The sequence below is a fragment of the Oncorhynchus keta genome, chromosome 35, assembly GCF_023373465.1.
Source record: "Oncorhynchus keta strain PuntledgeMale-10-30-2019 chromosome 35, Oket_V2, whole genome shotgun sequence".
Taxonomy (NCBI): Eukaryota; Metazoa; Chordata; class Actinopteri; order Salmoniformes; family Salmonidae; genus Oncorhynchus; species Oncorhynchus keta.
In genome coordinates this window covers 57,857,775-57,929,863 of record NC_068455.1, presented here as the reverse complement: position 1 = coordinate 57,929,863, position 72,089 = coordinate 57,857,775, and the positions used below count along the sequence as shown (strand labels likewise).

At 41.3% G+C, this 72,089-nt stretch overlaps 2 protein-coding genes across 2 annotated transcripts; both read left to right on the top strand.

Annotated features, from left to right (window-relative positions):
* Positions 1 to 29,928: 29,928 nt before the first annotated feature.
* Positions 29,929 to 33,372, top strand: LOC118369297 (homeobox protein HMX1-like). Its single transcript, XM_035753749.2, has 2 exons — positions 29,929 to 31,331; positions 32,061 to 33,372. Exons 1-2 carry the CDS (start codon positions 31,052 to 31,054, stop codon positions 32,660 to 32,662), a joined length of 882 nt encoding a protein of 293 aa, XP_035609642.1. The 5' UTR covers positions 29,929 to 31,051; the 3' UTR covers positions 32,663 to 33,372.
* A 1,079-nt stretch (positions 33,373 to 34,451) lies between these two features.
* On the top strand, positions 34,452 to 36,451 carry LOC118368706 (homeobox protein HMX3-like). Its single transcript, XM_035753017.2, has 2 exons — positions 34,452 to 34,818; positions 35,051 to 36,451. Exons 1-2 carry the CDS (start codon positions 34,596 to 34,598, stop codon positions 35,608 to 35,610), a joined length of 783 nt encoding a protein of 260 aa, XP_035608910.1. The 5' UTR covers positions 34,452 to 34,595; the 3' UTR covers positions 35,611 to 36,451.
* Positions 36,452 to 72,089: the final 35,638 nt, after the last annotated feature.

Below are 72,089 nucleotides of genomic sequence, written 5' to 3'. Positions count from 1 at the left end.
CTGTGCAACTGGATCCTGAACTTCCTGACGGCCGCCCCCAGGTGGTGAAGGAAGGAAACAACACATCCACTTCGCTGATCCTCAACACTGGGGCCCCACAAGGGTGCGTGCTCAGCCCCCTCCTGTACTACCTGTTCACCCATGACTGCGTGGTCACGCACACCTCCACCTCAATCATCAAGTTTGCAGACGACACAACAGTAGTAGGCATGATTACCAACAATGACGAGACAGCCTACAAGGAGAAGGTGAGGGCTCTGGGAGTGTGGTGCCAGGAAAATAACCTGTCACTCAATGTCAACAAAACAAAGGAGACTCCAGGAAACAGCAGAGGGAGCACCACTCTATCAACATTCATGAGACCGCAGTGGAGAAGGTGGAAAGCTTCAAGTTCCTCGGCAAATACATCACTAACAAAATGAAATTATCCACCCATACAGACAGTGTGGTGAAGAAGGCGCAACAGCTCCTCTTCAACCTCAGGAGGCTTAAGAAATGTGGCTTGGTACCTAAAACCCTCACAAACTTTTACAGATGCGCAATTGAGCGCATCCTGTTGAGCTGTATCACCATCTGGTAAGGCACCTGTACCGTCTGCAACCACAGGGCTCTCCAGAGGGTGGTGCGATCTGCCCAACACATCACCCGGGGCAAACTACCTGCCCTCCAGGACACCTACAGCGCCCGATGTCACAGGAAGGCCAAAAAGATCATCAGGGACAACAACCACCCGAGCCACTGCCTGTTCACCCGGTTATCATCCAGAAGGCGAGGTCAGTACAGGTGCATCAAATCTGGGACTGAGAGACTGAGAGACAGGTTATATTTCAAGGCCATCAGACTGTTAAATAGCTATCACTAGCACATTAAAGGATGCTGCCTATATACTGTACATAGACTTGAAATCACTGGCCACTTTAACAAATGGAAAACTAGTCACTTTAATAATGTTTACATATGTTGCATTACTAATCTCATATGTATATACTGTATTCTATTCTATTCTACAGTATCTTACTCTATGCCGCTCTGACATTGCTCGTCCATATGTTTATACAGTTGAAGTCAGAAGTTTACAAACACTTAGGTTTGAGTCATTAAAACTCGTTTTTCAACCACTCCACAAATTTCTATAGTTTTGGCAAGTCGGTTAGGACACCTACTTTGTGCATGACACAAGTAATTCTTCCAACAATTGTTTACAGACAGATTATTTCACTTATAATTCACTGTATCTCAATTCCAGTGGGTCAGACGTTTACGTACACTAAGTTGATTGTGCCTTTAAACAGCTTGGAAAAGTCCAGAAAATGATGTCATGGCTTTAGAAGCTTCTGATTTACATCATTTGAATCAATTGGAGGTGTACCTGTGGATGTATTTCAAGGTCTACCTTCAAACCCATTGCCTCTGCTTGACATCATGGGAAAATGAAAATAAAATAGGCCAAGACCTCAGAAAAATAAAATGTAGACCTCCACAAGTCTGGTTCATCCTTGGGAGAAATTTCCAAACACCTGAAGGTACCACGTTAAGCTGTACAAACAATAGTATGCAAGTATAAACACCATGGAACCACGCAGCCGTCATACCGCTCAGGAAGGAGACGCGCTCTGTCTCCTAGAGATTAACGTACTTTGGTGTGAAAAGTGCAAATCAATCCCAGAACAACAGCAAAATACCTTGTGATGATGCTGAAGGAAACAGGTGCAAAAGTATCTATATCCACAGTAAAACGAGTCCTATATTGACATAACCTGAATTGCCACTCAGCAAGGAAGAAGCCACTGCTCCAAAATCGCCATAAAAAAAGCCAGACTACGGTTTGCAACTGCAACTGTACATGGGGACAAAGATCATACTTTTTGGAGAAATGTTCTCTGGTCTGATGAAACAAAAATAGAACTGCCATAATGACCATTGTTATGTTTGGAGGAAAAATGGGGATGCTTGCAAGCTGAAGAACACCATCCCAACCGTGAAGCACGGAGTTGGCATCCATACCTCTTTTTAATAACATTGAAATGTGTGCTGTATTCACATCTCTCCCAAATGAAACTTTGTGAACGACTGTGTTAATCACTTCGAGCAATAGAGGGCCTAATTGTTTCTAACATTTTAATTAGATCTCAGGAAGAATACCTTCCCATCCAGGTGATTTGCCTCTACTCATGCCCTTTTGAGTTCATTGAGAGTATTTGGGCTCCAGACGATTTTGCCTCTTCTGTTGAGAGAAGACAAGTACTTAATTATTTTAGAAATGACTTAAAAATCTCTTTTGGCTAGGTGGACGTCCCACCTCGCCAACATCCGGTGAAATTACAGAGCGCGTAATTCAAATTACAAAATTTGTAATATTAAACATTCATGAAAATACAAATGTCTTACATCATTTAAAAGCTTAACTTATTGTTAATCCAGCTGCTTTGTCAGATTTCAAAAAGGCTTTATGGCGAAAGCATATAATGCAATTATCTGAGGACAGCACCCCACATACAAAAGCATTAAACATTTTCCAAACAAGCAGAGGCGTCACGAAAGTCAGAAATAGCGCTAAAATAAATCACTTACCTTTTTGCAATTCGAAGGGTCCCAGCTACATAACAAATGTTCAATTTTTTCGATAAAGTCATTCTTTATATCCCAAAAAAGTCAGTTGAGTTGGTGCACTTGATTCAGTAATCCACCGGTTTCCCTCGTTCAAAACGCATACAAAGGAATCCGAAAAGTTACCAATAAACTTTGTCCAAACAAGTCAAACAATTTCTAATCAATCCTCGGGTACCCTAATATGTCAATAAACGATCAAATTTAAGATGGTGAATAGTATTGTAATGAAACAGCAGGGAGAAGATCTTGAACTCTCGACCTTCGAGCCCGAGGTCCGGCGCGCTACCAACTGTGCCGCAAAAGCATGCTCATGCGGCAGAGTAGATTTCCGCGCTTATAAACCCAGGGTCGTTACACTACTCCCTCCTTTCAAAGAGCGCTGCCTCGCGCTAGCTTACGGCTCTACGTCTTACAGGCACGCGCTCACCGGCCAAGCACACGCACTGTCCTGGATGCAAGGCTGAAACTCTTTCTAAAGACTGTTGCCATCTACTGGAAGCCCTGGGAACTGCAATCTGTGAGGTATTCCTTTGATTTTCCCATAGACAGCCATTTCAATGAGTGGTGACCTCAAAAAAAAGAAATTCCGGATGGATTCTCCTTGGATGTTCGCCTGTCATATCAATTTTAGAAACTATAGAGTGTTTTCTATCCAATACTATCAATTATATGCATATCCTAGCTTCTGGGCCTGAGTAGCAGGCAGTTTACTTTGGGCACCTCAGTCATCTAAACTTCCAAATACTGCCCTATATCCATAAGAAGTTTTAAGTCCGGCTTTGTGTGGATTTACAATCAGAGGTGTACAGTTCTTTATTGAAGCGGGAGAATCTTTGATTATTTTGGGTTCTGATAGTAATTCCACTGTTTCAGATTCAATAGTTGCTATATCTGCTAATTGATCATTACTACATAGCTTTTTGGCCACTAAACGACTAGGACGATTATCATGTATGTAATGGTTGAGTGTTAACTAGATGGATGGCAAATTCTGCTCTGTGTCTTATCAATAAACTACATTCTGTCTTGACTTTGGAAAGAGTAGAAGCTACCTGGTCTGAATGGACTGTTCGTTGAGAACGTTCTAATGCAATTAACAACATTTCCAATCTTCTTTCATTGGGATTTATTCCAAACAGATGCAAATGCAGTTGCATTATTTGTAATAAAACTTTTGGTGGCATCCAATAGAATCCAGGATTCATTGACTGCATTTGTATTGATCATTATGAATGAATTTAGTTCAATTGATCACAGAATGTAGAATTTTGTAGTAATGAAATGTTGAAACGCCATCTTGTGGCTGTTTTTGCCGATTCTGTTGAAATTCTATTTTGTTGATTAAAGAAAATAGAGGGGTAGATAATAGTATGACATCGATTCTGATAATGTTTTATGCCTGTTTGTGTAGAAAGTGTACTCTTTTGCTTCAAGATTATGTGCTCGCCAGGTGTCAGAAGTTGTAACCAGAGAGTATATACTGGAGAGCCTTGGTTGAGTATGTACTCTAGTTGGTGTTATTAGATTTGTCTCGCATGTCCAAAATGGCATTCATGTCTGTCCTAATAACCAGATGGAATTCCATTCATTCTAACCATATGCTATTCAGAGAACCAAAAAAACATAGGATCATATGCATTTGGAACGTACACATTAATAAAGGCAATTTTCTTTCCATTATGGATACATTTAAGGAAAGTGATTCTGCCTTTTTGGTCTTTGCCTTTACCCGAGATGCTGATTTTGAGTTTCTTATGTATATCATTACGATTACAGCTTTAGTTTTGTTTGGGGCTGATGAAAAAGCAGCTACTGTAGTTGGTACAAGTGGTTCTGCATTCTATGTGCGTCCTTATGGAGCAGGTGTGTTTCATGGAGCATTGCTATATCAATAAGGTTTCTTGCTAGGATATCAAGACAGCTGGAACATTTGATAGGAAAATGTAGGCTTTTCAAATTCCAAGAGAGAATAGCTAGCATTGTCATTGTTTTTCAGAAAGGAATGTTACCGAAAGATAATAATTATGTCATCAATATATCTCCTCAATGCCAAGCAGACACACAGTCCATTTGTACAGTCGTTGGTATGACTCAGCCAGGGATTGAACTCCCACCCATCCAATCTCAGGACGGACACTCAAACCACAAGGCCACTGAGTCAGTATTTCCCATAACAAGCTAATCAAAGATGGAAAACCATATCTCTAGATTATAGCAATTATTCCAGTGTTATTTGCATAAATATATCTTGATTACATGCATCTGAGTCTCTCTCTCCCCCACCAGGCCTGCTGTTCTGCAAATATCATTTCAAAATGTTGCTGCAACATAGGACATTTTCAGCAAATAAATATTCAGTGATTATCTTGGCAACACACAGTACCGGTCAAGAGTTTCAGAACACCTACTCATTCAGAGATTTTCCTTCATTTTGACTATTTCCTACATTGTAGAATAATAGTGAAGACATCAAAACTATGACATAACACATATGGAATCATGTAGTAACCAAAACAGTGTTTAACAAATCTAAATATTTTTAAAATATATTTTAGATTTTTAAAATAGCTACCCTTTGCCTTGATGACAACTTTGCACACTCTTGGCATTCTCGCAACCATCTTCATGAAGTAGTCACCCGGAATGCATATCAATTAACAGCTGTGACTTCTTAAAAGTTAATTTGTAGAATTTCGTTCCTTCTTAATGTGTTTTAGCCAATCAGTTGTGTTGTGACAAGGTAGGGGGTATACATAAGATAGCCCTATTTGGTAAAAGACCAAGTCCATATTATGGCAAGAACAGCTCAAATAAACAAAGAGAAACGGCAGTCCGTCATTACTTTACCTGAAGGTCAGTCAATGTGGAACATTTCAAGAACTTTGAAAGTTTCTTCAAGTGAAGTTGAAAAACCATCAAGCGCTATGATGAAACTGGCTCTCATGAGGACCACCACAGGAATGGAATACCCAGAGTTACCTCTGCTGCAGAGGATAAGTTCATTAGAGTTACCAGACTCAGAAATTGCAGCCCAAATAAATGCTTCACAGAGTTCAAGTAACAGACACATCTCAACATCAACTGTTCAGAGGAGACTGTATGAATCAGGGCTTCATGGTCGAATTTCTGCAAAGAAACCACTACTGAAGGACTTCAATAACAAGAAGAGACTTGCTTAGGCCAAGAAACACCAGAAATGTAAATTAGACTGGTGGAAATGTGTGCTTTGGTCTGGAGTCCAAATCTGAGATTTTTGGTTCCAACCGCCGTGTCTTTGTGAGACGCGATGTGGGTGAACGGATGATCTCTGCATGTGTATTTCCCACCTTGGTAGAGCATGGCGCTTGTAACGCCAGGGTAGTGGGTTCGATTCCCGGGACCACCCATACTTAGAATGTATGCACACATGACTGTAAGTCGCTTTGGATAAAAGCGTCTGCTAAATGGCATATATTATTATTATTATTATATTATTAAAGCATGGCGGAGGAGGTGTTATGGTGTGGGGGTGCTTTGCTGGTGACACTGTCTGTGATTTATTTAGAATTCAAGACACACTTAACCAGCATGGCTACCACAGCATTCTGCAGCAATACGCCATCCCATCTGGTTTGGGCTTAATGGGACTATCATCCAGTCTGTGTAAGGGCTATTTTACCAAGAAGGAGAGTGATGGAGTGCTGCATCAGATGACCTGGCCTCCACAATCACCCGACCTCAACCAAATTGAGATGGTTTGGGATGGGAAAGCAGCCAAAAAGTGCTCTGCATATGTGGGAACTCCTTCAAGACTGTTGGAAAAGCATTCCAGGTGAAGCTGGTTGAGAGAATGCCAAGTGTGCAAAGCTGTCATCAAGGCAAAGGGTGGCTATTTGAAGAATTTCAAATATAAAATCAATTTGGATTTGTTTAACACTTTTTTTGTTTACTACCTGATTCCATGTGTTATTTCATAGTTTTGATGTCTTCACTATTATTCTACAATGTAGAAAATAATACAAATAAAGAAAAACCCATGAATGAGTAGGTGTTCTAAAACTTTTGACCGTTAGTGTATGATAATATAATTCTGTTCCCATGCAGCTCCAAAATGCTTTGTTGATAAATAAGCCCTAAACAATTCCCTCAAGTGAATTATCTATTAATGAGCTTCTCACTGGTGGCTGCTGAGATTATACCAATGCCAGGTCTGTAGGGAAATGAAATATCAACATAATGAGATGGCACAGAGCTAGCATCATATTGTAGCTGTTTATCTAAAAGCCGTTGGTGATCACGTCTCGTTTCCTGCATTAGTCTGTGCCACTACTTACTGTATGTCTGTCTATCTTGTACAACATAGTTGTCCTTTCTTATAAACTTTTATCATTCAATATTTTACCTATTATATTTACTTGGGTAGACAGTACACCTGTTCCGTAGTATGCTATGGACATACTGTAGTCATTATGCAATCCCCTATAGTTTGAAAGCCGTTGAATGATGAAATGAAATCTACATGATTTGTAATAGTGCAATACTGCCACCCAGTGACAGACGATAGACATTGTAAACAGGGCGAGTAAAATTAGTTCACTCTGTCTTTGTAATTGGGCATGAAAGCCCTCTTACTGGACAAACTAAAATGATTTACAGTAGAGTAGTGTTGTGAGGCCCCAACTTAACAATACGTGTCACTGATATCTATGGTAGTTACACAGGTACAGTACAGCACTGGTCACACTGATTTGTTATAATTATTATGTAACAATGTCAAATTACACTGTACCTGCCTGTGGTACTGACATAAATAAATATATTTTGGAAGCATAAAATGTGTATACATTAATAGCCTATAGTCTTGTACTGGCAGAAACAACACTGGGACATAAGATGGTGCCTTACCACATGAGAAGTGGCCACCTGAGAGTTAGGGTTTTCAGGCCTTTGTTCCAACCAAACACCAACACTCCTGATTAATTTAATAATCAAAAACATGATTATCTTGATCAGGGTGTGTGTGTTCTGGGCTGGATCAAATGCCTGGACACCCTGAAGGACTAGCAGTGGTGGAAAAGGTGCTCAGTTGTCATACTTGAGTAAAAGTAAAGATACCTTCATAGAAAATGAGTAGTAAAAGTGAACGTCACCCAGTAAAATACTACTTGAGTAAAAGTCTAAAAGTCTTTGGTTTTAAATATACTTAAGTATCAAAAGTAAATGGAATTGCTAACATGTACTAAAGTATCAAAGGTAAAAGTATAAACCATTTACAATTCCTTATATTAAGCAAATAAATTGATAGATAAACAGGAGCACACTCCAACACTCAGACATAATTTACAAACTAAGCATATATGTTTAGTGAATCTGTCAGATCAGAGGCAGTAGGGATGTCCAGGGATGTTCTCATCATAAGTGTGTGAATTGGACCATTTTCGTGTCAAAATGTAACGAGTACTTTTGAGTGTCAGGGAAAATGTATTGAGTAAAAAGTACATTATTTTCTTTAAGAATGTAGCGAAGCAAAAGTTGGCAAAAATATAAATAGAAAACTAAAGTACAGATACCTCAAAAAAACTACTTAAGTAATACTATAAATTATTTTTTACTTAAGTAGTTTACACCACTGAGGACTAGATAGATTGTGTGGCCACCATAAAGACATGCTCTATGCAAAATAGTAGTAGAGGCTACATTGCTGCCCTCTTCTGACTAAAGAATTACATTATTTTGTCATTCTCACTACTGGGACCTCTACTGGTCTCTGAGATCTAGCTATAGCTCTATGCCAACAGTATACTGTAGCTCCTGGGCCTTGAGCCATAATGGATTAACAGCAGAGTTAGACATGACATTGGCCTTATTGCACTTTCTTGCAAATTATGTGTATTCTCAATGGGCTCCAGATGAGTGTATCAGGGTGACTCGTTTAACAGTGAGACACTGTTAACAATGAACAGATCCTCCTTATGATTCCCAGCCAGTTGTGGATATAGGTCTATCCAGATGGTGTCGTGACAACATTCAGGTGTGTTGTTGGGCTTTTGATACAGGAAAGCTGGGTTACAGCAACTCAGCATGTCATAACAACAAGCCAACCTTTTAATCTGCAGCAATCTTAACTTTTGACACCTGCTGTCACAGACTGCTCAGGATCATCCTGCAATCAAATATTACAACATTACTGCAACATGTTTTAAATAAACACTTGAAAATGAGACACTGTATATCCTGTCAGTGTCCCTCAGTCTCTTTGCCTTCACATTACTTAACCATTTAATGAAAAGAGGATGTATTCTACTTATGCTCATTTCTATGCATTATTTGGCATGATTGAGATTTACAGCGCCATTAAAGCATTTTACCCTATCCCTGTTGACTTTATTAATTGGAAACGGTGAACTTTTTAAGGGTCAAATTGGAGTGCTCTGCGACTTTTGGCTTACGTCTCCCAAGTCCACCATGCATTTGCCACAATAGTGCTATGACTGTAGGCTTCATTACAAACACATGGCATAGAGAGCACATTTCTTGGCTAGGTCTAATGCCATGTAGGGAATTGACCCCAATATTAAGCTACACACGTAAGTTCGTTGATTGAAGTTCAACACTATACTCGAAATATAATGAAAATATTCCCTTAAAATATAAGATAAAAAATGTAGGCAAAATCGAAGCCATTAGCACATTGAATCCCAGTAATGTGTTGTTTCTAGTTCAGCATCCTGTTGGAATAGGCCCTTACTTTTAGTTCATTAGAGTGCATGCCCTTTACTTTGAAACGAGGCTTTCGGAAACAATTTTCGGTTTCCCTTTGTTGCAGTGTCAAAGTAAGTGGGGATGACACCGTTGTTTTTGATCAAGCAGCATGAAACGCGCTTGCCTGGTCGAACAAATAAATCGCTCAGGTGAGCAAGAAAATCAGTGCTGACATCTGAGTTCCCCCTAAAGCCTCTCAGTTTCAAAAAATAAGAACCAGTTCTGTAATTAATAAATTACCTATTTGCATCTTCTCGGCCCTATGTTTGGACTTCCACCCCTCATAGCCAGCGACCTAGCTTTATTCTCTAGGCCAACTCACTCATTTTAAATAAGACGTATGGGAGAAATAGGCAACAAGGAAATTAGGCTATTGCAACCATTTATTTGGCACATAAAGAGGTAAGTTAATCACTATTTTAATGTATTAATGTTCGGTGAGAATAGGGTGTATATCGGTTTAGGCCTTTGCGTGGATCAAACCACTCAGTAGGTCTATACTACCTACATTCCGAATATATATTAACGTAATATGTTGTCTACGTCTGCTTGTATGAACCGACTTGTAGGCTAGACCAAATATACAATGTTAAATTAGACGTGTGGAAGCCTAAAAATAGAATTAATTGAATATCCCACATTTTCGTTCACAAATTGACACTTTGTTTGAATTTAAGCGCTCCAAAATTGTTTGCATAGTTTTATGTAGTGTAAACTTAATAATTGTGTTATGCCTTAGTCTATAATTATTCGAGATATTTTAAGGTAATAGAGCAAGAGACAGTTCCATTTCAACGTTTGCTGTTAAACCCGGTTAAATAACAACGAAAAATTGGAAGACATGTAATTGTTTTGTCTCTATCTTTCTCTTGTTCTGTCTTGGGTACACTATCTTTGAACCAGAACGTCATGGATCAATGTCTCCCCTCTGCACCCAGTTATTGGGGCAACATGGGCTATTTCCTTTCTGGAACTGTACACAAAACATACTTTTCTTTGTAGGCTATTGTGAATTAACCCCGACAAATCAGAGGTATGTTAGGACAGTTCACCATCAGAACTTGTACTTCCATGGGCCTTTAGTTTTTGCATTTAACTGTGTTGAGATTATATTATTTTTAGATTACGGAAAGTATGAATATTACTAATATTAGTAGTATTATCAGGAATAGGCTGAAAATATTAACATCCCAGATACAGGGGTTCTACCATCCTAAAAGTGCAGAAGTGTTTAGTGGTCGAGTATTGATGCAGGCCTACTGTTGGAACTCACTCTTTCGGTTGGGAGGCTGGAGTTCCACCTTTACTTTGCAAAAGATGTCATGCAGCCTCATATAGTATTTTTCATGTCCAACATTTCAAATGAAGACATCACATTGTAATGCATGTGAAATTATGTGCATGAATATAATCTGTATAATACAGGACTATAGCCTATTGAATGCCTATGCGGGCCAATGTATATGTGTGCATTCATTTGCCCCCAATTACCAATCTTAGAGTAGCATGTACTATACAACAAGCGCTCTAGACTGATCGCTAAAGTAGGCATAACCTTGAATAAAGTCCCCTCAAACTTTAGTCCATAAATTAAAGTTCCCAATCGTTTTCATTCTCTTTCCTATCATATTTGTACTACTTTCTACTCCAGTTTGTATGATAAACTCCCATGTGGCCAGCCAAGTCATTGTTAAGTCACCTGAGATTGCAAATGCAAACATGTTTATATCTGCAGTATCCCATTGCTGTTTCACTAGTTTTAAAGATATTTCAACCCGCACCTTATACAATACAAATGCATTCATTGTTTTCTATACGTTTGGGCATGTCATAGTAATATCTTTATTCGTATCCTTTAACTCGTGAGTTTTCTCATAGTTTGATGCCCATTCAGGGCTCCTCGTTACAGCCTATATAGGCTAAAACCAACTTTCGCTCTTGGCAGTCTATTATGAATTAATAAAAAGCACTTTAAATGTGCTCAAATCGAGGGCAGTTGTCGTTGCTATCCTTGAATGGATTCGGTAGCGATAAAAAAAAATCACCTTGTCAAAAGAGAGCGATTCGGGTCAGAGTTGCGGTAAGATACCGAGGGCGGTGGAGGCAGGAGTAAAAAGGACTCGCGTGACAAGCACAGGGAAAACACGACTTTCCCAGGCATTCGGGTGTCCTCCAGGCACACATTAAAAGTGGACTCTCATCTTTCATGTCGCTTCTGGTTATCTTGGCCTGCTCCTTGCCCATGTATGTTTAATCATATCAGATGCTCCTCCATTGAGTGTAGACTCCGTAGGGAGAATCAATAGATTGTCCCAAATTGATTGAAAGAAGGAAGTAGGCTACAAGATGACATCTTTGTTCGGCTTTTTAATATAAAATAATTGTTTGTTGGACGGAGAGAGAGAGAGAGCAAGAGAGAGAGAGCAAGAGAGAGAGATGTTGACATGTTACTTGTATTTCAATAATGATAATACAACTACTGCTACTAATAAGTAGATATTATTATTATTGTTGTTGTTGTTGATGCTAATAGCCTCAATTTTTGTATTAACAGTACATGAACTTAAAATAATAAATGTGTCCACCAGATACAGTATATGTCCATATACTGAGTTGTTTTAAAACCCTAATTAATGTTTCAGTTGGGGTTTATAACTTTAACCAAACCACAAGCAATGCTTGCAACTTGTAAGAGCAAGTGTCAAATACTTTTTCAATCTTATTTAAGAAAACTATGATAGCCTTTAATGTATAATAGTATCAGGCTGTTTGAATATTTAAGGAACCCAATGTCATTTGATATCACTTGATTTTAAATTACGGTCCACACTACAAATGCAACAAATTATCCCACCATACTTGATCAATAATTACCCTTTATTAGCTGAGTAAAATGAAGCGGCTGATCGTCAAACTCTATCCACACAAGCGGGGCACCCAGTGAAACATCTCAGGAGTAGGCTTAACTTAATTAAAGGAAAACTTCACTCAAAAACTAAATTTTGGTACTTTTTAAATTTGTCCACTAATTATACAGTGCCAAGGTATTTTGCATGTCAGCAGTCAAGTTTATAAGATATTGGACTTTAAAGAAGCAAAGTGTCACCAGCCACATGGCCAACCATGAAAACTTGACTGCTAACATACAAAATATGTTGGGACTGTATCAACAGTGGACTAATAAAAAAAATACCAACCGATTTTGGGACAGTATTGCCCATCAAATCATAATATTGCAATATGCAAATATGCAGACATGGCAGAAATACTTATTCGGGCCAAATTATGTGCCCTAGTTTGGATATTATATTGCAGTCCAATAACTTTTAGGCCTATTCAATTAATCTGTCATTTCAGATGAAACTCTTTAAAAACCAGTTTAATCACATTTCATGGCATAAAGTTGCATTATTCTAATTTAATAGTAAAACATGTACATATTTTAACAGCTGTAGGCTTGCTCCTTATCGAAAAACAAAACAAATGTGGAAATAGTTATCACATGTAAAACCCTATAAGTTTAATGTAGCCTCAACCATATATGTTTCACAAGACCTATAAAAATAGCACTAACTTATTATGTATTATCAACATCCTCATTAATCCCATTGGAGGAAACAGACATCAAGCACAGCCGCCTAATAGCCTACACTCTCAGCAATGGCTTCATAGCATGATTTATTGAAAAATATGGACCTCGTGTCCAAGCTAATATGACAGAAGTGCTTTGACCTTGGGGGTAGTGTACTTTCGAGTTAGCTGCATTTTTTTCCATGTTATCTTGAGTGTGCTTTCCTCTTTTCTCACGCGATTCCTGTATTTGAGAGGAATTAGGCCTGTCGTTTGAGTACCTTTCCCCAACTAAGCAGGGTTATTTCAAGTATGAGCTGAACCACAAAGCCTACAGGGTCAGTTTGAATGGGATGTGTTGGGCAAGCTGTTGAAGTTCAGATGCTTGATGCTACCAATCCTAATCAAAAGCTCCTCTTGTGGCCCCAAACAGTCTCAAATCGCAATTAGATTAGTATAGGAAATATACAGGGTTTGCTTCCAACACAGATAAACCTTAATGGGCAATTTAGCCCATTTTACAACCTCAAATGCATTATCTCCAGCACCAAACCAGTGGCTACGTTATCAGTGTGTTTCTATGATCTGTGGTTAAAAAGATAATGTCCTAAAAAAAACACTTCTCTGTGACTTCACATTAAAAGTGAAATAATTGTGTTTTTTTCGGAAACGTGTAACAAGCTTCTAGCCAGGTGCAGGGTATTGTCTTCCTCCCCACATCACCGCAAATCTCATAGTGTTTGAAAAACACTGTTTTTAAAATGTTTGAACTTTTGATGATGTCATCGGGCAGACATTTTAGAAATGTGCCATTTTCACATACTGTAAGTAGACACGGGTATTGTGCTGGAGATAATGCGAATGAGTTTGAAAAGTGGAAATTGCCCTTTAATCTAACCCGATAACGCCATCTCAAACAATGGTTAGTGCTGCAATTATCTACCTGCAAGTGATGCCAACCACATGAGAAGTGCTGTGTTAACATTTTGACCCCAGTTCCTGGCACTGCTAAAGGCATTAGTGGAATTATGGCGAGGCAAATATGCCTTGGAACTAACTCTGATATGCGCACATTGATCTAATGTCCCATAAGCCTATTTATTTCCAGTGGACTACATAACCCATCAGAAGTGCTCCTTTGTTCCAGCCCTGAGGGATAAAACGTGCTTCCTGTGTACCTGCACTTATCCCATACAGCGAAATTAACCTTGCTTTGAGTCGACCTCCAGGCCTATATGGTAAGGAGCTCAACAATTATGCTGATGTTGATTCCTTCCATACACTGAGGGTTCATGGAGGGACAGGTTATGATTCAAACAGAACGCAGTAGCCTAATTGCTAACTAATAAAGCCTTTGTATAAACAAACAGTTGTAGGGGTCGTCTATGTGAATAGTTGAGTTCTATTGGGCCAATGATCGTTAACAGGAGATTATCTTTCCCCCATTCATTCCTCTCTTTTTTTTCATTACAACTGATCCCCTGATGCAGCCACAGGCTTTCATTGGGGGGAAAAAACATAGATTTATGTGTCCTACTAGCGTTTATAGATATTTGAAATCCCAGAACATGGTCTTTAATCTTGCCATCTCCCCAACCATAGACTTCACACACACATGATCTGTGGGAGAGGGCAACTCTTGGCACTAAGCTGTGATGTGCTTATAATGTCAAGCCTTTTCTTCTATTGTGCTGACCTGACGAGCTGGCCTTAACAGGGGTTAATTTGCTGTTAAAGGGTTAAACAAACGGCATTTGTACTGTAGTTTCATAAAAATGACAAGCTCAAATTCCCACCTAATCACATAAAACAATTGTGTGGTAATATTATTTTTTGGCTAGCCGGTTATGTGTCCAGTTTAGGATTTAGCAATGTGTTTCGTTAATGACTAAACCAAACAAATCCCAGAATGCCTTTTGGCCTGTCCTGGTAAATTGCGTCCTGTGTGCATTGAGGTGAAAGGTAATGGGGATTAAACTTGGAGAAGTATGTGTCAGTTTCAATGGGAATGAGCCACCTGATCTGGAGTGGTCTTTTGAGTTTCTGGAGAGGGGATAAAATGCAGATTAACTCTAAAAGCAAAAACATGGGTACATTTTGACCGCAAGGTGTAAAAATAAATCATTTTTTGATCCTTCTGAAATGTTGGGATTTGTCAAGCAACTAGTTACCAACATAAAACACAATTTACAATGATTTATATGTTCATATTAATTAATTAAATATAATATATATTTTGTATACTAGTGGTGCACGGATATACTGGAAATGTGGACTCAGCAGTAAATAAAGCTAAAGTTTGTGGTAAATACACCAAATTTGGCACAGAGGTATATGTACAGTATGTACCCTGAAAATATATAGATTGGTATGCCCGTTCCCTCATCCTTAGATATGGAGCCACCTAAGACTTGGTCCCTATAACTAAAAAATAATGCCTTCAGAAAGTATTCACACCCTTGACTTATTACACATTTGTTTGTGTTACAAATACTCTGTAATGTCAAATTGGAATGAACATTCTAACATTTGTAAAGAAAAATATATAAAACAAATAAATAAAACAAAGTATGCCTTCAGAAAGTATTCCCACCCCCTGACTTTTTCCTCATTTTGTTGTGTTACAAAGTGGGATTGAGTTTTTTGTCAACAATCTCCATAAAATGCTCTGTAATGGGATATATATATATATATATATTTATTTATTTATTTATTTGTGTGTGTAGAATAAAACGCTAAAGGACAAACAGTATGTGGACAGGTGATCGCCGAACATCTCATTAATATTGCGTTGGTCCCTCCTTCGCTGCTATAACAGCCTCCACTCTTCTTGGTAGGCTTTTCCACTTGGAACATTGCTGTGGGGACTTCCATTTAGCCACAAGAGCATTAGTGTGGTTGGTTCTCAGTGCGCATTCCAATTCATCCCAAAGGTGTTCAATGGTGTTGTCATGCTGAAACAGGAAAGGGCCTTCCCCAAACTGTTTCCACAAAGTTGGAAGCACAGAATTGTCTAGAATGTGACTGTATGCATTTTTGTTAAGATTTCCCTTCACTGGAACTAAGGGGCCTAGCCCAAACCATGACAAACAGCCTATTATTCCTCCTCCACCAAACCTTATAGTTGGCACTATGCATTGGAGCAGGTAGCTTTCTCCTGACATCCACCAAACCCAGATTTGTCCGTTGGACTGCCAGATAGCGAAGAGTGTTTCATCACTCCAGAGAACACGTTTCCACTGAGTAACTAAAATGGTGCTGATCCATCCTCAGTTTTCTCCCATCACAGCCTTTAAACTCTGTAACTGTTTTAAAGTCACCATTGGGATTATGGTAAAATCCCTGAGTAGTTTCCTTCCTCTCATCTCCCAGTGAACCAGGTTTTCCTCTAGGATTTTACCAGCACTTAGCTCTATTCTGTAGTCCTTGCCGATTACAAGCATACCCATAACATGATGCAGCCACCACCATGCTTGAAAATATGAAGAGTGGTAGGCTACTCAGTGATGTGTTGTGTTGGATTTTCCCCAAACATAACACGTTGTATTCCAGACATAAAGTTGACTTCTTTGCCACATTTGTCCAAAAAAAAATTTAAAAAAACATAATTTCACTTTTACATTATGGATTATTGTGTGTAGGTCAGTGACAAAACAGGCTAAATTCAGGCTAAAACACAACAAAATGTGGTACAAGTAAAGGGGTGTGAATACTTTCTGAAGGGACTGTATTTAGATTCCAGTCAATGTCTCTATACCACTTTGTGTCTAATCTTTCAGAAGCAATTGGAACTGCGTTGATAGTCCATAGTGTTCCAAATGTGGAGCTAAAAGTCTGGTGGCCTATGACTTCCATACCGGTGCAGTGACGTGTGGTGAGGTCGGTGCACGGGCTTTTACCAAAGCCAGATTAACTCAGAAATAAACCTTTATTAAGCCCAAGTTCACCATACAACAGATAGCTCCAACAACCAGAGTGACATAGGCTACCATTTCATGCGGATTAATTAAAATGTCAATGTTGATAATACTTTTAGCAAAAATCTTTCATTTAAAATCTGTAGAAACTATGAGAATAGAAAGGTTCGGAATTTTTGTGAAACCTCACAGCGCAGTTGAAAAATATACAGCAAATAGAAATCCAAGATGGATGATGTTAAGAGATAATACTTTTAATACTTTGGGAGGGGTTGAGGGTAGCGAAAGGATCGGAGTAAAAACAAAAAAAAGATAACTATTGTAAAATAGATTTTGTCTGTAAAATGTAATAAGTATGTATAAACTGGAAGTAGAGGCCTGTGTGTTGTTGTTCATTAGTTTACTCCAATTAGGGGAGGGCTGGTATGGGTAGAGGATGGATAAGAGCGTCTGCTAAATGACTTAAATGTAATGTAAATGTAAATGGGTAGTGGAAAATAATGAAGCCAAATATATTTTAAAATATGTGTATACACAGTACCAGTTAAAGGTTGGACACCTACTCATTCAAGGCTTTTTCTTTATTTTTACTATTTTCTACGTTGTAGAATAATAGTGAAGACATCAACACTATGAAATAGCACATATGGAATCATGTAGTAACCAAAAAAGTATATATATATATTTGAGATTTGAGATTCTTCAAAGTAGCCACCTTTTGCCTTGATGACTGACAGCTTTTCACACTCTTGGCATTCTCTCAACCAGCTTCATGAGGTAGTCACTCGGAATGTATTTCAATTAACAGGTGTGCCTTGTTAAAAGTTAATTTGTGGAATTTCTTTCCTTCTTAATGTGTTTGAGCCAATCAGTTATGTTGTGACAAGATAGGGGTGGTGTACAGAATATAGCCCTATTTGGTAAAATAACAAGTCCATATTATGGCAAGAACAGCTCAAATAAGCAAAGAGAAACGACAGTCCATTATCACTTTAACACCTGAGGTTCAGTCAATCCGGAAATTTTCTTCAAGTGCAGACGGAAAAAAACATCAAGGGCTATGATTAAACTGTCTCTCATGAGGACCGCCACGGGAAAGGAAGACCCAGAGTTACCTCTGCTGCAGAGGATAAGTTCATTAGAGTTACGAGCCTCAGAAATTGCAGCCAAAATAAATGCTTCACAGAGTTCAAGTAAAAGACACATCTCAACATCAACTCTTCAGAGGAAACTGCGTGAATAAAACCTTCGTGGTCAAATTGCTGCATAGAAACCACTACTAAAGGACACCAATAATATGAAGAGGCTTGCATAGGCAAAGAAACACGAGCAATTAGGCTGGTGGAAATCTGTCCATTGGTCCGATGAGTCAAAATGTGAGATTTTTGGTTCCAACCACCGTGTCTTTGTGAGACTCAGAGTCGGTGAACGGATGATCTCCGCATGTGTGGTTCCCACCGTGAAGCATGAAGTAGGATGTGTGATGGTGTAAGGGTGCTTTGCTGGTGACACTGTCTGTGATTTATTTAGAATTCAAGGCACACTTAACCAGCATGACTACCACAGCATTCTGCAGCGATACGCCATCCCATCTGGTTTGCGCTTGGTGGGACTGTCATTTGTTTTTTAACAGGAAAATGACCCAACACACCCCCAGGCTGTTTAAGGGCTATTTGACCAAGAAGGAGAATGATGGTGTGCTGCATCAGATGACCTGCCATCCATAATCACCTGACCTCAACCTAATTGAGATGGCTCACAGAGTGAAGGAAAAGCAGCCAACAAGTTATCAGCATATGTGATAACATATGATAACATACATTCAAGACTGTTGGGAAAGTGGAGTAAGGTTGATCTGAGCGTTCTGTCCTAACTACAGCAGTCAAGCACCCAAGCTAACTGGCTAACGTTGACTATGTTTCTAGCTCATTCCAGACACAAATGAGAGAACAGCTCACTCTGACCTTTTTACTCGCCCTAACAGAGCTGGTTCGGCTGTTTTTATGTTATCCAGAGTGTTGGTGACTGCAACTGTGCTGCTGGCAACAATTTAGTTCGGCTTTTTTGCCAACGTTTACTGACACCGGCCATATTGAACGAGTGTTGAGCATTCATACATTCGTCAGTTATTCTGAGCTCTGGCACACTCAGAAGAGAGTGCTCTGAGATCAGAGTAGATCAGAGTACATAGCCAGAGCAAATTTACCAGTTACGTCTGTCAACAGTTGTTGCATTGACATCATGAACATTCTATTGAAATGGATACTTGCATAGTGGAATCTTTTGTGAAGACCTGTAGCTAGCTAGCTAAACAATGAACCATAATCCCAACTCATGATGTTACTACCTAGCATGAATCGGCAGGTAGCTAACCCACCAGGTTCAATGTTAGCTAGCTAACATTAGGCTATAACTAGCAAAGCAAATGGCTCTTAGATAAAATAATATTACTACACAGATCATACACGTAACGTTAACTAGAACTAACATTAGTTAGCTACCTAACAGTACACTAATTTGTAATGAAAACGACTTTCTGATAAAATTAGAAACATGTCATATCTGAAAATGTAGACTATCTTACCTATTTCTGTGGATGGACGCTTCTCCCTTTGTCAGGGATGCCATTGTTGCCCTTAGTTTGAAGATGCAATCCGGAGACAGGGGCTTTCTCCATCTCCTTAGCTATCATACTCTAATTCCACTGATTTCAAAACTCAATCTCTTGGCATGTCCAGCCCACTCATTATCTCAGCCAATCATGTCTAGTGGGAAGGTTTCTGTCTTTTTCTGTGGTTAAACCAACTCGGCTCGTAATTTAACAATTGTATTCATATTTACAGATGGCATAAAAAGTTTGTAATTTAAGCATATGAAAGTTCACATATTCCAGAAGGCATTTCTGCTAAAAAACACATTTTGATTTAAAAAAAAAGTTTACATTCAAATGGCTCTCCTGTGAAGTAGTGATCTGTGACATACGTCCAGTTTCCTGAAAAGTGTCAAATATATATATATAAATAAATAAATATAAATTCACAATTTGTCGCTAGATAATGCAACAATTGCAGAGGAAATGCTTTTATGCACAAATATTGATTAAAAAAAACATAATGTTGCAGTAAACTTCGAGTCATGCAATGAGTTTGTTGTAGCCTACTACCACCACAACATGGAAAAGCATGCAGAGTTTATAGGCAGTTGGAAAAGTTATGATGAACTTCAAAACTTATTTTAGAACGTCATAATTTATGGTGTTCATCACACACAGCATTTATCCTCTAAATAGTGTGTTTGATGGAAACACACATCTGGTGGGAAAATGTGCATATTTTTTGTATGAAGATTTTTTTTATATTCACATGAAAATCTGTCGCCAATTGAATGGAAACCTAGCTAGTGACAAATATTTTCACCAAATGTAAATAGCAGTGTAGCCAAGATAGCTTGTGATGGCAGAATATTTCCATTACATCTGACAAAATGACACTGCTCAGCACTATCTCAGCCATAGACCCATATAGCATCCACAGTTACAACTGCTAGGTAATACTTAAATACCAATATGGACACATTTCATCCGAATAATACGCAATGCAAACTCCATAGCCTTTTACAATGGATTTACAATTCTTCCCATTTGGGACAGAAGGTAGCCTAGTGGTTAGAGCGTTGGGCCAGTAACCAGAAGGAACATGCATTTAAGCATACCTCTACCCTTAATTGAAGTCCATTTGTCTGTCCTTCAGGGTAAGCCTCTCTGTTACAGCGTTTTAGAAGTCACAGCTTAACCCCATGTCCATTATTTTATTCTGTATGCACACACCAGTCCCGCAGTCGTGGGAGACACATCCTCAAGGCCCATTACGACGACAAAAGTAAATGTCCAAGATGTGTAAAAGTCTGGGTAAAACGTATTAAAGGTAAACTTCACCATTTTTCACCTCTATCACCACTCCAACATCAACTTAACGTGAAAATTGTGCTTTTCTATGTTTTGTAGTGAAAAATATAGAGGATTGTTTCCATTGACATAATCAGTGTATGTCTTGTGATTTTGACCAATTGTGAGTAAGCATTGCATACTAATTGCCTACCAATTGTCCATTAATTGGTGGATGATGTGATTTCTCTATCTTTTTACTACAAAACGTAGAAAAGCGCCATTTTCATATATGTTGATGTTGGGGTGGTGCCGGAGATGCTGAATATTAAGTTTAAGTGGTAATTACGTTTCAGTGGACAGTCCAGTACACACTATTCGCCTGCCTGGCAGCTAGCAGTGAGGGAGAGGGTGTCAGGGTGGGTGCCTTTCATGTCACGTCCTGGAAGGCCGCACGTGTCAAGGATTTTAATGGCTGTGAATAGATGGAAAGAACTGCATGAATACCCTGGCGCCTTTCCTGAGGTTTCGATGCAATTTTAGCAAATTTGGAGATTTTGAGCTTAAAAACCACCAGAATGATTAGCTAGGTCTCCATCCAATTGGCGACAGATTTTCATGCGAATATTCTAAAAAACAAAACATGCGCATTTTCCCACCAGAGAGGTGTTTCCATCAAATTGATTTGTTGCAGATAAAAGGCTGTGCTTGGTGATGTAGTGTACCGAATAAAAAATACAAGTTACATGGGTTTCCATCGCATTTCTAACTCTACGGATGGTTTTCTCAACAACAACAAAAAATGCATTATATAACGTGTGTCCACTCTGGAATTTGCACTTGCGTTGTTGTCTGTCATTACATTTTTTTTATACATCATGTCCCTTACTCGCATATAAAGTTTGGATGGAAACCTGGTTATAAACAAAAAAAAAAAATATATATATATATATATATATATATTATTTTTTTAAATTATTTGCCTTTTCATAACAGCTTTTTAAAAACTAGTTTATCACAGGGTAAGCATTGCCTACCCTGACTGCATGTCACTGTATTGGCGGCAATCTTAGGTCATACCGGTAAATCAGATTAGCTCAATCATACCATATTTTACAGTAGGTATCAGGTTATTCTCTGCTCGTGCATTGTCATTATGACCCACCACTGGTGTGCGGCCAAATAGCTATATTCTAATGTTATCCAATGTAAATGCCTGGATTAGCACTTGGATTGGACCCGGGTGCTTTGGTCAGATGACATGAACATTTCTTTGGCCATGCACACCAGTGTTGGGCTTGGCGTCTAAATGAGAATGCATGATCAGAAAAGAATCCCATACATACTGTAAAATATGGTGGTGGATCATTGAAGTTATGTGGCTATTTTGCTTCCACTGGTCCTGGGGCCCTTGATAATGTCAACGGTATCATGAATTTTACCCAGTACAAGGATATTTTTGCCAAAAACCTGGTTGCCTCTGCTTGGAGGCTGAGACTTGGCTACAAGTGGATCTTCCAGCAAGACAATAACCCCAAGCAAACATCAAGATCCACAAAGTAATGTATTGAACGGTGTTGAAAACAGTGGTGTCAATCATTTTGACCCCTACCCTTTTTGAGAAAAAAAGTCATACTTGTTAAACAAAATGTCTTTCTCTGAGCAATTGTATTAGTATATATTTTGTTGCATGCAATATAGCTCAGTATTTGAATGATTCATTTTGGCTCATCTTTATCAAGGGTGTTAATCATTTCGGACCACACTGTATGTGTCAAAAATGTTATGAAAACGGCATGGAATTAAGCTATAAACCACTGTAATATTTTGGGGAAAATATACCGGTAGAGCGAGACAGAGAAAGAGTGAGACAGAGAGCGGGATAGAGAGAGGGGTACAAATAGAGGTACTAAATTAGGCAAGTTCAACCAACACAGGACATATCTAAAAGCAATGGTGTTCTGGAAGACTGCCTCTCTAAAGGCAGATTCATCTTAGATGTCTGGACCTTCATGACCTCATATACACTGCTGCTTTCTGGAACATGGCCTTGACCTTGGCAGAGTGCCCTCTGACAGTGACCTATTATCGTCTCTGCTGCTGCGGTAATGGTACAGGAGGCTTCCCGACAGACAGACAGACTTCTAATACAGTCATCCTCATCCTCTGGATTCCGTAATGCAGACGGTAGAAGAAGAAGCAAAACATACCGTAGATGTTACTAATGATATAGGAATTTGAATTTGGGGACTATTAATGGGTTCAGTATATGGATGAGTAATCTTAAGACTAAACCTGGGAATCAGAATAATCACTGGTGTATAGAGCAAATGAGTTATGGATTGATAACCCTTGTGTAGTCCAATTGAAATAGGGGGCTTAAGTAAGTGTGTGCTGTTGTAGTCTTATCTAGCCGTAAGCCTCTATAGTACGGTACACCTATCTCTATAGCCTGTATGCATTTGTGGGGGGTTATTTTGACAAGTATTTATATAAGATTAACACTGAGTAATCGGTATCCTGGGAGGGGGTGGGGGGGGTAAATAATAATGTCAGTGAGCACATAGACTAAATAGATCTAAGACAGAGGAACTGTGGCTGATTAAACTAAATGTAATGAAATGCTGTAGGACTACACACATGAAAATGAAGAAGATCCAAATGAGTCAATTGCTGTTCACTGGAAATATAAATCAAGTTGTTTCAACTAAATATTATTAAGTAACTGGTTCCACTGCCTTTTGTTTACTCAACTTTTCAGTCAAAGTTTTATCTGATTTTGACATTATTAGTTGGCCAAATGTAGCTCCAACATGAGAAAACGTAGGCAAAAATTCAGTCAACTTAAAATTGTGTTTGCTCAACTTGTTTCATATGTTCATTCAACAATGTTTTCAACGTACATATTTGACACCCGCTGACATTGTGCATGTTCATTTATACAGTAATTAGTATTCAACATGTCCTCACCTGCGATTTGAACTCACAACCGCTTGGTTCACAGTATTCCAATCTTCCTGCTACACCACCATGTCTGTCAATAACTGATATCACCTGTATTGCTACACTTTGCACGTCAAAGTAAATCTCAGCTCTGTTAAAAGTACACTCAAGAAAAACTACTTTATATACCATAGTGATTAAAGAGTAACATTAAAACAGAGTTATATGCCCAACCAACATTAGACAACTATACAGAAAAAAAAGGAAAAAAATTGCTTAAATAAGTAAATCAAAACAATGATGAGAGAATATTCAGATCAACTGATTAGTGACACAAACATAGTGGCGTAGCAGGAAGATCAGAACACCATAAACCAAGAGGATGTGAGTTCATATCCTAGTTGAGGACTTGTTGAGGAATAATTACTGTATAAATGAACATGCACATTGCAATCATATGTGTCAAATATGTAAGTTGAAAACATTTTGTGTTAGAAGCCGTGTGTTTGTAATTAGTTCCACAGCCTTTTTTTTTTTTAGGTAAGATGCCAAAAATAATCATTTCTAGTTGAATGAACATATGAGACAACTTGGGCAAACACATCATTTTAAGTTGACTGAATTTTTGCCGACGTTTTCTCGTGTTGGAGCTAAATTAGGTCCAACAAAAAATATCAAATTCAGCTAACACATTGACCGAAAAGTTGAGTAAAAAAAAAAAAGAAGCTGCATAACTAGTTACTTAATAATAAGAATTTGAAGCAACTAGATTTGTGGGTGTTATTTTACAATGTTCTTCTGGTTTTGTTTCACAAGCAAGACAGTACAATATTTACATTTACTGTATGTAGGCTTTGCAAAGAAAATGTAGCTCAAAGATAGGATACCTTGTCCTCTCTTGCACATTTCCCTTCGCTTATTGTTCTGTTGCAAGGGTGAAGGAGAGTTTTTCATTATTGAATTTGGAGGTTAAACAGCAGAGATGCCACCTTGAAGAACGTTACTTCAAACATGGCCGCCATTCTTGAAAATAAAGCAAGAAGGACTACTCCCAATTAGTGGAATGAGATCATTTCAACATTGCCTCGAATTGGCATAAAAACATTCCTCCCTGAATTATTGTTTGAGCTGAAATCCTACAAAACACATTCTAGATATAATCAGAGATTTGCTTTGTTGGAAAAAATACATGAGCAAGAACTTTCTTTATGCATGTCTTTTAACACTCTCTTTGGATCTCAAACAATTTTTATTTATTTTTTTACCCCGTTTTCGTGGTATCCAATTGTTTTAGTTGCTACTATCTTGTCTCATTGCTACAACTCCCGTATGGGCTTGGGAGAGACAAAGGTTGAAAGTCGTGCGTCCTCCGATACACAACCCAACCAAGCCGCACTGCTTCTTAACACAGCGCGCATCCAACCTGGAAGCCAGCAGCACCAATGTGTCGGAGGAAACACCGTGCACCTGGCAACCTTGGTTAGCGCGCTTGGTTAGCGCGCACTGCGCCCGGCCTGCCACAGGAGTCGCTGGTGCGCGATGAGACAAGGATATCCCTACCGGCCAACCCCTCCCTAACCTGGACGACGCTAGGCCAATTGTGCGTCGCCTCACGGACCTGACGGTTGGTTGGTTACGACAGAGCCTGGGCGCGAGTCTCTGGTGGTACAGCTGGCGCTGCAGTACAGCGCCCTTAACCACTGCGCCACCCGGGATGCCCTGAACTCATACGCTTTTATGGAAACTTTAGAATTTACATAGGTGTATTGGTATTTTGTGCAAATTGGGGGAAAAAATAGCAAATCTACAAGTCGACCAACAGTGAGAAACATACCATTAGCTTCTTATCAGAGCATGAAGAAGTTGTATGCAGTGCATGGTCTTCAAACTAATTAGTGCTGGAGAATATCTCTGCGTCATAGTGATATTTTGCCGAAATTATTTGAATAAATCTCACTTCGCGAGAATAGGGAATTTTGTGTGCAAATCAAATCAAATCACTTCACCATCTGGCAGTCCAACAGACAAATCTGGGTTTGGCGGATGCCAGGAGAACGTACCCTGCCCCAATGCATAGTGCCAAGTTTGGTGGAGGAGGAATAATGGGGGTGGCAGCGTAGCCTAGTGGTTAGAGTGCTGGATTAGTATCCCCAAGATACAAAATCTGTCATTCCGCCCCTGAACAAGGCAGTTAACCCACTGTTCCTAGGCTGTCATTGAAAATAAGAATTAGTTCTTAACTGAAATCTTAAAGTTACAGCATACAAGCGAGGTCCATACAGAAATGGTTTGTCGAGATTGGAATTAATTGGAACCTTTGGAATTAATTGGAACGCTGACTGTGAGCCAGGCCTCAGTGCCCGACTTCACTAATGCTCTTGTTGCTGAATGGAAGTCCCCGCATCAATGTTCCAACATCTAGTGGAAAGCCTTCCCAGAAGAGTGTTATAGCAGCAAAGAGGGGACCAACTCCATATTAATGCCCATGATTTTGGAATGAGATTTTCGATGAACAGGTGTCCACATACTTTTGCTCAGTCTCTCGGTCCCAGCTTTGATACACCTGTACTGTCTCCACCTTCTAGATGGTAGAGGGTGAACAGGCTGTGGCTCGGTTTTCTGAGGTCCTTGATGATCTTCTTGGCCTTCCTGTGACACCAGGTGCTGTAGATGTCCTGGAGGGCAGGCAGTGTGCCCCCAGTGATGCGTTGGGCTCTGGAGAGCCGTGCGGTTGCGGAAGGTGCAATTGCCGTACCAGGCGGTGATACAGCTGGACAGAATGCACTCAATGGTGCATCTGTAGAAGTTTGTGAAGGTCTGAGGGGCCACGCCAATTTTTTCAGCCTCTTGAGGTTGAAGAGGCGCTGTTCCGCCTTCTTCACCACGATGTCTTGTGTGAAGAGATCATTTCAGGTTGTCATTGATATGCTCGCCAAGGAACTTTAAGCTTTTGCCCCTTTCCACTGCGGCCCTGTGGATATGGGTGCATGCTCTCTCTGTGGTCTCCTGTAGTCAACGATCAGCTGCTTCAATTTGTTGACGTTAAGGGAGAGGTTATTTTCCTGGCACCACTCTGCCTGAGCTCTCACCTCCTCCCTGTAGGTTGTCTCATCATTGTTTTTAATCAGGCCTACCACAGTTGTGTCGTCAGCAAACTTGATAATTGAGTTGGAGAAGTGTGTGTCCACACAGTAATGGGTGAACAGGGAATACAGAAAGGGGCTGAGCACGCACCCTTGTGGGGCCCCCGTGTTGAGGATCAGCGTGTTGGGGGGGGCACTATGGTATTGTAGGCTGAGCTTAGTCATTTAACAGCATTCTTACATAGGTATTTCTCTTGTCCATATGGGATAGGGCAGTGTGCAGTGCAATGGCGATTGTGTCATCACTGGATCTGTTAGGGCGATACGAAGATCACATTGAAAAGGCGGTTCTAGATGCACAAAAGTTGCTTTGTGGTCTGACTGTGTTCAGATCTGGCTGACCACTTCAGGAGGTGATTGTTTGCAGGTTTCTACTCAGACTGGAGACAATCAGGCTACCGAAAGTGCATACAGTGGGCAACGTCATCAGCACTCCGACAAGTCTCCAGAATACTTGTGTTTTGGAACCGAGGCACCATTTCATTATAACGTTGGTGGAAATACGTTCCTAGCACGTGAGGAATTTGTTTGCTGGCCTCATAAATGCTTGCCAGCTAGCTAATATTTAGTGTTTGGCTAGTTGTGCTAACCCGTTTTCTATCCCTTTAGCGTCGCTTGCTAACTTGCTGTCTTGCTACAAAGGTTAGCCTGCTAGTTAGCTACAGTAGTTGGCTACTGCCATCAGTTGTCGTTGTGTTATTATCATATTTGGCCTATTTCACCGTTTGTAGAATGCATACTCGCATTTGAATATAGCGGGGGAAAAGGGAATCCGGAGACACAGGGGACACGGTAGACACATTTAAATAGTGGTGTAGATGCATGACATGTTTAGAATTCCATGATCAGAAATCAATTATCAGAATACAAAAGCTGCATGCACTGTCAAGTCTAGACACGGCCTGTGACTCATGATAATCAAGCAATGTTGCATTGTTACATTTTTAGGGGGTGTGTTGTATAGTTTGTGTCACGCCCTGGCCATAGAGAGGCTTTTATTCTCTATTTTGGTTCGGCCAGGGTGTGACTAGGGTGGGCATTCTAGTTTCTTTATTTCTATTTCTTTGTGTTTGGCCGGGTGTGGTTCTCAATCAGCGGCAGCTGTCTATCGTTGTCTCTGATTGAGAATCATACTTAGGCAGCTTTTTCCCACCTGTGTTTTGTGGGTAGTTGTTTTTTTTTTTGTCTGCATCAAACAGAATTGTTTCGTTTTGTTCCACTTTGTTCTTTTGTTTCCGTGTTCAGCTTAAATAAATATCATGAACACTTACCACACTGCGCTTTGGTCCACTCCTTCTTCATGCAACAACGAGCGTTACAGTTTGAAAACATCATGATTTTAAAATAATATTGTATTTTGGGTCACACATGCAATGTAAGTACAATGCGGGTAAAAACTGCAGCAGAGTTCAACTGTTATACTTAAATTTAAAGGATATGTAAACTGCAATCTAAAGCAATATTTCTAGATTGAGGCCATATGTATCCACAATTATTAGAATTTGTGTACAAACCTAACGCATATAAAATCCAATGTTTTATTACAAAAACTGCAAATGAACACCACTGTTGTAAGTAAAAACATGTGCATACATGCCTGGCTAGGTTTTAGAGCCACTTAATGTAAAGTGCGACAGCCAATGTATTTTTCACCTGTGTTTTTCTCTCAGTAGTGTTTTTCAATTGGTGTTTTAAAGGTGAAGACACTGTATAAGGTTATAGTTGAGTTATTTTCATTCTGTATATTAATAGATGCGAGCGAAAGGCTATGCAGCCCTAGTTACACCTTCTTACGTAGTCTTTACAGGATAACCAGCACAAGACTCTTTGGCATCATGCAAAGAGCTGCAGACCCTGACATATGATATAGGCCATAGGGGCCTTGCTTAGAGGTGAGTCACATGTTCTCAAGTCCATCAGTGGGTAAAATGCACAATTAGTCACATGTTTATCGTGAGATAATTATGAAACATGTGTGATGTCTGAAGGGTTATCATAGTTCGTGTCACAATTAAAAACAAACATTAGTCAATTAAACTAAAATAGGTTCATCCTACAAAGCACAGAAATAAAAGAGATTACGTTTTCAGAATTAGGTGGACATAGCTTGGTGGTCGATCAACAATCCTAAATTCAACCAAAAAAGTTTGCATAGACATCCATTTGAAGTCAATCTAAAATAACATATTGGGAAAACCTTTAATCTAGTCATTTAAAGTAGAAGTTTAAATTAATATTTTGTCTATCTATTGTAACTACTGATGAGAGAAATTTCTGATTTGTTATCTGAGGGGGATTTCTGATTTGTTATGAGTTTTTTTTCTTCAATGAATCAACGAACACTTGATATCCATTTTAGCGAATCTTCAAATTACTGACCCTATGGGCTATTAATCAACTTGAATATCCTTTAATTTATAATAATAATAATTGTATATTTATGTGATTACTATAACACGCCACGCCAGTCCTAGTGCATGTTCTGTTGTCCAAAATACAAAATAAACACCTCATGTCTATTTGGGTAACGCCCAATTTTCTACGACGCAAATGTGATTTTAACCTAACATTTATCACGATAAAGTGAATATTGAATAGTAATTCACTCTAGTAAAGCTCAGTACCGAAACCTATAACATTCAATAAACATTTAGAATATTAACGATGGCTTAGTTTGACTAAATTGGGTTAAAGGCACTCGGGAAACTGTTTTGGCGTTTTACTGACCAGGTTTAGAGCATAATGTGCAATTGGAAATCAAATTAAAAGTTAGATGAAATAGCTAAGTTTATTAAAAAATGTAATAATAATAATAAAAGCCTAATAATAATAATCATCATCACCGTAATCATCAATATACAAAACTCTTAAGCTGCATAGCATTGCTTGCCTGAAACCATTCAATGAAAATGAACACATGAAATTAATGCAATTGCACAACTTATATTTGAATTTCAGGCCCAATAAGACAATATTTCACACGCTGTTTTGCATAATATCTGTTCGTTTATTATATTAAAATGCCTATATTGGAAACCACTTCAATTTATCCTGTTATAAAAATGTATTTAATATTGGGTAGTTTGGCTAAACAATCTGAGGTAGGTATACAATAACAGCGATATCATTATTTGAATGAGATATATCTTGGGACACTTTTTGGGCCCTAAAGTAACTTTCAAAAGTAGGCCAAAGAAAAAACAAAAACATGTTGACTAAACTTAGTATTAATGTAATAAGACTTTTACATATAGAGGTAAACTAGGCCCAGATCAATAGCTATATGCAGCTTAACAAGACAATTATCGGCCATAACACACAGACACACTCCAACACACACATCACATTTGGTTATTTTATTGTTTGTATATCGTTCTATTTTAAATGTGTGTGACTGTCTTTGCCGATCAGCGTCAGTGTTTGTGTTTTTGTTTTTGTGGACCCCAGGAAGAGTAGCTGCTGCTTCTGCAAAAAAAACGAATGGGTATCCAAATAAACAAATAATGACTAATAATGAAAAATGAATTCCTGCAAAATCCAAATCCTATACCCTGGACTGTCTATACCCGTTAGAGATGGGGTTACGTTATGTTTCGCTAAACTGCATTGATTGTGGAATTGATAGTCTATTGATATTCTATGAATTGCACGTGTCCATCCTCCTATCAATTGGAATAGTCATTGCACGAGAAAGACTGCATGCATGCAAATATAAATGGTATAATGCATTTAGAGCGTGCATAGACAAAAGTAACCAATAGGAGGTACTGTGTCATTCTCCAAGAAGCCATCTCATCTACCATGCATCCCAGCCCGGGGACACAGCCGTATCTCGGCTTTGATTTGTTCCCTAATTGACCTAAATAAAGCATCTGAGAGACGGGGTCCCGTCCAACCCCTCAATGCAGACTATCACACAGTGTATAGTAGGGGGCTCAAAGCGAGTAATTCTCGTATTTTTCTGGAGTAATCTTTCTCGCTGCCTCCACTGTCCAATCGCAAGAGGCAATTTTTTTGCTTCGAGTGGATCGCGCCATGTAATTTACAGTAGTATATCTACGGATTCACTCACATTCTCGCGCTCTATCTCGAACTCTCATGGATAGCTCGACGGACTTCGAGAGAAAGATTAGGCATAACTAAGACCAAGCAAAAGAGACACACAAGAATGTCTAAACAGCACGTAAATATTTTGTAAGTCATTTATTTATCGGTGACTAGGTGGTTTGAAGACGACAAAAAATATGCTTGTTAAGGCACCGGAGTCTCAACATCATGGTCCAACGTCAAGAAGCTCGTCATTTTCCATTGAGAATTTACTTCGGTCTACTACCGGGACTACAGACAGGCTGTCTACGACCGAAGATGAGGGGGATTGTAAGGAAACGGGACTCTCTTGCAACCAAGTCGCTGTCATTGAGAGCCGCTGCAACCAAGTGGAGCGTCAAGTGTCTTACTTTGGATTAAACGCCCAACGCCACTGGTGTGGGACATCGCCAAACAAATCTTGCAGTGATTTACAGAGTAGGTCTTAGAGTCACTTTTGTTAATTGTCCCAAATGTCTATATATGTAGTGTATGTATGGAAGCGACATAACGTGTAGCCTATAACCACACACAACTGTAGGTAGGGTAGCTTGTTTACCAGCTAACATCCTACATTCTTCTTAGGCAGATCCGCTCTCACAATAAGGAGCATTTGAGAATAGGCTACGCATTTCCTCGGACAAAAACAACGTGAAAGAGCTGCTATCGACAATACTTTGAGGTTCCTGTGCGTAATAGCCTATTAGCTTATATTCTTCTTTCCAATGTCAATACATGCCATGCCAGTAAAAATAGACAATGCATAGCCCATATATCCTGCAACAAACCATAACAGCACTAGTGTGTTCGCTCTTACCCCGTAAAACTTCTCCATTCGGTTCCTCTTTAAACCGGGTATGGCACGCCACTTCGATACATTTCAAACGTAACACTGACTGGAAATTAATCTCATACACCCTAATTATGCTTATCATACACTTGCAAGGCTGTGTTTCATTACAAGCTAAGAGCTCATTATTCTATGTTTTGTTGGGCGACAGGATGGCCTGCCCGCAGCACTTTAAAAATCGACTACCGTCGAAAACTGCAATCACTTGTCACTGCTGCCATTGGGGTTGATATCATGATTGCGAGATACATGCACTTATTGATCCCTATTGGCCGGTGCGTAAAAATGTAGCTCATGACACTCCTCGTTCATTTCAGGTCCGCAGTGCCACTCCAGCAACTCCGATGATCCCGGAGGCTCTCTAAAAACCAGCAACCGGGATTCTCCCGCTCTACCGGAGCCGGTGGAAGACAACGACCAACCGGACGAGAGGGCAGAGGGAAGTCTGACAGACGTCAAGGATGACGAAACAGGGTCTTCCTGCTTCGCCCGGGAAGACAGTGAAACACCTGATACGAAAGCAGCTTGCAAGAAGAAGACCCGCACCGTGTTCAGCCGGAGTCAGGTTTTCCAGCTGGAGTCCACCTTCGACATGAAACGCTACCTGAGCAGCACTGAGCGGGCGGGGTTAGCCGCCTCTCTACAGCTCACCGAGACGCAGGTCAAGATTTGGTTCCAGAACCGCAGGAACAAGTGGAAGAGACAGCTAGCCGCCGACATTGAGGCCACGAGCATCTCGTATTCGACTCAAAGGATTGTCAGGGTTCCTATTCTGTACCACGAGAACGCAGCACCTGGGACACTGAGCGCAAACCTGGCACAGGTGTCGCCACCCTTCTCGAGTACTGTGAATTATCCCGTCTCCCAGTTCACCCACCCCATGTCTTTTATAAGATCACAAATCACAGGCCTTGTGTGAGACACACATTATTGGTGTATTATATGGAATGAACGTATTGGACATGGTAGAGCAGCGTTTACCAAACTCGGTCCTGGGGACTCCAAGGGGTGCACGTTTAGATTTTTGCCCTAGCACTACAAAGATGATTAAAATAATCAAAGCTTGGTGATTAGTTGATTACTTGAATCAGTTATGTAGTGCTAGGGCAAAAACGAAAACGCGCACCCATTGGACTCCCGAGGTTTCCGCGTTTGGATTCATTGCTGACGGTGACTTTATTGCAAGTCACCAAAATCACAGCCACATTCATAAGGCAACAACACTTTGACCAACCTGTTTAGTCTATAGGCCACAACTTCTCTATTTTAATATGCAAGTTGCAATTGCCATGTATTTTCTTGATTTGAGTGTGTACAAAGATGTGAATCCCTCAAGCCAGACACTATTCTACATTTGGGGATGTTAACTTAAGCATATATCATTAGATTTATATAATTATTTACATGGAAACTGGATGGAATATTGTCAAGGGTTAGTCAACCAGTTTGTGTGTTTGTATTCTTTTTAAATGACAAAATTTGTAACCTGTAGATAGACTTTTTACGAGCATGGAGTTACGGGGACTGTATTATTTTACATTTCTTAGGCTATTTAAAGTGGGTTTCATATGACATTTTGTACACGAGTTGTCCGATCAATGTAAATAAAAATGTATGAAGTGCACACCATGTTTGATGTTTATTGTGTTGATTAAAAGGCCTGCTTTGTATTATCATCGTTAGCACGAATTGTTGTTATGTTGAAAGCCAGTCTCAATAAGGCTCTATCTGACCAGTGTCTAGGCCTCGGCCTACAGCCATCGAAAATAACACTGAAAGCCCAATCCAACCCGAGCAATACGCATTTTCCATTTCAAAATTCCTGAACATTCACCAGAATATTTTCACGACCAGCAAACTATGTATACCCCCGCATTTAGGCCTTATTTGGTATACAATTCAAAAAGTTAAGGAACAATTATTTTAGAAATTCCACACCGCCGTTTAGAAGATGCAGACATTTAAAGGGACGACTGAAACTATATGTCTTCTTATTCAACAGGCTATTTGTTAAGGCTCAGGGTAGGGGCATGGGTAAATAAAGATTTCCATTTTTTTAACACTTTGAATTGAATGAAATTGTTGTTTAAGTTGTTTAAAATTATTAATTAAATAATTGTTGAAATTAACTACATTAGACATAATGGAAACTGATTTCGTCAAATTAGAACATTTTAATAGAATGTCTAGAATATAGGCTAGGCCTCATATACTGACATCATTTATCAGCCTAATAGCCTACATTTCTAAAAACCTCAATCTCCCTATAGCTGTCTAATGAGTAACACTGAAAATCAAATGAAATTCCAAAACAACATTATGACTAATCTGTTGGAGAGGTAATATCAGTGCCCACCTTAACGTTTCAATTAATATGATTAATGGGAGCAAAAAAGTGATACTGGTTAATATCAGTCTCAACTGTATGAATGTGACATCACTTAGGCATATATGGAGTGGAATACCTATATAGCCTATTTTAGCTATATGCCAATTATTTATGTAGCCTAATTGTGTAAAGAATTGGAACATCTACAAAATAGTTTGGGCACTATTAACTGTAAAGTGAATATTCCCAAGAAAACACGAGGAAACAATCAAGGAGGTTAACTTCAGTCTTGCCTAAATATGCTTCCCGCTCTCATCTGATAGGCGTCACCTATTTGTCTTCACGCTGCCTCACAATCTCACCAATCAAAAGCAGCTAAACCACATACTTCCGGTTCATTGAATAAACGATACCCTACGTCCTGGTGTAGTTGCAATCGCGGAGCAATGGTGCTTGGAGTATCTGGAGTCTTCGATGTTTTGGGGTCCTCAATTCACCATTCAGAACACAAGAAAAACTGCAAATGTCGGGGAATATGAACAAGGAGGTTATTCCCTGTCGGACTGCTTCATTGAAATTCACAATTGACAATATTCTTAGTCTGAAGCAAAACAACAACAGCAACTTGGATGCATACGACTCAAAAGTGCAGAGCGACGCCGGCTGTACAAATATTTTTACCCACCGATATGAGCACTACGACGTAGAAAGAAGGCACGAGTCAAACTACACACACACCGAGACAGGTGAGCCCTTTTTTGGTTGTCTTAAAATCGCCCATTTAGGTTTTGCATGTGTTCATTTATGGTAAACTATAAAAGCTGAGCAATTAAAATACTATCCAGCCTAGGCTACTTCAAACTCTGGGTTATATCATTTTTCATATAACACTTACTTGTGGTCCAGTGGGTGTGACAGATGATATACGAGTTGTTGTCACCATTGCATCAAAACAAGTTTTATCGCTTCATTTCACAGCGCAAACAAACAGCACCCGCCACGATGCCTCCACTCGTGCGCTTTCTGTCTGCGGGGAGGACGTCAAGGCGACGAAGATGATTGACACTTGTCCAAGGACGGAGAGCACTAGCAGCTGCGACGATGTACCTGAGCAACATAAAGGCAACTCGAAAACCAAAGCAATGGCAAAGAAGAAAACACGCACTATATTCTCCAAGAGGCAAATTTTTCAGCTGGAATCTACCTTTGACATGAAAAGGTACCTGAGCAGTGCAGAACGCGGGTGTCTGGCGAATTCATTACAACTTACCGAGACCCAAGTGAAAATTTGGTTCCAGAATCGTCGGAATAAATTGAAGCGACAGTTATCCACGGACATTGAAGGACCAGTTCCAGTCGACCACTTTTCAGATCTCGGGAAAAATGTGCAATTACCAACTCTTTACAAAGATGGCAATATATTGGGCGGATGTTTGCTACCAATGCCTTTCCCTGTTATGTATCCAGGAAACAGCGCGCCTTACATTTATTTTTCAAATGCTGGTAAATATTTTAGCCTTTTCGATGCAGACGGATGACTTTTAGGGATGTAGCCTACTCTGGAATGCGCTACCTAGTCGACATCCATGGCAATCCAAAACGTTTGATTGCCACTGACACATGGTAGTAACGTTTTACTTTTGTAAATTTCATTTTGAAGAATGTTAATACAAATTCAGCATCACTGAATATGCCACATTTCTTCCGTATATACATAGATAATAGGGCTATTCAGTTTATGCTGGCTTTCACAATTGCAAACAATGAAGTTAATACAAAGTTATATGGTTTTGGGTGAGTTGAAATAACGATTAGGGCCCAAGGGGAGCCTATATAGTCGGTGTAGCCTACACGTTATTATTATTATTATTATTTTTTTTAAATATTATTATAAAGTATATTATACTGATTATTTCTACTTTTCCCACAGCTATTTCATCAATGATTACGCACCATACCAAAGTATGATCTATGCATGCATTATTGTTATTTGATCCATTTTATTTTGTACAGTAATGACATTTGAATGAATGTATGTTTGTGGATTTGATCTTTGACCTCTTGGTTCACTTTATTAGGCCCACCTTTGTTATCACACCAGTAGTTGTTGCTTGCTTCCTATATAGTTCCATGTAACATGTTCTAAGTATTGTAGCAATAGTCTTACATGGTTGACATATCTTTCTCTCTGTGCAGTCTAATTAGAGTTTAATTTATATGGCCTTACTTTTGCAGTTCCATGTTCATTTATAGTATACTCTCTCTCTCTATTTTTTTTTACATCTCATTATCTAATAGCATTTTAAAGGACAGATTGTAAAGCTGTTGACTTATATCATGAAGATGATAATATGCAATAAAATGTTGTAATATTTGCGATCACTGAGTTTGTTGAATTACGTCTTGACTATAATAATGCTAGGCTACAGGATATTATATCAGATATTCAACATTCATACAGCAAGCTTCAATAAGTATTCACGTTGAATGTTTTTTTTTTCTCCCCAAGTGATAATTCGGTCCGACATTATTTTGAAGTTACAGCTGTGATTCCTGTCTGCAGTTTGTGTGGTTACACATATAAACATATACATCTTTATGCCCATTGCATTATCAAGGAACATTTCATTAATTCTGTTCACCTACTCAACCATTATTGCTTAAGGTTATGAATTTACCTTCAGTAGCAGTTTATTCGCAAATATTTTAAATTGTGCCAGCAGCAAACAGACAAAACAATTGTAAGCATAGCAATGTATGTACTTTGTAGTTTACTTGCCTATGTAATATTATGCTTAAATAGAGAGATAGTAATGGCGTCTTTTTGTAGGCACTTAACTCTGCCATGGCTCGTTGGCCAAAACCTACGGGGATATATATGTATGTTTGTTTTTTTTGTAGGGTTTTCGGGATAAACACAGAACAGAAAGTCTGTGGTAAACACAGGCTTATGAGATCTTATACGTTTTGATCTAAGATCATTTTCATCATCTAATGTCACTTATTGTGAATTTTGCCGCATTTATGTAATCAAAACAAGCACATAAAGCACATAAAGGCTTCATAATTCATAAAGGTCATGTTAACTGACTGCTGCTATCCCATATAACAAAATGTATAAGATCTCCTAAGCCTGTGTTAAAGTCAGACCTTATTTTTGGCATTTATTCCAAAACCCCATTCTTTCCCCCCATTATTTTCCACCATAGGAATGGCTGAACAAACCAGCGGTAATTCATTTGCGTATTTTTGGACTACAAGCTGACAAGCTCTATTGAGTGGGGCTCTAATGCTTATATTTAAGTACTACTATAAGCAAGTTGGACTTAAATGGTAAGAGAAGTGACAGGAATTGACTTGAAGGTCTGTGAACTACCCAAAAACCAAGCAGGGGTTTCTTATTGCAATATAGGACAGAATGGGAGACACATATGATGTTTAATTCATGTGCAACCTTGTGTATTTCCTCTATGTGTGTGTGTGTGTGTGTGTTGGTGCTTTTATGAGGATCTATGTTAAATATGTTCTGCCTGCTTGTGATTCTCTGTGTGTGTGTAACGGTGCATGTATGTATGTATGTATGTATGTATTATGTGCTTGCATGTGTGTGAGGTAAAGAAAGACAGAAAGAAAAAGGAGAGATATGGTGCATGCATATTTACATTCGGAACGGCAATAGATGCCTGTGGAGAGATTTTTCCTAAAGGGCCACGCTGGCTGCACTTCCACAGTGTTTCCGGGTCAGTTCCCCCTTCAGTGGCAGGGCCTCGCGCTGCTTTCTCCCTGTCACAGCCGCTCACAGCCCTGCTACTGTTAACCTGTTCACTCAACCACTTAGTCTGCACTCAAATCAGTTGTTTTCTCTACCAAATTCCTGTCTCTCGTCCCTTTACAAATACTTTACACTGTACATATCTACATATGAAATCCAACAGCACGTTGGCCCTTTTGAAATTGTGAATAAATACGAAGTGAAATGGAAAGTGAAATGAAAAGAAAACCTTGACAAGGTTGTTTATTACCATTGTGTTTGAATGGAATATCTATTTAATAGGACAAATCCTATCTTGCACCCATTATTGCAACCATGAACACTGGGATTATCAGTGGGTGAACCTCAATGATATATTTAGACACAATTCCCAGTACTTGATAGTAGTACTTGATAGTAATACCATGAATTAAGGTTGTGTGTGCAGACCTATGACCGAGAACTAGGTTGATATCTGTAAATAAAATATCTGCAGTGTTTTGTGGGTGAACATGAGCGACACATATACCAATACCAAATGGACTTTATTTCAATGTAGCACTTTCACCGTGTTAAAACAGTCTACACATGATTAAATACGGATCTTTAAACTCAAAACAAGCACAACAAATAATTTGTTGCCCTTTCAACTTGAAAGCTTTTTCATTGTGCAGGTCAAAATGTGGAACGTTTTCCAATGACCTTATGAGTGCAGAATTCCCTTATGCATGTTCCCTGTGTAAATACATAAGAGACGAGTCTGTGCCTTCTGAAAATACTCATTCTACATTTTGTTGTGATACAGCCTGAATTCAAAATGGATTAAATTGATGTTTTACACAATATCCCATAATAACAAAGTGAAAACATGTTTTTTTTTTAAATGTTTGCAAATTTATTGAAAATGCATACAGAAATATTTCATTTACGTAAGAGTGAATACTTTGTAGAAGCACATTTGGCAGCGAATACAGCTGTGAGTCTTTCTGGGTTAGTCTCCAAGAGTTTCCACACCTGGATTGTGCAACATTTGCCCATTATTCTTTAAAAAATTATTCAAGCTCTGTCATACTGGTTTTTGATCATTGTCATGGTCTTGCCATAGATCTTGCCAAGCAGATTTAAGTCAAAACTGTAGGCCACTCAGGAACATTCACTGTCTTCTTGGTAAGCAACTTCAGTGTAGATTTGGCCTTGTGTTTTAGGTTATTGTCCTGCTGAATGGTGAATTTATCTCCCAGTGTCTGGTGGAAAGCAGACTCAACCAGGTTTTCCTCTAGGATCTTGCCTGTGCTTAGCTCCATTCCATTTATTTTTCTATCCTGAAAAACTCCCCAGTCCTTAATGATTACAAGTATACCCATAACATGAAGCAGCCACCACTATTCTTGAAAATATGGAGAGTGGTACTCAGAATTGTGTTGTATTAGATATGCCCTATACATAACACTTTGAATTCAGGACAAAAAGTGAATTGCTTTGCCATGCTGTATGTCACAAGGCAGTCAGAGGTCCTATATCCAGACCAAGTCTCACATTCAGTCATTCATCCAAACAGAATCCCATACCAATCATGTCATAGCTCCTTGATCCAGTTGTAGCCAATCTGGTGGATTGGATTTTAGTTTCTCTTTACCCAACAGGAGATGTTTTTATTCTACGAATCCAACTCAGAATAGTACTAGTAGAACTCTAACTACTAGTACCGTACTCAGATTAGTTACACTCAGATTAGTTGTGCTATAATAGCACAGCTGTTTTTATGTGTGGATTAAAGCAATATATTGTCATTTAATCCGGGATATAATCAATATCATTTAACAACAGAAAAAAGAAAAGTAGACATTTTAGTGTCTTGGTTAATGAATTAGGATAAATATGATCAATGCTATCTAATATTGACAGATTGACACGGCACATGCATTCAAAAACAAAAGTGCAAGTTTTATGCACAAATGTAGCAATATGATCCCAATTGTCTGTGTGCGCGTGCACATTTGGGGTGGGGTGATGAGTCTGAGAGTGTGTGTATGTTTAAGCGGAGGGGGGGGGGTTACAGTCGCCAGACTTCCTGACTCTCCCAGTGTCCGACGGTTGCGAACGCAGCGTTCGCTCTCTGTATCTAAGCACTCTGAGCCCAAACCACAAGGTTCAGATGACCCTTTGGCTGCCTGTAGTCTTCCCTGAGCCGGGCTGCAATCCACAGACTTGTCAGTCAGAGGCGGCTAAAAATCCATTAAAAATCTCAACCTGATCAAAAGAATCCAATGTCAAGACACCATATGCACTCACTTAGGGCTATCGATGACTGGAGAGCATTATGGGTAGTTTAATACATTCTATTGACTTCCTGCCAGCCGTGGCTTACAAAGGAGGGTTTTCTATCGAGAAACAGCACTGTGAGTTTGGTTTGGAGACATTTCCGGGCTGTACTACAGCTCAAGACTTTCCAGAACAGTCAGCACTTCTCTCAAACCTGACCATGAGTACTCCACAGAGCACATGTTTCTGATTCGGTGTTAAAATGTCTTATTTTTCACTACATTTCGTGAGATCATTGATCCCGAATTGCGAGTGATAATGTGGTCACGTTGATCCCTTGTGGAGTGAGCCTTTCTCATGCCACTAAAATGCTAATACTTCTCTGTTATAGCTTAAACAGAAACACACAGCACCGTTCAACTGCTTTGGCCATATTGGTTAACATCACCGTTTCTCAATGCAATGGTTCCATATTCCTGTGAAGATTGCAGAAGTCAGGTTGAATCACCTTGAAAACACTAAGTGGGCAATGGATGCCAGTGTAGCCAAGGGGTGTACACGATTATACTGATCTAAAACACAGGACAACTCAGTGTGTGTGTGCGTCTGTGTTTGCATATGCGTGCGTGAATGTATTTCTGCGTTGTCGACATTGCGCTCACTGGGTTTCCTTGTTTCTACAGAAATCAATTCGTTATGAAGTTTCACAGTTTGTTCATTTCCATCTCAGAGGTACCTGACCCAATGTTGTCATACTAAATCATATTTGTATTACCTAAGAGGGACAGCTTGGATCAAGGATTCCATGTCAAGCCTTATCAATTGCTTTGTTGTCAACAGGCGATTAGAGTTTTACCAGATGCTCAATTAACCTAATAATGTGCCATTCATCTTTTTTCACACTTCAGTGATAAAGGCACTATTCTCATGCCAGTGTTGCCATAAAGCCCTCTGTGTGCATTCTAGTATGGGATATATAATTAACACTAATTAGTAGTGCACAGAGCAGCCTTTGGGTGGAGTGAAATTGATAAAGCAACCAGCAATTAGGGATAGTTGTGCTTGTCACGTTTGTAAATGCATCGGAACTGAGACATTGGGAATCAGCACAGTTATTTCAGCAGTAGCCCTATATTCAAAAGGCAAGTCCTCACCCGTTAAGCCATGTTACTATAACTGTATGCAAACTACTCACATAATGGTATATCATTCTGACACATATGAGACTAATTCTAAAGCAGGGGTCTCAAACTACAGGCCCACGGGCCAATTGCGGCCTGAGAGCAGATTTAATATCCTTAAGAGTCCACTGACACACCTGTGCGTCAATCGAATGAACATAATACAAACATCCCAATCCAAATCCGTCAGTTTAATTAAGCTAGAGATATCTGTTTTTCTGCGTGTCAATCCACCGCATCTACCTACTGTATGTCAGCCTTCCGCATCTGCGGTGGAAAGTGGCCCAGCTACACCTCTGTTTGTCAGACGAGGAGACATCCCAAGTTCTGTTTGTAGCTTCCGAACCGTTTGGGCTACAAACGAATATGACCCCCACTGTGGAAAGGGGAGACTCTCCCGAACATGATGATGTTATCCATTTGGTTCTACAAACCCCACAACTGTCACAGAAGTCGTCTGGAGGTACTTTTTTTATTTTTTTTTTAAATATGGCATAATGAGGGTAGTTTTGTGCCAACAAAAAAAGGGGTTAAATATGTGTCCAAAAAAACAAAAATATTACCTGAGCTTTCTAATCTCCTAGATATAGAAATGTCGGTTAATTTTAGTTTTTTAAACATTGAATTGACCGGCATCAGTTCAATTATTTGAATTCCATTTAGCACGTTTTTTTTCTGTGAGCTCAATGTGCACATTGCACATTTTCTCTAAACATAAATCAGATCCAGCCTGAACTGTGTGATGTAGTAGGGAGTTATTGTTTCCAACAGGCCAATATTCTACATAGTTTGGCGTATTAAACATGGTCCATAATCCATTGCACATCTTATTGTCCGGTCTGTATTTTTTTATGCCTGCTATGGAGAGGCAGAAGAATGCATGATCGTGAGGGGATTTGAAGAGCAGCTGTTGCTTCGCCAGATATCTCTACCTGAAAAGACATACACTAAGTGATTAATAGTTGGTATTCAGTAGTCATAAAAGTATGCCTTATTTACTTTGAGGAACTAAAAAAAAATGTGATTTTGTCAGACAGCATACAGTGCCTTCGGAAAGTATTCAGACAACTTTACTTTTTCCATATTATGTTACGTTATAGACCTGATTAAAAATTGATTAAAAAAAAGTCCTTTCCTCATCAAACTACACACAATACCCATAATGATAAAGCAAAAACAGATTTTTAGACATTTTTGCTAATTTGTTAAAAATAAGGAGTTGCAGTCTACTGCAGAGATAGCCTGCAAAGTAATGTCATTACTTTCCAGGTCCATACCCAAACAGTTCGAACTACTAATTTTGAAAATCACTCTCTCCAGAAATAAGTCTCTCACTGTTGCCGCCTGCTACCGACCCCCCTCAGCTCCCAGCTGTGCCCTGGACACCATTTGTGAATTGATCGCCACCCATCTAGCTTCAGAGTTTGTTCTGTTAGGTGACCTATAAACTGGGATATGCTTAACACCCCGGCAGTCCTACAATCTAAGCTAGATGCCCTCAATCTCACACAAATCATCAAGGAACCCACCAGGTACAACCCCAACTCTGTAAGCAAGGGCACCCTCATAGACGTCATCCTGACCAACTGGCCCTCCAAATACACCTCCGCTGTCTTTAACCAGGATCTCAGCGATCACTGCCTCATTGCCTGTATCCGCTACGGAGCCGCAGTCAAACGACCACCCCTCCTCACTGTCAAACGCTCCATAAAACACTTCTGTGAGCAGGCCTTTCTAATCGACCTGGCCCGGGTATCCTGGAAGGACATTGACCTCATCCCGTCAGTTGAGGATGCCTGGTCATTCTTTAAAAGTAACTTCCTCACCATTTTAGATAAGCATGCTCCGTTCAAAAAAATGCAGAACTAAGAACAGATACAGCCCTTGGTTCACTCCAGACCTGACTGCCCTCGACCAGCACAAAAACATCCTGTGGCGGACTGCAATAGCATCGAATAGTCCCCGCGATATGCAACTGTTCAGGGAAGTCAGGAACCAATACACTCAGTCAGTCAGGAAAGCTAAGGCCAGCTTCTTCAGGCAGAAGTTTGCATCCTGTAGCTCCAACTCCAAAAAGTTCTGGGACACTGCGAAGTCCATGGAGAACAAGAGCACCTCCTCCCAGTTGCCCACTGCACTGAGGCTAGGTAACACGGTCACCACCGATAAATCCATGATTATCGAAAACTTCAACAAGCATTTCTCAATGGTTGGCCATGCCTTCCGCCTGGCTACTCCAACCTCGGCCAACAGCTCCCCCCGCAGCTCCTCGCCCAAGCCTCTCCAGGTTCTCCTTTACCCAAATCCAGATAGCAGATGTTCTGAAAGAGCTGCAAAACCTGGACCCGTATAAATCAGCTGGGCTTGACAATCTGGACCCTCTATTTCTGAAACTATCCGCCGCCATTGTCGCAACCCCTATTACCAGCCTGTTCAACCTCTCTTTCATATCGTCTGAGATCCCCAAGGATTGGAAAGCTGCCACAGTCATCCCCCTTTTCAAAGAGGGAGACACCCTGGACCCAAACTGTTACAGACCTATATCCATCCTGCCCTGCCTATCTAAGGTCTTCGAAAGCCAAGTCAACAAAGGTCACTGACCATCTCGAATCCCACCGTACCTTCTCCGCTGTGCAATCTGGTTTCCGAGCCGGTCACGGGTGCACCTCAGCCACACTCAAGGTACTAAACGATATCATAACCGCCATCGATAAAAGACAGTACTGTGCAGCCGTCTTCATCGACCTTGCCAAGGCTTTCGACTCTGTCAATCACCATATTCTTATCGGCAGACTCAGTAGCCTCGGTTTTTCGGATGACTGCCTTGCCTGGTTCACCAATTACTTTGTAGACAGAGTTCAGTGTGTCAAATCGGAGGGCATGCTGTCCGGTCCTCTGGCAGTCTCTATGGGGGTGCCACAGGGTTCAATTCTCGGGCCGACTCTTTTCTCTGTATATATCAATGATGTTGCTCTTGCTGCGGGCGATTCCCTGATCCACCTCTACGCAGACGACACCCTTCTATATACTTTCGGCCCGTCATTGGACACTGTGCTATCTAACCTCCAAACTTGCTTCAATGCCATACAACACTCCTCCCGTGGCCTCCAACTGCTCTTAAACGCTAGTAAAACCAAATGCATGCTTTTCAACCGATCGCTACCTGCACCCGCATGCCCGACTAGCATCACCACCCTGGATGGTTCCGACCTTGAATATGTGGACATCTATAAGTACCTAGGTGTCTGGCTAGACTGCAAACTCTCCTTCCAGACTCATATCAAACATCTCCAATCGAAAATCAAATCAAGAGTCGGCTTTCTATTCCGCAACAAAGCCTCCTTCACTCACGCCGCCAAGCTTACCCTAGTAAAACTGACTATCCTACCGATCCTCGACTTCGGCGATGTCATCTACAAAATTGCTTCCAACACTCTACTCAGCAAACTGGATGCAGTTTATCACAGTGCCATCCGTTTTGTCACTAAAGCACCTTATACCACCCACCACTGCGACTTGTATGCTCTAGTCGGCTGGCCCTCGCTACATATTCGTCGCCAGACCCACTGGCTCCAGGTCATCTACAAGTCCATGCTAGGTAAAGCTCCGCCTTATCTCAGTTCACTGGTCACGATGGCAACACCCATCCGTAGCACGCGCTCCAGCAGGTGTATCTCACTGATCATCCCTAAAGCCAACACCTCATTTGGCCGCCTTTCGTTCCATTACTCTGCTGCCTGTGACTGGAACGAATTGCAAAAATCGCTCAAGTTGGAGACTTTCATCTCCCTCACCAACGTCAAACATCAGCTATCTGAGCAGCTAACCGATCGCTGCAGCTGTACATAGTCTATTGGTAAATAGCCCACCCATGTTCACCTACCTCATCCCCACACTGTTTTTATTTATTTACTTTTCTGCTCTTTTGCACACCAATATCTCTACCTGTACATGACCATCTGATCATTTATCACTCCAGTGTTAATCTGCAAAATTGTAATTATTCGCCTACCTCCTCATGCCTTTTGCACACATTGTATATAGACTCCCCTTTTTTTCTACTGTGTTATTGACTTGTTAATTGTTTACTCCATGTGTAACTCTGTGTTGTCTGTTCACACTGCTATGCTTTATCTTGGCCAGGTCGCAGTTGCAAATGAGAACTTGTTCTCAACTAGCCTACCTGGTTAAATAAAGGTGAAATAATAAAAAATAAAAATAAAAAAAAATCTGAAATATCACATTTACATAAGTATTCAGACCCTTTACTCAGTATTTTGTTGAAGCACCTTTGGCAGCGGTTACAGCATCAAGTCTTCTTGGGTATGACGTTACAAGCTTGGCACACCTGTATTTGGGGAGTTTCTCCCATTCTTCACTGCAGATCCTCTCAAGCTCTGTCAGGTTGGATGGGGAGCAATGTTGCACAGCTATTTTCAGGTCTCTCGAGAGATGTTCGATCGGGTTCAAGTCCGGACTCAGACATTCAGAGACTTGTCACGAAGCCACTCCTGCATTGTCTTGGCTGTGTGCTTAGGTTTCTAGTCCTGTTGGAAGGTGAACCTTCATCCCCGTCTGAGGTCCGGAGTATTTTGGAGCAGGCTTTCATTAAGGATCTTTCTGTACTTTTTTCCGTTCATCTTTGCCTTGATCCTGACTAGTCTCCCAGTCCCTGCAGCTGAAAAACATCCCCACGGCATTATGCTGCCACCACCATGCTTCGTAGGCATGGTGCCAGGTTTCCTCCAGACGTGACGCTTGGCATTCAGGCCAAAGAGTTCAATCTTGGTTTCATCAGACCAGAGAATCTTGTTTCTTTTGGCAAACTCCAAGCGGGCTGTCATGTGCCTTTTACTGAGGAGTGACTTCCATCTGGCCACTCTACCATAAAGGTCTGATTGGTGGAGTGCTGCAGAGATTGTCCTTCTGGAAGGATCTCCCATCTCCACAGAGCTCTGTCAGAGTGACCATCGGGTTCTTGGTCACCCCCCTGACCAAGGCCCTTCTCCCCCAATTGCTCAGTTTGGCCTGGCGGCCCTCTCTAGATGAGTGTTGGTGGTTCCAAACTTCTTCCATTGAAGAATGATGGAGGCCACTGTGTCCTTGGGGACCTTCAATGATACAGACATTTTTTTATACCCTTCCACAGATCTGTACCTCGACACAATCCTGTCTCGTAGCTCTACAGACAATTCCTTCGACCTCATGGCTTGGTTTTGCACTGTCAACTATGGGACCTTATATAGACAGGTGCATGCCTTTCCAAATCAATTGAATTTACCACAGGTGGACTCTAAACAAGTTGTATAAATATCTCAAGGATGATCAATGGAAACAGGATGCATCTGAGCTCAATTTCGAGTCTCATAGACAAGGGTCTGAATACTTATGTAAATAAGATATTTCTGTGTTTTATTTTTAATACATTTGCAAACATTTTAAAAACCAACCTAAAAAGGCGAGAGAGAGGTTGGGTTAAATGCAGAAGACACATTTCAGTTGAATGCGTTCCGTTGTACAACTGACTAGGTATCCCCCTAAGGCTTAGATCTGCAAGTATCTTGGTCAATGTGGTACCGTCACACTTAACAGTATTGTTATTATTAACAGTATTGTTGTTATTGTGACTGTTGTGCAAACTTGCGCTGATGTGATTAGCGTGACATTGTAAGTACCAAGAAAATTTCCCAGGACATAGACATATCTGATATGGGCAGAAAGCTTAAATTCTTGTTAATCTAACTGCACTATCCAATTTACAGTTGCTATTACAGTGAAATAATACCATACTGTTGTTTGAGGAGAGTGCACAGTTATGTACTTGGAAATGTATCAATAAACCAATTAAGCACATTTGGGCAGACTTGATACAACATTTTGAACAGTAATGTAATGGTTCACTGGATCAGTTTAAACTTTGCACATACACTGCCATCTAGTGGCCATCTAAATTACGGCTAAACTGGAATAATACATTGTGGCCTTTCTCTTGCATTTCAAAGATGATCAAATATATATTTTTTAAATCAATAAAAAACTCATGTTTTTTCTTTGTATTATCATTTCACCAGATCTGATGTGTTATATTCTCCTACATTAATTTCAAATTTCCAAATACGTCAACGCGTTTTTTTCCCAAATGGTGTCAAGAATACGCATATCCTTGCTTCAGGTCCTGAGCTACAAGGCAGTTAGATTTGGGTATGTCATTTTAGGTGAAAATTGGAAGAAAAAAAAGGGTCCAATCCTTAAGAGGATATTCAAGGCCCAAGGAGCATCTCCCTAGTGGTAAAGGTCTGGAGAGGGTGGCTTGTTCAAAAGACTTAATGACACTGCACTTTACAACATAAACAACAGCCCATTCATTATGACCAGTAACCCGATAGCAACTGGGGGAATCTCTGTACTCCCCATAGGCTTTCAGATGGCTTATTGATCCATTAATTTAGCCGACTTTAGTGGCCTGGAGTGACACAGTGCCTCTGTAAATTGAATGAGGGCTAAGGAATTACAGTGACCCTATCTGAGAAAAAAGGCCTTGGGACATGAAAATAAAGTCAAAGGTCATTCAACCTTCCTGTCTCAAGCACCAGTCCACTTTGTCAATGAAACACAAGCAGTGCCAGCGAAACACCATATTCTTTCCAAAGTTGCAAGTTAAAAGATATCTGTCATCATTCTTATTGACCTTTTTCCTTCGAGCCGTTTACCATTCTGTTATGGAACTGAACAATGACTAGCAGTGAATAGCAGTTCCCAAACATTGATAACACTGTTTTACACTATAGTTTCCATTGTCACAACACCTTCAGACTAATATGCCTTTGAGTATGAAGATGGAGACCCAAACCTATAGCGCTTTCCCAGCATCTCATAAGGTTGTAACCACATTGAGATTTGCTGTGCCATTCTTCCATGTCGATGACAACAACAGTTCTTTTTGTCTAGTCCACCGAGATGAAATGCCTTTGACTTTTTAGGTCCATTTCACTTTGACTTCAAAAGCCCTGTCATCTGGCCCTGTCTGTCACACCTCATCATACTATCGGACACATCTGTTTAGCCTGCTTGCATAACTGTTATTAAGGCAATTATGAAAGGCGATAAGATGTTGCAAATATGCAAACAGAGTTACAGAGCCCTGAAAATCATTAAAAGGGCAGAATACACAAGAACTCCAATGCCCGAGTGGATAGAAATCCATCCAACACATCAACTCATCCCTGTTTTAAGATCATTGTATATACTTTGGACAAAAGACCACCATAAATCAATAATACAAGATACTTGAGCCTAATGGACATAAGGAATTGTGGGTGACAGGCGCAGGGGCTAAAATTCATATTGATACAGACAGCAGAGGCCAGTGGGCTCCAAGGGGGCGAGAGGAGGTCATGGGTTGCTTTGACAGCCTATCCCCTCCTAATGGAAGTCTATCGACTGGAGTCGCTAGGAGGCTACTGTGACTATAACATGTCACCAGGAGGCACAATGTCTGCACGAGTATGTGTATATATGTGTGTGTGCACCCTGTGTGTGTGTGTGTGTGTGTGTGTGTGTGTGTGTGTGTGTGTGTGTGCACTGTGCGTGCACTGTTTGTGTGTATGTGTGAGTGTGTGTGTGTGTGTGTGCGTGTAGACATATCTGTTTCTTAGTTCTTTTGTGAGCCCCTCTCTTTTCTCTCTGATCAATAGTGGACTGTTAGTGGTTCATTAAATATGACCACTTAAAGAACATGCATCATCCAAAACACGTTTCTTGATAAATTGCTGTGTCCCATCTAATTAAAAGATTAAAGCTACTTTGCCCACTGCGGGTGATATGGCTGGACAATGTTGCCAGCAGTGTGGTGTGTCACAGGGGGACCATGGTTCAGCACTACTAGCTCGCCTACATAGAGTGTTTGAGGTGACTATAGATGAGCTCGGCTAGCTACATACTGTACTGAGTGAAATACAGTAATCAGAGGATATGACTGGCCTCCTCCCAGCAGTCCCTAGGGCTGTTTGGTACCACAAGTGAACACACACAATGGTCAAATTAAACTCTTAATTGGATTCACTTCACATCCCACCTAGACAGCTGAGCATCAAAATCACCCGTCTATGAAACTAGAATAATATCCAATGAGTGTGTGGTAACACTGTTATCGTTGGCATGGATGAACATCAATGATCATTCCTTAGTCTAACACCCTTTTATTTTAATACCTGTGATAGATGAAACTGCTTAATGCCATTAGCTTGGGTTCTGGCATGAGATGGAATACAGCCTATCAGTAGTAGGGCTTTACTCAAGACTTTGTGGCAACTAAAATGGTGGCATACTGGGTTTGCATGTGCAAGACCTGTACTGGTTTGAAGTGACCCTCAGATTTGGTCCACTGCTGTCAGCAATGGGTTCCAAATAGGTGCTTAAATGTACAATGTAAAATGTGGTCAAAATACAAATGTCCACTTTTATAAAAACCTTCCAGAGGTCAAACAATCACCAACTGTGACTTCCTGTAATGGAACCCGATGAGTCATGTGCTGACTCCTTTATGACTGTAGTGTGAAAGTGAATGCCATCCAACTGCTGACAGCTGCTGTATTTCCTGTTGATTTACCACTCCTTTTCCAGACAGTTGGCGATGGGGATGGCAACCTGACCCACGTCTCCTACCACAGGAATGTAAACGGGTTGTCCCGAAGCCATTTTGTTTCCTTCAGCCGGAGCGGTTGCATGTGCTCCAAGCAAATCCTTCCAAAGGGCTTAGCAGCTACGCATCACACGGCTCAATCCTGTGTGACAGCTTAAAATCACAGGCGCAAAACCGGAGTCATGGGATTGTAACATGGGGAAATGCATATCACTGAACAATCACCAGCTGAGTGGAACACGAGCAGACGAGCAGAGCTCCGCTTGATGCAGGGAAAAGGCAATCGCCTACTTACCCAAATAGAACTCATTGGATTGTGGGTAATTAGCCTTAAGTGGCAGCCTGCCAGGTAGATGCACCTGCGGTTTGTTAACAGCCTGTGTCACCTCAGCTTGTAAACCGCTTAACCTATGGAGACGATACGATGGCACACTAACAAGGCCTTTCTCCATATGTCATTAATCGAAAAATAAATGCAAGGAAAGTGTGTTTTGACCTGCTGAATTACAAGCTTTACCCTTCACATTCATACAATCAGATGTGATCTGAATTAGTATGTCACACAGTGACTCTATAACAATATCCACACTAGTACACTTCGAATGAACAATGTGTTGGGTGTGACTTCAAAGTGGCTTGCTAGTATGGCGATTGGAACATGCAGTGCTTTCAGAAAGTATTCATACCCCTTAACTTATTCCACATGTTGTTGTGTTTCAACCTGAATTCAATTTCTTTTTTAATTCTCACCCATCTACACATAATGACAAAGTGAAAACATGTTTTTAGAAATTGTTGCACATTTATTGAAAATGAAACACAGAAATATCTCATTTACATACACTACCTGTCAAAAGATTTATAGCACCTACTCATTCAAGGGTTTTTATTTACTTGTCATTTCTTTATTTTTTGTATTTTTTTTTACCTTTATTATTCCCTGCAAACCCGACCACCCTTCCCCCAATTGGAGTAAACTAATAAACAATAACACTTAGGCTTCTACCTTCAGTTTCTACATGCTATACACATTTTACAGACACAATCTATTTTACAATAGTTATATTTTGATTGTTTTTGGTCTTGGCCTTTCTCTATTTCCAATGTCCATCCAATTGTATTTCTATTTGCAACTGTGCTATTTCTCAACATTTTGGAACCTATATACATTTTACAGACTCATATGTTTTACATTTGTTATCTTGTTGTTATTCATTTTGTACATTGCAGAATAATAGTGAAGACATCAAACTATGAAATAACACATATAGAATCATGTAGTAACCAAAAAGTGTTAAACAAATCAAAATATATTTTATATTTGAGATTCTTCAAAATAGCCACCCTTTGCCTTGATGACAGCTTTGTTTATCACTTCTTTGGTTACTACATGATTCCATATGTGTTATTTCAGAGTTTTGATGTCTTCACTATTACTATACAATGTAGACAATAGTTAAAATAAAGAAAAACCCTTGAATGAGTAGGTGTTCTAAAACATTTGACCGGTAGTGTAGGTATTCACATCTCTTTTGGTATGACACTCCAAATTGAGCTCAGGTGCATCCAATTTCCTTTGATCATCCTTGAGATGTCACTACAACTTCATTGGAGTCCACCTGTGGCCAATTCAATTGTTTGGACATGATTTAGAAAGAAACCCATCTGTCTATATAAGGTCCCACAGTTGACAGTGCATGTCAGAGCAGAGACTAAAACATGAAGTTCAAGGAACCTCTGAGATAGATTTGTGATGAGGCATACTTTATATCTGGGGAAAGGTATAAAACTATTTCTAGAGTGTTGGAAGTTTCCAAGAGCATGTGATCTCCATCATTGGGAAATGGAAGAAATATGGAAGTACCCAGACTCTGCCTAGAGCTGGCCATCCGACCAAACTGAGCAACCGGGCAAGAAGGACCTTGGTCATGGAGGTGACCAAGAACCCAATGACAACTCTGACAGAACTACAGAGTTCCTTGGCTGAGACGGGAGAACCTGCCAGAAGGACAACAGTCTCCAAAAGCACTTCACTAGTCTGTGCTTTACGGGAGAGTGGCCAGATGGAAGCCACACATGAGAAAAAGGCAAATGACACGACGCCTGGAGTTTGCAAAAAGGCACGCAAAAGACTCTGAGATCATAAGGCAAAAGATTCTGTGGTCTAATTAGAAGAATGTAACTATTTGGCCTGAATGCAAAGCGCTGTGTCTGGAGAAAACCAGGCATAGCTCATCGCCCGTCTAACATCATCCCAACCGTGAAGCATGATGGTGGCAGCATCATGCTATGAGGATGCTATTCAGCGGCAGAGACAGGGAGTATGGTAAGGATAGAGGCGACAGTGAATGGAGCCAAATACAGGCAAATTCTTGATGAGAACCTGCTTCAAAGTGCAAACGACCTTCAACTGGGGGCGAAGATTTATGTTCCAACTGGACAATGACCCCAAGCATAGAGCCAAACCAATGCTGGAATGGCTTCAGAACAAGAATGTGTAAGTCCTCGAGTGGCCCAGCCAAAGTCCAGACATGAATCCCATTGAAAATCTGTGGAAAGACTTGCAGATTGCTGTTCACTGCCAATCCCCATCTAATTTAACAGAAATTGAGAAAATTTGCAAGGAAGAATGGGAGTACATCCCCAAACCCAGATGTGTAAAGCTGATACAGACATAAACAAGTCGACTCAAAGCTGTATTCACCGCCAAAGATGCTTCTACAAAGTATTCACTCAGGGGTGTGAATACTTATGTAAATGAGACATTTCTGAATTTAATTTTCAAATAGATTTGCCGCCATTTCTAAAAACTTGATTTAGATTTTTGTTTTTATCCATTTTGAATTCAGGCTGTAACACAACAAAATGAGGAATACGTCAAGGGGTGTGAATACTTATGTAAATGAGACATTTCTGAATTTCATTTTCAAATAGATTTGCCGCCATTTCTAAAAACTTGATTTAGATTTTTGTTTTTACCCATTTTGAATTCAGGCTGTAACACAACAAAATGAGGAATAAGTCAAGGGGTATGAATACTTTCTGAAGGCAATGTAGCCCTGTTCTCTCTTTAGACATCCGTCTTTTGTGCCTATGAATCTGCAGCAATGATGAATGAACTAATAAACAGAGTGCCATTCCACTTGCTGTGCTTCTACTCCTCAAATCGGCGTCAACGTAATGGTGCCTCTGTACCAGGGCTGTGAACCGTTCACCGGTACTTTGGCACTTGCTGGAATCCAAGGGAAACACAATTTGTAACACTTCAGCTATTCCGGTTGGAACCACTCGTCTGAAACAAATCCAATGGCTTTGACTAATACACACATGCAGATGGTGGGACAGAACTAGCCGGCTCATTATACAGTGATCCTACAAGCTGGACATAGCCTCTGCTTAGATATTATTCAATCAGTTTGCTTACTCTACCCACAATTACTGTTCCCGATAATATTGTTTTACACACAATGCATGCATTATATATCATAGTATGTATACACTCTTGGAAAAAAAAAACATGCTATCTAGAACTTAAAACGATTCTTCGGCTGTCCCCATAGCAGAACACTTTGAAGAACCCTTGTTGGTTTCAGGTAGAACCCTTTTTGGTTCTAGGTAGAACCATGTTGAGTTCCATATCGAACCCTATATGGAAAGGCTTCTACATGGAACTCAAAATGTTTCTACCTGGAACCAAAAAGGGTTTACCTGGAACCAAAAAGGGTTCTCTTATGGGGACAGCCGAAGTACCCTTTTGGAACCCTTTTTTCTAAGAGTGTAAATATACATTGAGTATGTATTTATGCATTAATGTTTCATGTATTATGCTCTAGTGTTTCAGGTATTATGCTCATTATGAAGTTATGTACACCTTATGTAAGTGAGTGCGTGGGATAATTTCACTAGTCGCTTCGTATTTCCAAACACACTTAAATCCCAGACTCTCTGACTCATGGCAAACTTACCCAAGAACTGTACAGTATAGTCAGTCACTGCAGGAAGGCACCAAGAACCTCCTCACACTACATTTAATCTAGGAGTCAACACAGTATGACAGCAGCCTGAGGTTGGGCTATCATCATAATCCACACTGGGGAGAGAAGCTCGGGAGACAATCATCCAATCTGTCATCAGCTATTCATGCCACTATTAATACGAGTATCAACGTTAGTCATCTACACACAGGGCTGAATGATGTGCCAAAAAGGTTCAAGTTTACCGTCGCATGGGCTATCAATTTTAGCCACATGTCCACGTGTTAAAATATTTAGGACTCAGGTACCAAAAGCCATAGATATCAGGGCTTGGGTCAATTCGAATTGAAGGCAGTCAATTCAGGAAGTAAACTTAAATAACAAATCCACATTTGAAAAAACAGCATATATTTTCAATTACTTCTCAATAAACTGATGAGTAGAAGCTATTTATTTGAAACGTTTTTCCATTTTTGAACGATTTATTAAAATCGCTTCCTGATTTCAATTTGAATTGACCCCAACCTTATCAATATATATGAGACATAAAAGGAGGCTAGACTTTGAACATCATCCCCATGTGCAGAAACAGGAGCTGAAATAACATGAGGTTCATGAACATGAGGCTTTGTGCCAACAGGCATTTTAGAAATGTAAAGCAATACAATTATTTTCACAGCACAGAAAATATACCAGAAAGCTAAATATAGGTGTTCTGTCAGAGCTTGCCTTTAAGATTCAATGGACTTCCTGCATAGCCAGGGGCAAACCCTGGAGTGCATTGCCATGTATGTAGTATGTCATATAGACTAAGTACACACGGGAGCACACTGACTCTGCATAGATATATATAAATATATAGATACAATAGACCAAATTACATTTCAACCAAATTATATCTCTTGTTAATTTTGTGTATTACATACAGAGCTTTTGGCAGAATTGATATTTTTTTACCTCTCAATATGTGTGTTTAATACACAATTTGTGTCTATTTCTAAACCATTTTTTGATTCCACATCAGCAGCAGTCAGTTAGAGAACTATATACTGAATAGACTATATTTGCTATTCATGTGACTGGAGAAACAACATATTCTGGGAGTAACAATGGACCACCAGGGACAAAGGGAACTTCATTTTTCATGTTAGTGTTGTCCATTTTCTATTCTCTACAAAGGCTAGGGTTAAGTGGTAGAACATCCTTTTGTTCCAAAGATAAACAACACTACTCAGAAATATCAGTGTTTACTTGGTGAGTACAGTGTCCAAGCGCAGATGCAACTGGACGCGTAGGATGCTTTCAGCCATCCATTATTTACCACAATAATTGCAGGGGCCTGCAAAAAAAAAGAAGAAGCTTGTGTTTATTTTATTTATTTCTTAATTCCATAAATAGAACCCTTTGAAACTTTCTCTATTAAATATGGATTCGGCCATTGACCATAGGCGTACAATTTGTGTGGTCCCCTGAACAAATCATAACAACAAATTAAACAAATTCCTTCTCTGCCTTTCCAAAACCTTAGCGTTGAGAAACAGGGTAATAAAAAATAGATCACAAGCTGTTTGATGAGTCCACGTTTGTACTTTCAGGAGTACAGCTAAAGCGTCTCACTAACGTAAATCCCAAGATGTATAAATATTCTGTATATTTCAAGTGTTCCCCGAAGTACATTAAATGTGAGTACATTTACTTCAAATCTTTGAAGTTGAGTGGTTTCTCATCTTTTCACTCCATTATCCAGGCAAGTTAGGCAAGTTGACATGTGTTCCTTAGTATAAGATGTCAATGAATGCACCAAGAAATCCTTGCAAGTAGGTACTTTGGGGACTGTGTGTCAGATAGACTACTTTTCATCATGTCAGAAATAGAAGTTAAATATTTACATATTGGTCTCAGACTTTAAGGTTGAGAATATAATGTTTTCATATTATGTAGGTAATGGGTTATACCAGTCATATATATCAGGGGGTCTATTTTTCACACATACACACATACATACTGTACACACAAACACACAATATAGCTGTCTAAGAGCAATTGTTCTCAAACAAGCAATCAAACCAGTCGTCACTCAAAATTCCAGTAGTCACAAAAAATACCATCAAACCATAAACACACCCCATGTCATCCTCAAGACCCCATTCTTCCCTTGCTATTTTATTTCATCCCCCCCCAAAAAAATGTTTTGAGATTTGCCGAAGTGCTTCAACAGATTGTTATGTCACCATTAGGGGGCTATAATAAAGTCATATTTCTTTTGCATTTTGCATGACTGTAGGGCCTTCCACTCTCGCCTGTCTGCTCCTCTCACATCACGCCGCGTTAAGTGGAGCAGTTCTGGGCTGCAGGTTTCGCCTCGCTGCCGCCAGAGAGTGTCTGTGCCAGATAGCGTAGCACGATTACGCTCAACAGAAATATTCTGCAAGACAGCAGTAGCAGGAGAATAAAATATCTTAGACCTCAGTGGTTGCCTGCTTATACACTGGCAATTTGCACCTGTCGTTTGGCTATAGGAGTGGAAGAAAACGTGTTTGAAAACATATGGAGTGGAGAAACATTTATTAAGGGTTTCAGGGGAATGTCCTCCATCTTTTTATTTTTATTTTTTACTACTACTGTATAGTAGTCAACATATACTGTAGATATCACAGAAATAATGCTGTTGTTTATTGGTGTATCAAAACATTTACTATAGTAACTAAAAAACATACGTTTTTGCATATTTGTAAGAAAGCCTGTCCCTTTAAGAGTAAATGATGAGGGCACAGCTAGCATGGGCTTGCCGAGTGTTCAATGTATTACCGAGTTCAGCTCGCCATCTGCTGCTTTGGCCACAATCTCTCGTTTTTATGCTAGCTCTGTAACAGTGGTAGCTACATTTTTGCCAGTCCATGTTAGCTGGCTAGTCTTGTTGTAGCTAGCTACCTGTGTTATCATAACAGATCATCATTGTATTATCATAACAGATGAGAGCTGTTTCTTGCTTTGTTGTGCTTCCTAGTATTGAGCCATTGTATTCATGTTTATTATTTCCAGACCACATCGTGTATGGATAAATGGATAGGTTATTGGATAATCATAGCTGAGTGATAATGACACAGAAGTGTGAACATCTCCATATCTCTGCCTACTCAAATCAGGGTAATAATCTCAGAGGCTTCATCCTCTTCAACATGGTCCTTCAGAGTCGGATTAAGTAACCACCTAAAGATATGGCAACAGCACATAAGTACACACGTGACTCATCCGTGCGGCCCCGTAATCCCAGAGAGAGACATCCCTCAGCATGCCTGGCTGACGATGCAGTTGAATACCTCCTTCACCAAGAACAACACTCAGCCACAACACAGCCACCCCTCTCCCCAGGATGACGGAGTAGTCAAGCAGACATCAGAAAGGAGTGTACTCGGTTTCAGATCTAGTACCCGCTGAGTGAGCCTATTCCCAGCCCTTCCGACCTCCAAGCAGCAACAGAGGAGGACAGAATGAAGCTTCCTCAACGTCAGTTTGAGGAAGATCATCGTGTTGACATGGTGTGTCAACGCCTTGACACCCAAGCCAGACGCTCAGCAGCAAAAGGAGGAAGCTCACTGAGCCTGTAAAGCAATAACTAGACAACTGACAAGGCAGCGGCATCTTAAGAAAACAGAGAATGAACTAGCCAAACTCGTCATATTGTTCCTTAAAGAGAAAGAGGAAGATGTTGTTACCCCCAGAGCCCCAACAACTCATGAGCCAGATAACGACCAGAGGAGAACCTCTCCAGCACTAAGTCATCCAACTCATCACAGGAAAGCTTTGTGTCTTTGCCACAGGAAAAACCACAAAACACCAATCCAAAGAGAAGAAGCTCCTCACCTCCCCTTCGTCTCCCTCCATGGTACCCTGGACCAGCAACCAAGCTCCCGCTGGCTGACCCAGCATGACTATCTCCACAACCAGCTCCAGCACCCACAGTCCCACATCCCAGCTCCAGCATCTGCAGTTCCACACCCCCCTCTCAAACCTCTGTGGTTCCACACCCTGCTCCAGCTCCCGTGGTTCCGCACCCTGCTCCACATCCAGAAGTGCCTGTTCCGGGATTTCCACCATACCCGGTTACGGTAGCACCCTGCTTCCATCCGGGTTATCCCAATCCAGCACAACACTCCAGACCAGACACTTCCCTGTACCTGCTCTGCCACCTATCATGGAACATCTGATTGCCTCATCATACGGCCTTCCAAAGTTGTTGATGCCCCATTTCAAGAGCAGCAGAAAGAGTGAATTTGCATTCCTCAAAATGACACTGGTGAACATGGCGAGCAATCACAGACACCTGAATGAGTTGTACAAGGATCAAGTGCTCCTTGGACACCTAAAACTACCAAGTGCACTCCAGCTCTCCAAGACCTACATGCATGAGTCGAGACCTTACACTGCGACCTACAAGCTTTGCAGGATAAGTACGGTCAGCCCCGGCAACTCATCCAGTATGAGCTCGCCACCATCCTAAACTCCCCCACCGTCGAGCTCGATGATGCAGAAGCCTTTGATGATTTTGCACTGTCTACCTATGCCTTGGTAGGCATGCTTAGGCCCCTTGAAGGCCAGAACGTCTACAAGCTCAGACGCGGATCCCATGTCGACCGACTCTTTAAGAAGATGCCACAGAACTACTGGTATGTCTTTGTAGTGTATTGCTTTACTCACAGCATTCTCAAGACGGGCACAGACCAAATATACACCTTATCTGACCTGGCGGCCTGGTTGCAGAGGAAGTCCCAGGCTAAGCGTATTGTAAGCAGAGCTGTGGCCCTCTACGAATGTGTCACGCTCAAGCCCACTAAGAAAGACCAACGTGCCTCTTCTCAACCAAAGGAGAGATCCACTTCGACCTACTTCAACTCAAGTGAAGATCCCAACTCTCAGGAGTCTGCATCATCCATTCCTCCTTCCAATCCCAAACCATACTGTCCTCATTGTGATAACAAAGAACACTACCTAAATGTTTGTCCCGAGTTCAAGAAGCTGAACACAGGAGAGATCATAGAGTGGATAAAGGACGGACAACTGTGTTGGAACGGTGGACGATCCCACAAACTGGTTGCTTGTGTAACGAATCTCTTCGTCGTCTGAGGAGGAGTAGGAAATATCGGACCAATATGCAGCGTGGTAAGTGTTCGTCATAATTTATTTGACTGAACGCACAAAACAAAATAACAAAGTGAAATGGAAGAAACGAAACAGTTCTGTAAGGTGACATACAGAAAACAACTACTCACCAATCATAGTGGGAACACAGGCTACATAAGTGTGGTTCTCAATCAGAGACAACGATTGACAGCTGCCTCTGATTGGGAACCATACCAGGCCAAAAGCAGAAATACAAAACATAGAACAAAAACATTGAATGCCCACCACAACTCACGCCCTGACCAAGCTAAAACAGAGACATAAAAAAGGAACTACGGTCAGGACGTGACAGCTTGCAACCTCAAATGACCCTGCAAGAAATGCAACAAGCTGCACCTAACAGTGCTTTATGAATCCATCCAGCAAGACCAGAAAGTTCTACTACACAATGGAGATGGAGCCATGAAGACATACGCCGTGCTCGACGATGTCTCAGAGGAAAGCGTTGGCCTGCCACAAGCTGTGTTACAACTGAACCTAACTACTGAACCTGAGAGACTCACCCTCAAAACTGTTTGCCAAGATGTTGTACAAGGTGCCTAGTACCCTCTGCTCGAACCCTCCATGAAGTATCAGATGCATCAGGCATCCACCGCCGACAACTTAGGCCTTACCAAACACTCCGATTCAATTGCAGCTCTCCAAAGGCATCACAACCACCTCTGGAACCTGCCCAACCTCTGCTGCTGATCGGTATCATACATGCCTCACATACTGATAACTTTACAGCCAGTATGTGAAGGCCCATCAGGTGGACCTATCGTTGTCTTTACAAGGCCCCACCACAGTCCCACCTGCTCTTGAGCTCTTCAGAAATATGGTATTCCCCAAACAAATGTGGATTTCCCCCAACAATGGCCAACAATGATCTCTGATGAGCTGGAGCCCATTAACAGCAAACTGAAGGAATCAGCCTTTCGTGGACCTGTGTCCATTAGTTCCAGTCCTCAGCTTCCAAACATCAGCAGGTTCACCAAATATAAAGTCCTCATGTAGGCAACAACCCGTCAATAGTTAAATCATATTTTCGGCGTTATTAAAGCATTTATGTATCTCGTTTTTATGCTAGCTCTGTAGCGTTGTTACATTTTTGCCTTTCATTGTTAGCTGCCTAGTCTTGTTGTAGCTAGATACCTGTATTTTTGTATCAGTCACTGTATTAACATAACAGATGAAAGCTGTATCTTGTTATTGTTATTGCTAAATTAATATTTGCCTTCCTAATATTGATGCCATTGTATTCATGTTTATTATTTCCAGATCACATCGTGTACGGATAAATGGATAGGTTACTGAATGATCATAACTGAGTGATAATGGCACAGAAGTTTGAACTTTTATTGATCTACAATCAACATTGAAGAACCCTAAACTGAGGAACTGTCTCTCTCAAAGCCTTTCTAATAGGAGTACAATCTCCATATCTCTGCCTACTCAAACCAGTGTAATAATCTCATAGGCTTCATCCTCTTCAACATTAATGAATATAGAATATTGACAATGTATTAACATTTCAAAACATAGTTTATTCCCCAGTTGAATAACAGGTTTAGAGTCATGCCTGAGGCACTATGTGTAACTGTCTTCAGAATGTCAATTGCAAGTTAATATTAGCTGACGTTCATTTGGTGCTGACATTTCTCTTCAAATGGCCTATAAGTCTTTGACTGTCTTTCTATTTGAGCGAGAGTCAAAAAAACATAATTTCAGAGAATATCATTTAGGAGATATTACTGTTTCAATGAACACATCGTTTGAGGAATGGGAGGAGCAGCCTACACTCAAAGGAATAAAGTATAATAAACCTAACAAATCACCTCAGAAGGAGATATATTGTAATTTATTTACTGTAGTCCCATGGGCACCGATATCAACAACAAACGATGTGTAGGTAATGATGAATTACCAAGCCTTATGATCAAAGCTGGACTTTCAAAAGGATTTCATTACGAGGCACCCTTCCTCTAGTGGCATTGTTGCAGCTCTGGTCTTTCTCATGCCTATCTGGGTTTGATTTTAGCCCCGGACCCACAGGATACGTCTCCCAAGGCATTAGCATTCCCAGCAGTCCCCCAGCAATATTTCAACTCACATTAGTTTAAACTGACGTGCTGCTTAAACTACAGTACATGGGGTCTGAAACAAGCACCTCTTGCTAACCACAAACATATTATGTAAGACATAGTGGAGGGGCCCCAACGCCTTTTTCATCTATCCAACACCATGTTTCATATTCCTCAACACTATAACGTTACTCCTCTTAGGCATGAACATGCCAATTCCATTTAAGCCTTTTCTAATACTCCCACTTTTGTTCGTTTACAATAGGTTAAAAGTGTAATGATTGGAAGAACATCCTCAAATTGAAACTCAAGGCCCATAGTGACCCTATTCAAACACAAGTCATTGTACGGTACAATAACTAAAAAAATTGTCACACCTTGTAATCCAGATGAAGAAGTGTTACCGGCCTCCAGGTCGTGTTTAATTCAAACTGGTCATCAGCCCCCTGTTGGCTGTACCTACACCACTTTTTCCATTTCCTGTCCTCAAAGAACCAACTTCCTCTTTTGTTCTCTTTGATGTGAGCTGTTGGATTGTGGGAACTGACCAGCATCAGTGTTATTCTGCGACCCATTAAGAGAGCAGGGGGACACTCTCTCCCAGAACTCTGCCTGCAGTGACAATTAGTAGTAATTGCAGTGTGGGTGAAAGCTTTGAAGACACAGTTTATCTTAAGACTCTCTGGCACTGATGACTTTAAGGACCCCTTTCACTTGTCATTAGCAATAAAGAATAACATTCATATTTATAAGGCAGATCCCTACATTAAGTACAAAGGGTAAATAGCTAATGCTAACTAGTTATTTTTTTAAACACTCCCATGGCTTAGTCATAGTGTTATAACATGTATTTAGATCATTCATGCTAATGAACATAAAGTGGTCTTGCAGGCATATTGCCATTGGCTATTGTCATCTAAAGGACAGACTAATAATGTCCAATATAGGATTTAATGATGTATTTACAGGGTAATTCATTAACAATTTGATGATATATTTGTAAGTCGCTCTGGATAAGAGCGTCTGCTAAATGACTTAAATGTAAATGTAAATGTAAATATAATATTTCAGTGCCAAACCAAGAGGGAAATAACTCGAGTTAGCTTGCATGGTGAAAGCAATGGTAGAAGTTTGCACAGCTACCGAAATGGGTCACCCCACATGAAATACATTACCTTTGTGGAGACCTGGGCCTCCATTAGGACTACTGTTTGATCTCAATGGCACAAATTGATCCAAGGTGATGAAATTGTTAAGTAATTATGATTGATGATGACAAGTGGGCAAAATAATTTGTTATGTTACATTCCCTTTGATTAAGTATTCTTGTTTTTGCATATAATCTGTTTTGGAATGTAATGAATTATAATGATGAATTGCAGTACATCAAATAAATAGCGTAGTACAGTAATCTAAAGAGTTTTAACTTTTAAAAACAACGTAGGTATAATGACATGTGACAATACTTGGCCACACAATTCAGGAGCATCTAGTGCTGGGATATGAATGTGTTATAGCACAGTATAGTGAAACACTAGAGGAGTGATACAAATTAATATTGCACTTTAATACATTCATAATTATTCAAGTCACATGATACTACAAATGCGGGAGAGGAAAAACGGAACCATGTTGCCCAGTAGGCTGGCGCCCAACCATGACCAAGCTCACCTCACCTCCACTGTGTACAGAAGTAGTTATTAACATGATTAGTAATGCCATGACATTTTGTAAAAAACATCTAATAAGAAAAGGGGGGGGAAAAAGCCCTTTCTCACACTGGGACACACCTCCATAGACAATAGAACAAACCAACAAAAATAACATTTTCTTTTTCGATTCATAGAGAACATCAAACCGTTATAAAGAATTCATCATGGGCCCCTCAGATCCTCAGAAAGTTCTACAGCTGGACCATTAAGAGCATCTTGACTGGCTGCATCACCGCTTGGTATGCCAATTGCTTGGCATTATCAGGGATCAAGGTAAGACCCAGATGCAGACTGTCGAAATAAACACTGTTTATTGTAGCAAACAGGGAAAGACAAAGACAGGTCAAGGCAGGCAGGGGTCTATAATCCAGGGTAAGGCAGAGGTACAGGATGGCAGGCAGACTCAGTCAGGGACAGGCAGGGTTCAGTAATCCAGAGGTGGAGCAAAGGTACAGGACGGCAGGTAGGCTCAGGGTCAGACAGAGAGGTCAGGCGGGCGGGTACAGGGTCAGGACAGGCAAAAGTCAAAACCGGGAGGACGAGCAAAGAGGGGCTGGGAAACAATAGGAGCTGACAGGGAAAACGCTGGTAAGCTTGAACGAACAAGACGAACTGGCAACAAACAGGGGATAATAGGGAAGATGGGCAACACCTGGAGGGGGGTGGAGACAAGCACAAGGACAGGTGAAACAGATCAGGGTGTGACAGTACCCTGTGGTGTCAGCGGTGAAAGTCGGCAATGAGGGCCGTTCCAAGATGTCTTTAGCGGGAACCCAGCACCTCTGGGTAGAAATAATACAGAGTATACAGGGCAATAGAGGATGAACAGCAGAGGGGCTAATGATCTTGGCGAGGGGGGCAGGTCTCGGCTTCTGGGGGTGTAGCCGTGGCCCTATTGCGACGAGCCAGTGCCTCAGACTTGACCTTCTCGGATACCGGTCGGTGCTGCAGAAGCGAAGTGGCCCGGGCCTTGCTGAACCCCTCGCGGAGGTCCTGGTACTCTGCGGAGCTGAAGGAGAGGTCCGGGGAAATTTCCAAGTCCCCAGGAGACGTCCCTGGGCAGGCGGAGCTGACTTCAGGCAATGAGTATGGCAGGATGGACTCCAGCCTACGATGGCACCAGTAGCCCAGTCAATGGAGGGATTGTGTCGCTGCAGCCAAGAGAATCCAAACACCACAGGGGCCTGCGGTGACTAAACCAGCAGGAATTGGAAAGCCTTGCTGAGGTTCCCCGACATTCGTAGGCTGACGGGGGTGGTTTGGTGGCAGCGCCGTAGTGAAGGACGACTCCGGCAGCGCTGGACAGGCGGGAGACTCCGGTAGCGCCGGACAGGTGGGAGACTCCGGCAGCTCCGGCGTGAAGGGCAATTCTGGCATCGCCAGCGTGACAGGCAGCTCTGGCAGCTCCTGGCTGACTGACGTCTCTGGCAACTCCATGTTGACAGACAGCTCTGGCAACTCCTGACTGACTGACGGCTCTGGCAGGTCCTGGCTGACTGACGGCTCCTGGCTGACTGTTGGCTCTGGCAGTTCCTGGCTGACTGACGGCTCTGGCAGCTCCTGGCTGACTGGCAGCTCAGGACAGACTGGCGGCTCTGGCAGCTCAGGACAGACAGGCGGCTCTGGCAGCTCAGGACAGACTGGAGGCTCTGGCAGCTCAGGACAGAGGGGAGGCTCTGGCAGCTCAGGACAGACGGGAGACTCTGGCAGCTCAGGACAGACAGGAGACTCTGGCAGCTCAGGACAGACGGGAGACTCTGGCAGCTCAGGACAGACATGAGACTCTGGCAGCTCAGGACAGACGGGAGACTCTGGCAGCTCAGGACAGACGGGAGACTCTGGCAGCTCAGGACAGACGGGAGACTCCGGCAGCTCAGGACAGACGGGAGACTCTGGCAGCGCTGGAGAGGAGGAAGGTTCTGACAGCATTGGACAGGCGGGAGCACCTGTAGGGAGAAGACGGAGAGACAGCCTGGTGCAGGGGGCTGCCACCGGAGGGCTGGTACGTGGAGGTGGCACCGGATAGACCGGATAGACCAGATCGTGAAGGCGTACAGGAGGTCTCGAGCACGGAGCCTGCCCAACCTTACCTGGTTGAATGCTCCCCGTAGCCAGGCCAGTGCGGCGAGTTGGAATAGCCCGCACTGGGCTGTGCTGGCGAACCGGGGACACCATGCGTAAGGCTGGTGCCATGTACACCGGCCCGAGGAGACGCACTGGAGACCAGATGCGCTGAGCCGGCTTCATGGCACCTGGCTCGATGCCCACTCGAGCCCGGCCGATACGAGAAGCTGGGATGTACCACACCGGGCTATGCACACGCACCGGGGACACAGTGCGCCTCACGGCATAACACGGTGCCTGCCCGGTCCCTCTCTCTCTCCGGTAAGCACGGGAAGTTGGCGCAGGTCTCCTACCTGCCTTTGCCACACTCCCTGTGTGCCTCCCCCCAAGACATTTTTGGGGCTGCCTCTCAGGCATCCAGCCGCGCTACCTGCTGCCTCCTCATACCACCGCCTCTCGGCTTTCGCTGCCTCCAGCTCAGCCTTGGGGCGGCGATATTCTCCAGCCTGCGCCCAGGGTCCCTTGCCATCCAGAATCTCCTCCCATGTTCAGGAGTCCTGCGATCGCTGCTTCTGCTGCTGCTGCCTGTTACCACGCTGCTTGGTCCTTTTTTGGTGGGTGTTTCTGTAACGTATCTCATCCTCCTCTTCTGAGGAGGAGTAGTGAGAAGGATCAGAGGACCAAAACGCAGCGTGGTAACTGTCCATAATGTTTAATAAAAACTACAGAACACTGGAACAAAACAAAATAACGTGCATCAACAAAACAGTCCCGTGTGGCGACAAACACTGACACGGAAGACAAACACCCACGAAACATTGGTGGGAAAAGGCTACCTAAGTATGATTCTCAATCAGAGACAACTAACGACACCTGCCTCTGATTGAGAACCATACTAGGCCGAACACAGAAACCAACATAGAAAAACAAACATAGACTGCCCACCCCAACTGAAGCCCTGAACATACTAATCAAAGCCAAAACAAAGGAACTAAGGTCAGAACGTGACATAATGACGGGGGAAGGGGGAAGCTTGCAAGCTGAAGAACACCACCCCAACCGTGAAGCACTGGGGTGGCAGCATCATGTTGTGGGGGTGCTTTGCTGCAGGAAGGACTGGTGCACTACACAAACTAGATGGCATCATGAGGAGGCAAAATTATGTGGATATATTGAAGCAACATCTCAAGACATCAGTCAGGAAGTTAAAGCTTGGTCGCAAATGTGTCTTCCAAATGGACAATGACCCCAAGCATACTTCCAAAGTTGTGTCAAAATCACTTAAGGACAACAAAGTCAAGGTATTGAAGTGGCCATCACAAAGCCTTGACCTCAAATCTATTGAACATTTGTGGGCAGAACTGAAAAGGCATGTGTGAGCAAGGAGGCCTACAAACCTGACTGAGTTACACCAGCTCTGTCAGGAGGAATGGGCCAAAATTCACCCAACTTATTGTGGGAAGCTTGTGGAAGGCTACCCAAAACGTTTGACCCAAGTTAAACAATTTGAAGGCAACGCTACCAAATACTAATTGAGTGTAAGTAAACTTCTGACCCACTGGGAATGTGATGAAAGAAATAAAAGCTGAAATATATAATTCTCTCAACTATTATTCTGACATTTCACATTCTTAAAATAAAGTGGTGATCGTAACTGACCTAAGACAGGGAAATTTTACTAGGATTGAATATCTGTCACGCCCTGGTCGAAGTATTTTGTGTTTTTCTTCATGTATTTGGATCAGGCCAGGGTGTGACATGGGTTTTTGTATGTGGTGTGTAGCTTAGTGGGATTGTAGCTTAGTGGGGTGTTCTAGGAGGGTCTATGGCTGTCTGAAGTGGTTCTCAATCAGAGGCAGGTGTTTATCGTTGTCTCTGATTGGGAACCATATTTAGGCAGCCATATTCTTTGGTTGTATTGTGGGTGATTGTCCTGAGTGTCTTGATGTCCTTAGTCTGTGTTAGTTTGCACCAGTTAAGGCTGTTTCGGTTTTCACTACGTTTATTGTTTTGTAGAGTTTGTGTTTTGGATTCGTGTTACGTTGTGTGATTAAACATGGATCGCAATATACACGCTGCAGTTTGGTCCGACTCTCCTTCACCACATGAAAACCGTGACAATATCAGGAATGGTGAAAAACTGAGTTGAAATGTATTTGGCTAAGGTGTATGTAAACTTCCGACTTCAGCTGTACATGGTACCCCGTGTATATAGCCAAATTATCGTTACTCATTGTGTATTTGTTCCTAGTGTTATTATTTTTCTAAAATGTCTTTTTTTCTCTCTCTGCATTGTTGGGAAGGGTCCCTAAGTAATAGTTTCACTGTTACTCTACACCTGTTGTTCATGAAGCATGTGACAACTAAAATTTGATTTGAAGAATCATACAATTTCAAAGTGGTTCCCCAGACCTCATGTATGCAGTCTAATAACATTCCCAAATGTGAGTGTGACATGGAGTGATATTCAACGTCTCATCCTCTTACAGAGGTGCTGTCACAGTGATTAGTGTAGCTTTCTAGTATCCTTACCATGATAGAAACCTGTCTAAAGACAAATGGGATGCCCTGAATGAAGTGTTCTACTCTCCCACAGAGCCTTACTGTTTGCCCCAGATATTCTTTCCACAACAGCCTCAATTGAGCAAGGCATATTTACATCAGCAGGGCATCTGTATGACTCACTGGCTAGAAAAACTCTCTAAATAAAGAATCAAAACAATCTTCTCCCGTTTCACTTAGTGCACCTTTTCTTCCCTTCCCTGTTGCAAGGGGGATGACCAAAAGCATTTTGTGTGCAAGCATGCGCTTCAGTGCCCCCAGAGCACGGAATGGAATCGTGTTCCACTTTAAAAACGTTAATTGTACATTTTTAATGATGCGGCTGATGGCTTAAGTGAGTGAGTAGCACTTACAAGGGAAGCTGTAACATTCCAGCAAACTTTCTCCCTGCCTTCAATCACTCCTGATGGATTAAATAATTTGTCCTGGTGAATAAAGAATACAACTGTGGCTGTCCGTTGAGGACAAATTCTGATGAACTCCTGTTGCAATGAATGATTTTAATCGCCTGTTCACACTTGGACTTCGATAACTTTTAGTACATACGTGGTCCTTTCCCAACTGTAATACATGTATTCAAGAATACTACATGTAAATGAGTGTAATTTGCAAAGGTTTGACCTCCTTGTTTGCTGGATACGTATTTTTGCAGCACACATGAGTTGGCTTGCATTGAATGTGTTGAAGCGGCATGGGAGTCTCCTCAATTTCATGACTGATAACCACTACGGTGGGATTATCTATTTTTATTTTAAGGCAGATAATACAAGATTAGATAGAATATACTAGGTTACTCTGTCAAACAGTAACATAGTGTCCGGGAGGGTAAACCTTGGCATCGTGCAGTTCATATTTATATAGGCCTGCTGTATATCAAATTACAACTACAGTGAACCCTCTTGTTGCACCCTGACATTGGTACGAAGGGAGCAGGCGGTTAACCACTAATCTATGTCCGAAGAGGATTTTTGGCACATGAATTCATTTGACTAGCAACATGTGAATGCAGTACATAGTATGCAGTTGGGGGGGGGGGTCCCATAGCGATCCTCATGTGCTCTGTTAAGTCCTTAGAATTCCTTGTCTGAAGTGCATTTTCATCAGATTAGGCTCATTGGCCTTATATGGCGGACACATGTTATGTACTCACTATATACAATGTTCAGAATTACAGAATGTGTAAAGCGTTACATACACTACATGACCAAAAGTATGTGTACACCTGTTCATCAAACATCTCATTCCAAAATCATGGGAATGAATGTGGAATTGGTTCCCCCAGTCTGCTTTAACAGACTCCACTCTTTTGGGAAGACTTTCCACTAGATGTTGGAACATTGTGGCTGGGACTTGTTTCCCTTCAGCCACAAGAACATTAGTGAAGTCAGGCACTGATGTTGGGTGATTAGGACTGGCTCGCAGTCAGCGTTTCAATTCATCCAAAAGGTGTTCGATGGGGATGAGGTCAGGGCTCTGTACAGGCCAGTCAAGTTCTTCCACACCGATCTCTCAAACCATTTCTGTATGGACCTCACTTTGTGCATGAGGGCATTGCCATGCTAAAACAGGAAAGGGCCTTCCCCAAACTGTTGCCACAAAGTTGGAAGCACAGAATCATCTAGAATGTCATTGTATGCTGTAGCGTTAAGATTTCCCTTCAATGGAACTAAGGGGCCTAGCCCGAACCATGAAAAACAGCCCCTGACCATTATTTCTCCTCCACCACACTTTACAGTTGGCACTCTGCATTGGGGCAGGTAGCGTTCTCCTGGCATCCGCCAAACCCAGATTTGTCCATCAGACTGCCAGATGGTGACGCGTGATTCATCACTTCAGAGAACGCGTTTCCACTGCTCCAGAGTCCAATGGCGGTGAGCTTTACACTACTTCAGCCGAGACTTGCCATGGCGCATGATGATCGTAGGCTTGTGTGTGGCTGCTCGGCCATGAAACCCAACTGAAAGCGCGAACCACTGCTTTTAATCAGGGCAAGGTGTCTGGTAACATGTCCGAATATAAACAATGCAGCTATTCCCTCCGCAAGGCTATTAAACAAGCTAAGCGTCAGTACAGAGACCAAGTAGAATCTCAATTCAATGGCTCAGACACAAGAGGCATGTGGCAGGGTCTACAGTCAATCACGGACTACAAGAAGAAACCCAGCCCAGTCACGGACCAGGATGTCTTGCTCCCAGGCAGACTAAATAACTTTTGCCCGCTTTGAGGACAATACAGTGCCACTGACACGGCCTGCAACGAAAACATGCGGTCTCTCCTTCACTGCAGCCGAGGTGAGTAAGACATTTAAACGTGTTAACCCTCGCAAGGCTTGCAGGCCCAGACGGCATCCCCAGCCGCACCCTCAGAGCATGCGCAGACCAGCTGGCCGGTGTGTTTACGGACATATTCAATCAATCCCTATACCAGTCTGCTGTTCCCACATGCTTCAAGAGGGCCACCATTGTTCCTGTTCCCAAGAAAGCTAAGGTAACTGAGCTAAACGACTACCGCCCCGTAGCACTCACTTCCGTCATCATGAAGTGCTTTGAGAGACTAGTCAAGGACCATATCACCTCCACCCTACCTGACACCCTAGACCCACTCCAATTTGCTTACCGCCCAAATAGGTCCACAGACGATGCAATCTCAACCACACTGCACACTGCCCTAACCCACCTGAACAAGAGGAATACCTATGTCAGAATGCTGTTCATCGACTACAGCTCGGCATTCAACACCATAGTACCCTCCAAGCTCGTCATCAAGCTCGAGACCCTGGGTCCCCGACCCCGCCCTGTGCAACTGGGTACTGGACTTCCTGACGGGCCGCCCCCAGGTGGTGAGGGTAGGCAACAACATCTCCTCCCCGCTGATCCTCAACACGGGGGCCCCACAAGGGTGCGTTCTGAGCCCTCTCCTGTACTCCCTGTTCACCCACGACTGCGTGGCCACGCACGCCTCCAACTCAATCATCAAGTTTGCGGACGACACAACAGTGGTAGGCTTGATTACCAACAACGACGAGACGGCCTACAGGGAGGAGGTGAGGGCCCTCGGAGTGTGGTGTCAGGAAAATAACCTCACACTCAACGTCAACAAAACTAAGGAGATGATTGTGGACTTCAGGAAACAGCAGAGGGAACACCCCCCTATCCACATCGATGGAACAGTAGTGGAGAGGGTAGCAAGTTTTAAGTTCCTCGGCATACACATCACAGACAAACTGAATTGGTCCACTCACACTGACAGCGTCGTGAAGAAGGTGCAGCAGCGCCTCTTCAACCTCAGGAGGCTGAAGAAATTCGGCTTGTCACCAAAAGCACTCACAAACTTCTACAGATGCACAATCGAGAGCATCCTGGCGGGCTGTATCACCGCCTGGTACGGCAACTGCTCCGCCCTCAACCTTAAGGCTCTCCAGAGGGTAGTGAGGTCTGCACAACGCATCACCGGGGGCAAACTACCTGCCCTCCAGGACACCTACACCACCCGATGTTACAGGAAGGCCATAAAGATCATCAAGGACATCAACCACCCGAACCACTGCCTGTTCACCCCGCTATCATCCAGAAGGCGAGGTCAGTACAGGTGCATCAAAGCTGGGACCGAGAGACTGAAAAACAGCTTCTATCTCAAGGCCATCAGACTGTTAAACAGCCACCACTAACATTGAGTGGCTGCTGCCAACACACTGTCATTGACACTGACCCAACTCCAGCCACTTTAATAATGGGAATTGATGGGAAATGATGTAAATATATCACTAGCCACTTTAAACAATGCTACCTTATATAATGTTACTTACCCTACATTATTCATCTCATATGCATACGTATATACTGTACTCTACATCATCGACTGCATCCTTATGTAATACATGTATCACTAGCCACTTTAACTATGCCACTTTGTTTACTTTGTCTACATACTCATCTCATATGTATATACTGTACTCTATATCATCTACTGCATCCTTATGTAATACATGTATCACTAGCCACTTTAACTATGCCACTTTGTTACTTTGTCTACATACTCATCTCATATGTATATACTGTACTCGATACCATCTACTGTATGCTGCTCTGTACCATCACTCATTCATATATCCTTATGTACATATTCTTTATCCCCTTACACTGTGTATAAGACAGTAGTTTTGGAATTGTTAGTTAGATTACTTGTTGGTTATCACTGCATTGTCGGAACTAGAAGCACAAGCATTTCGCTACACTCGCATTAACATCTGCTAACCATGTGTATGTGACAAATACAATTTGATTTGATTTGATTTGATGAAGCTCCTGACGAACAGTTCTTGTGCTGACGTTGTTTCCAGAGGCCGTTTGGAACTCGGTAGTGAGTTTTGCAACCGAGGACAAACAATTTTCGTTCGGTGATCTTGTGTTTTCTTCCACTTTGCAGCTGAGCCATTATTGCTTGTAGACGTTTCCATTTCACAATAACAGTCCTTACAGTTGACCAGGGCAGCTCTAGCAGGGCAGGAATTTGACTAACTGACTTGTTGGAAAGGTGGCATCCTATGACAGCTCCACCTTGAAAGTCTCTGAGCTCTTCAGTAAGGCTATTCTACTGCCAAAGTTTGTCTATGGAGATTGCATGACT

What these genes read in the sequence shown, in the direction of transcription:
- LOC118369297 (XM_035753749.2), top strand. Translation starts at nt 31,052, where the DNA reads ATGCTTGTTAAGGCACCGGAGTCTCAACATCATGGTCCAACGTCAAGA. An exon ending in ATCTTGCAGTGATTTACAGA is followed by an intron (nt 31,332 to 32,060) that starts GTAGGTCTTAGA and finishes CGTTCATTTCAG; the next exon opens with GTCCGCAGTGCCACTCCAGC.
- LOC118368706 (XM_035753017.2), top strand. Translation starts at nt 34,596, where the DNA reads ATGTCGGGGAATATGAACAAGGAGGTTATTCCCTGTCGGACTGCTTCA. An exon ending in CTACACACACACCGAGACAG is followed by an intron (nt 34,819 to 35,050) that starts GTGAGCCCTTTT and finishes TTCATTTCACAG; the next exon opens with CGCAAACAAACAGCACCCGC.